This window comes from Fulvia fulva, chromosome 14 (genome assembly GCF_020509005.1).
Source record: "Fulvia fulva chromosome 14, complete sequence".
Classification (NCBI taxonomy): Eukaryota; Fungi; Ascomycota; class Dothideomycetes; order Mycosphaerellales; family Mycosphaerellaceae; genus Fulvia; species Fulvia fulva.
This window is the reverse complement of record NC_063025.1, coordinates 161,231-231,708: the sequence shown is the minus strand read 5'-3', so window position 1 is coordinate 231,708 and position 70,478 is coordinate 161,231. Positions and strand designations below refer to the sequence as shown.

Here is a 70,478-nt window from a genome sequence, read left to right as displayed (position 1 = left end):
TTATATAATATCGTAGGAATTACTAGATAATACTCGACGAAGACACCCGGTAAGGTATAAGAGCGGCACCTAGAACGTAAACGAGGCTAAGTACAATATAGGAAAGCGGGAGTGCCTCGGAGTGCTAAAGGGCCTTAAGAAGGTGTAGCGCTACCTCGTAGGAGTAGACTTTATCCTCGAAGTTAATACTAAAACGCTAGTATAGTAGTTAAATCGGCTAGTATCCGACATTCTAAACTCTATAATAGTAAGGTAGGTTGCTTAGATCCGGCTATTCACCTTTGAAGTAAGGCATGTCGATAGGAAGAAGTACTCCGGACCGGATATACTGTCTCGTAAACTACCTATAGCTAAGGAGCTTACGGAACCTAACGATAACATTTATAAGATAATTGACGACAAATTCTTCCGTTACGCCGAGCTAGTTAACACTTTCCCCGTTATTCTAGAGCGTAAACGACTCCTCGAACCCTAGTATAGTAATAATTCCGAGCTTATAGCTCATATTCTAGTATATCGAACACGACTAGAAGGGGTCACCCGGGCTAAGTATCGAAACCTCGTTAAGAAGAGTCCTCGGTACTACTTAAGAGACAAGCTCTTATTTTATTAGCGGCGAAGGGGTACACCGATATAGCTAGTAGTAGACGATAATAATACTTAGAAAAAGATCGTAATACACTATTACGAAAAGTATAGTTAACGGAGTATAGAGCTAGTATATAATCTTGTTACTAGCCGGTATTACTAGGAGGGCTACTTCTCCGACGTATCGAATTAGGTAAGGACTTATACTCCTTATGACTTTCGCGAAGGCAACTAGAGAGTAGGAGAAATATACTTATCGACTTAGTAGGTTATAGGAGAGAGGTGGTACTACGATCCCGTCTACGTATATAGAAACGGGTACTTACTTATCGCCCGAGAAGCTCTAAGTAGGTAGATTAAGGCGAAGGTCGTACGGAAGCCTCTAAATTCGCGGGCGATTACTAAGTTCCTATACGAGATAGTGTTTAGCCGGCATAGATACTACTATAAGATTGTACTTAATAACACTAGTATTAACGATAGGGAGGTAGAGAGGATAGTTATTAGTATAGGTATTAAGTATATCCGGATCTTACCCTACTACCCGTAGTTAAATATAACTATAGAAGTAGGATATCGACCTGTTCTAGCTATATTAGCTAAGCGTACTAAGAACACCTACAAGTCCTAGGAACGATAGATTGCTACGGTACTTTAGGCTAATAGAAGCACGGTATCTAGAATTACGGGTATAACGCCGGCGGAGGTTCTATATAGCTATTATACTGTTCTCCCGATCGAGGTAGAATATCCGATATAGGCGAACTATAAATAGGGATCTATTAGATTAACGGAGGAGCTGTTAGCTATTCGGGCGCGTTAGTTATAGGTACGGGATATAAGTCTTTAGGAGTTATAGTTACGAAGAGTAAGGCTTCGTACCCTAAGTAAGGAATACTTCGATACTAAACGTAGTATTAACTTCTAGGGGTTCTAGGTCGGAGATCTTATAGTTAAGTTTAACAAGCCGTATAAGGACGACCTATCTAGAAAGATAAAGTACCGCTAGCTTAGGCCGTATTATATAGCTAAGGTGTACTCGGGGTTTAGTATATACGTCCTCGAAGAGCTTAATAGTACGAGGTTAAAGGGTATATAAGCCCGAGAGAACCTAAAGCTAATCCTATAGTTAAGACCGGACCCGGAGCTTAATCTTCCTAACGCTAAAGACATTATAGCGCTAGAGGATAGGGTTGATGTCGAGAATGTCGAAAAGGGCGATCTTCCGAACAAGAACAGACCTACTACGTCCGGATCTAACGACGAAGAGGATGACGATATACTTCTAATAGGTATTAATAGGGCTACTATACTTCCGGAACTAGAATCTAAGCCGACGAGACTATAGGTACGGCCTTATAACCTTACTACGGAGGAGATAGCCAAATTTACTAGGATTTAGGTCAAAGGAGGGATAGGACTCTATTATTTCTTTTTCTTAGGCGTAAGGAGTTTACTTAGTAGTTTTGGTTTCTAACCTTAGTTTAACTAGCTTCTAGTTCTAGTACCTAGTTTCTAGCGTGCTTAACCAATTTCTAGGCTATATCCTTAATTTAAGAGTAGGCTTACTACGAAGACTAGACTTTGACTTAGCCTCCTTAGCCCTTATAGAATAAATTTGCGATCTCCTTAATATCTCTAGACTGACTACTTAACTAGACGCCGGATCCGCCTTCTTTATATATAACTTATAGGTATAGTTTCTTAGTCTATATTAGCGTAGCGGAGGTGAAACTAGGGACAGTTTCGTAATAGGGGAGGATATATTAACGAGCTAAGGGCCCCTTTAGACCCTGAAATTTGCGCGTCGAATCTTGTTAACCTTTAACAGTTAATTACGTAGTAGGGGTATATAGGGGTACTACTGAGATATATATAGCTAGGAGGCGACCTTAGTAGGAAGCTAGGATTTATAAAGAATCTCTCTATAAGGCGAAAATACGGGAATCTAAAAATTTCAGATTTATTATCTTTTAGGATCACTATATATATTTCACGGCCCGCGGACCGGCAAGTATATATACCTACGCGCAAGCTATCCTAAAGTCATAAGGCGCGCCCTTACTTACTAGGGTGGTTAGTCGTCTATAGTATATAGTTATATATAGCTACGGACTAGGGTTATATCTCTACTATTAGACACCTAGCGACCTGTAATAATAGAAACTATTAATCTATAACTAATAATTCGATATTAGGAAGTCGAGAATATCTATAAGAGATAGTCCGGGCCGAGAAAGGGAAAAGCGCTAAGGAATAGGATATAAAGGAGTTTATTCGTCTCTTCGTAGTCTCTAGTAACCTAATTGATCTCGAAGACCTCGATAATAGCTCCCGTAGCCGTCTTCTACTTTAGGGGCTCCTAGAGTTAGTTACTAAGGCAGTTTATAAGAAATATAGACTCTGTCTAAAGTAGCCTAAGAAGTTTCGGCGCTTTTAAAAGATACTAGACGAGGCGACAATTATCGCTAATAGTAAAGAAGGATAGAAGGCCGTATATACGGACTTTCTACTTACTTTACCGTAGCTTTATCGGTTAGTTATAAAGTAGATACCGCGCTTGATCCCTAAGATTAATATACTTAATAGAATAGCTTTTTCTACTACTATCGCCGATACCTTATTTAGAAAATAGTAGAAATAAGTATTCGAGCTTACTAACGAGGTCGCGCGGCGGAGGTTAGATCCTTTAACCCTAGTAAAAATCAAAGGTCTTTATAACTAGAGAACCCCGATCGAGTACCTAAACCGTAGGTTTACTTAATATAGCGCCCGTAGTTATAGAACCGCGAGTAGTCTAAAGCGCTTAATAGGTACTATTATAACTATAGTAGTACGGAATATTAGGCTAATAGGTACCCCGCAATGCTATTCCTTATCTTATAAGGGTATGTCTTTTTAGCGACAAACAACTAGTAGTACCTAGGAAAGAAGCCTAATCTAAATCTCCCTAAGTTCAACTTCCGACGGGACTATAGTAAGCCTAAGCTCCTTTATATACTTCCGTAGCTTAAGGAATACTATAGCCCGATTCTATTTAATAAGGACATAAAAATCCCTACGCTTTAGAAATAATAGATAGGTCGAGATTATACTAGTGTCTTAAGCGTAAAGCTTCCTAACTACTCTAAACCTCTACCTAATAACCGACACCTTATAGAATACGGCCCTCAAGATACTAGATCTAGGTAGTAACTAACGGCCGCTAGTAGTTACTAGATCTAGTTTAAGGAAGAAGAACCGGCTCTATAGGGGAGTAGGATATTAAACTACGACGAGGTTAAGGTTAAGGCCTACCTAATCTAGAGTAACAAATCTCGAGGTAAAGCTCTAGTAGGGATTATAAAGAACCCGAATCCTCGAACTAGGTCTAGTATATAGGTATTAAGAGTACGAGCCGAGGCCGCTAAAGCTATACGACGAGAACACGAAGAGGAGATCCGGTAGGAAGAACTCGGTTAGTAGGAGGTAGAGATAATTAGATAGATAGATTTGTTATTCCCCTGTTCTAGGACCCTATCCGGCCTATATAGGAATATATCTATTGTTATATATTAAGGGAAACCCGAATAGGTAAAAACCCTTTCCGCTCCCGACTACTCCTTATCTAGATTAGCTTTCCCTCTAAACGTACGTAGTCTATATTACTACCCCGTTAGCCCCCGCTCCTAGCCGGTCTCGTCGCGCTACGTCGTGTCCTCTCTTCCTATACTGCTCCTACTAGGCGGTACTGTTCTAGCTAGCCCTTCTCTAGTATCTAGTTTGTAATACGCCGTAGGTCCTTAACGTTATTAAGAAGTGCCCTAATCGTCCGGTTCCTCGCCTTTACTATCTACTCCCCCCTTCCTAGCGACTACCTCGGATAGACGAGGAGTACGTACCGTACGTTCTAGGAGCGATAGCCGTAGGGGCAGCTAGTATTCGTATATCCTAGAACCTTCCTCTATAATAGGTACCCCTAGAGGCCGATGTATTCGCTTCGTAGTTAGGTTGCTATACTACTCTATACCCTCGTAAGGCGGTAGTAGATAAGCTTCGGGGGGTGCTTAACCGCGGACTTTGTAGCTAACTATTCCTTAGGTTGTCCCGCTAGATAAGGGCGTCTACTATACCCTACAACCTAGTTGTTCTACCTCTCTTTCTATAGTTGCTCTACAAACGATTTCTTACCTTCCTATTATATTACTAGCTATTCGTCCCTTACCCGGTAGTTCGGCTCGTTTCCGGGTCGAATACCCTTATACGCTAGTACTAATTCGCGGGCCCTTACGACTATACTAGCGATAACCTTCTATACTAGGTACTATACCGACTTGCCTAAGTAGGAGGTCTATAGTCCCTAGATATATAGGTTGATCGGCGGTATAGCGGTCTCGTACTTAAGTATCCTCGTTAGTATCGACTTATATACCCCGGTGACCTTCCTTAGGCATTAGTTTTAGATCTTCGCTAGCGGCGCGACGAGTCCCTTCGATAGGTAGGCCCTCTCGCCTAAGGACTATACTTAGCTACTATAGGTAAGGACTGGCTATATAATAGCCGTATATAGAAGTCGTAACTACCGGAAGTCCGCCCCCTATATAGACGTAGTAAGCCTCTAGTATAATGCTATATTCTGTTTAGCTTTCCGTAATATTACCTATACGTACTTCCTCTACCGTAGCGCCGGGTCTACCTATAGTCCGAGGATCTTAAGCTGATTTGCCGGGTTAGTCGTATACCCCTATATCTAGATAGAAGCTTATATATTATAGAACCGTAGCCGGCGCGTAAAGTGTATTAGATTGTACTTTTCTAGGGCAAACCGAGCCCCGTACCTCCTAGCCTAGTCCTCGTAGATCTTGTACTTCTCTTCTAGTAGCCTATAGTTCTCCTTAGTCGAGGAAGACTACGCTAGGATGTTTATGTCGTCTACGAAGCCGCTCGTAGCGGTGTTCTGGGATTCTAGGGCTAGGAGTAGCGTCGCTATAAAGAAGAGGAATAGAATAGGTACTAGCGTTAAGCCTTACGGGATTCTAGTATAGACTACTTAAAATAGGCTTCTATACTAGCCGACTAGGATCGACGTACTACGGTTTTAGAGGTAGGACCGTACGAAGTTAACAAGCTACTTAGAGAGTCCTTTCGACCTTAGGATATAGAGTAGCCGCGGGTATAACACGTAGTCGAAGGCTCCTAATATATCTAGGCTAAGTAAGGATACTACCTTGTCCCTATTCTTATACTAGATAGCCTTTACCTAAGAGTTAATAAGTTCTATCGCGGATAGCGTCGATCGCTATAGGCGCGTACCTATCTAGGTGTCCGGGAGTAGGGAGTGTTCCTCTACCGCCTCGGAGAGTCTCGTTATAACTAGCTTCTTAAGCGCCTTCCTAAGAGTATTAAGGAGCGTAATTAGGCGGTACGACTTTACCTACGTATAGTCTTCCTTTTACGGCTTACGTAGGACGACTATCGTCGATTGTTTAAAAGCTATCGGGTAGTATCCGGTCTATAGGCAGGCGTTAAAGATCGCTATAACTACTAGGGCTAGTTAATCTCTACACTTCTTTAGTAGCTCGTTTAGGATCCTATCCGGCCCCGGGGCTTTCTTCGCCGGCAACTTCCTTAGTATAGCGGCTACTTCTCCCTCGGACACCTCCTATTAGACCGCGATACTAGGGGCTAGGGGAGTAGAGCTATTTATGTCGCTTAGATTAGCCTCGACTAGGGGCGGAAAGAACTTACTAGCTAGTAGACGCGCCTTAGCCTCGGGGTCGCTAACCGGGCTACTAGGCGATTGTAGCGCTAGGATAGAGAAGGAGGGGCCCTATATAGGGTCCTATCGGGCCTATTTCTCTAGCTTCTATATCCTCTCTAGCTTGCCGGCGATTTCTTCTACTATAGCCCTCTAGCCGACTACTTTCTCCCTCCGTATTATAGCTTTCTTCTATTAGCATACCTCCCTATATACGTTCTAGGCCTCCTCGCTATAGCTGCTCGTCTATACCCGGCGGGCTCTCCTTAGGTCCCTTACTACCGTAGTGTACTCCGGCGTCTAGTATAGTTTAGACTATGTTATTAGTTAGGTAAGCGGAACGTAAAGTAAGGTCGCTTTTCTTATTTCGTCTATTAACCCCTAGACTACTTCGTCTATCTCGTCTTTACTATTGTATTACTACTACGCGATCTAGACTAGCCTCTTAGAGTTATCGAGGTACGCCTAGATATTAGCCTAGTAGGCCTTTCCCTAGTTTAGCTTAGGGGTTCTCGCTAGTATACGTTATATCTATATCGTAATAGAGGTCCTAACTAGTATATAGTCTAACGACGCCTCGAGTTTATGTTCGATCCTATAGTAGGTTACCGTATAGTAGTAGCTATCTAAGATCTAGGAGAGGTCGATCGTGCCTTAGAGTCCCCCTCCCTTCTAGGTACCTAGGTCCTTCGGGGTATTAAGGGTAATTACGTTACTCGCTATTAAGTCGAGTACTTCGTCGGCTATAGAGTACGGCTATATAAGGCTTTCCTAGGAAGGGTAGTATATATTAAAGTCTCCTACTACGATATAGTAGCCTTATCTCTTAAGCGTACTGTCTAGGTGTCTATAGACCCCTAGGTCGCGGCTAGACCTCGAGGCTAGCGGTTATATATATAGGTTGTATATCTAGGTACTACCTACGTAGAGGGAGGTAATATCGCCCCCGCCTTCTTCGTCTACGTAGTACACTACCTCCTAATCGGATTCTAGTATGTCCTTACTAATATAGAAGTACGTACGGGGTCTACCGTCGCCTCGTAGGTATAGCGTATAGCCTAGTGACTTATAGGTCGTTAGTCTCTTATAGTACGGGTTAATCTATAGCTCCTAGATTATAAGGACGTAGTGGACGCGCGGGTCCGCCTCGTATAGGAAATGGTTCTAGACTATATCCTTACTATAGTTAACGTTATACTAGATAATACTAAGCGTATCGAGGCTAGTTATCGGTATCGACAATTATTTCCTCTATATCGTCCTATGTCCTACTACCCTATACGTCCTAGTCTACGCCTATCGGCTATATACTACAGGGGAGCCGGGCCTAGTTAGATTCCCTCGCCGTAGCTAGTAGAGTACGTAGCCTCCCGTACGCCCTAGGTCACGTATCCTTTATATCGTTCTCGGCCCTAGGGCGCTTATACCCGACCGCCGCTAGTTAGTTCCGGTATAGGCTAGCCTTAGGGTCGCCGTAGAATCTTAGGGCGACGGTTCTATTAGTGATTGCCTTGTTTTTCGCTAGTTTCCGCTATAGGCATTCCGTACTATACGATAGGTAGTGCCCCGGACAGTTCGCGTACCGTCTCGTAGTCGATATATAGTCCCTAGATATATAGATAGATAGATAGATTTGTCATTCCCCTGTTCTAGGACCCTATCCGGCCTATATAGGTATATATCTATTGTTATATACAAAGGGAAACCCGAATAGGTGAAAACCCTTCCCGCCCCCGACTACTCCTTATCTAGATTAGCTTTCCCTCTGAACGTACGTAGTCTATGTCACTACCCCGTTAGCCCCCGCTCCTAGCCGGTCTCGTCGCGCTACGTCGTATCCTCTCTTCCTATACTGCTCCTACTAGGCGGTACTGTTCTAGCCAGCCCTTCTCTAGTATCTAGTTCGTAATGCGCCGTAGGTCTTTAGCGTTATTAAGAAGTGCCCCAATCGTCCGGTTCCTCGCCTTTACTATCTACTCCCCCCTTCCTAGCGACCACCTCGGATAGACGAGGAGTACGTGCCGTACGTTCTAGGAGCGATAGCCGTAGGGGCAGCTAGTATTCGTGTATCCTAGAACCTTCCTCTATAATAGGTACCCCTAGAGGCCGATGTGTTCGCTTCGTAGTTGGGTTGCTATACTACTCTATACCCTCGTAAGGCGGTAGTAGATAAGCTTCGGGGGGTGCTTAACCGCGGATTTTATAGCTGACTATTCCTTAGGTTGTCCCGCTAGATAAGGGCGTCTACTATACCCTACAACCTAGTTGTTCTACCTCTCTTTCTATAGTTGCTCTATAAACGATTTCTTACCTTCCTATTATATTACTAGCTGTTCGTCCCTTGCCCGGTAGTTCGGCTCGTTTCCGGGTCGAATGCCCTTATACGCTAGTACTGATTCGCGGGCCCTTACGACTATACTAGCGATGACCTTCTATACTAGGTACTGTGCCGACTTGCCTAAGTAGGAGGTCCGTAGTCCCTAGATATATAGGTCGATCGGCGGTATAGCGGTCTCGTACTTAAGCATCCTCGTTAGTATCGACTTATATACCCCGGTGACCTTCCTTAGGCATTGGTTTTGGATCTTCGCTAGCGGCGCGACGAGTCCCTTCGATAGGCAGGCCCTCTCGCCTAAGGACCACACTTGGCTACTATAGATAAGGACTGGCCGTATAATAGCCGTATATAGAAGTCGTAACTACCGGAAGTCCGCCCCCTATATAGACGTAGTGAGCCTCTGGCATAATACTATATTCTGTTTAGCTTTCCGTAATATTGCCTATACGTGCTTCCTCTACCGTAGCGCCGGGTCTACCTATAGTCCGAGGATCCTAAGCTAATTTGCCGGGTTAGTCGTATGCCCCTATATCTAGATAGAAGCTTATATATTATAGAACCGTGGCCGGCGCGTAAAGTGTATTAGATTGTACTTTTCTAGGGCAAACCGAGCCCCGTGCCTCCTAGCCTAGTCCTCGCAGATCTTGTGCTTCTCTTCTAGTAGCCTATAGTTCTCCTTAGTTAAGGAAGACTACGCTAGGATGTTTATGTCGTCTATAAAGCCGCTCGTAGCGGTGTTCTAGGATTCTATAGCTAGGAGCAGCGTCGCTATAAAGAAGAGGAACAGAATAGGTACTAGCGTTAAGCCTTACGGGATTCTAGTATAGACTACTTAAAATGGGCTTCTGTACTAGCCGACTAGGATCGACGTACTACGGTTTTAGAGGTAGGACCGTACGAAGTTAATAAGCTACTTAGGGAGTCCTTTCGACCTTAGGATATAGAGAAGCCGCGGGTATAACACGTAGTCGAAGGCTCCCGATATGTCTAGGCTAAGTAAGGAAGCCACCTTGTCCCTATTCTTATACTAGATAGCCTTTACCTAAGAGGTAATAAGTTCTATCGCGGATAGCGTCGATCGCTATAGGCGCGTACCTATCTAGGTATCCGGGAGTAGGGAGTGTTCCTCTACCGCCTCGGAGAGTCTCGTTATAACCAGCTTCTTAAGCGCCTTCCTAAGAGTGTTAAGGAGCGTAATTAGGCGGTACGACTTCACCTACGTATAGTCTTCCTTCTACGGCTTACGTAGGACCACTGTCGTCGATTGTTTAAAAGCTATCGGGTAGTATCCGGTCTATAGGCAGGCGTTAAAGATCGCTATAACTACTAGGGCTAGTTAATCTCTACACTTCTTTAGTAGCTCGTTTAGGATCCTATCCGGCCCCGGGGCTTTCTTCGCCGGTAACTTCCTTAGTATAGCGGTAACTTCTCCCTCGGACACCTCCTATTAGACCGCGATACTAGGGGCTAGGGGAGTAGAGCTGTTTATGTCGCTTAGATTAGCCTCGACTAGGGGTAGGAAGAACTTGCTAGCTAGTAGACGCGCCTTAGCCTCGGGGTCGCTAACCGGGCTACTAGGCGATTGTAGCGCTAGGATAGAGAAGGAGGGGCCCTATATAGGGTCCTATCGGGCCCATTTCGCTAGCTTCTATATCCTCTCTAGCTTGCCGGCGATTTCTTCTACTATAGCCCTCTAGCCGACTGCTTTCTCCCTCCGTATTATAGCTTTCTTCTGTTAGTATACCTCCCTATATACGTTCTAGGCCTCCTCGCTATAGCTGCTCGTCCACACCCGGCGGGCTCTCCTTACTTCTCTTACTACCGTAGTGTACTCCGGCGTCTAGTATAGTTTGGACTATGTCGTTAGTTAGGCAAGCGGAACGTGAAGTAAGGTCGCTTTTCTTATTTCGTCTATTAACCCCTAGACTGCTTCGTCTATCTCGTCTTTACTGTTATATTACTACTACGCGATCTAGACTAGCCTCTTAGAGTCATCGAGGTACGCCTAGATATTAGCCTAGTGGGCCTTTCCCTAGTTTGGCTTAGGGGTTCTCGCTAGTATACGTTATATCTGTGTCGTAATAGAGGTCCTAACTAGTATATAGTCTAACGACGCCTCGAGTTTATGTTCGATCCTATAGTAGGTTACCGTATAGTAGTAGCTATCTAAGATCTAGGAGAGGTCGATCGTGCCTTAGAGTCCCCCTCTCTTCTAGGTGCCTAGGTCCTTCGGGGTATTAAGGGCAATTACGTTGCTCGCTATTAAGTCGAGTACTTCGTCGGCTATAGGGTACGGCTATATAAGGCTTTCCTAGGAAGGGTGGTGTATGTTGAAGTCTCCTACTACGATGTGGCACCCTTGTCTCTTAAGCGCACTGTCTAGGTGTCTATAGACCCCTAGGTCGCGGCTAGACCTCGAGGCTAGCGGTTGTATATATAGGTTGTATATCTAGGTGCTACCTACGTAGAGGGAGGTAATATCGCCCCCGCCTTCTTCGTCTACGTAGTACACTACCTCCTAGTCGGATTCTAGTATGTCCTTGCTGATATAGAAGTACGTACGGGGTCTACCGTCGCCTCGTAGGCATGTCGTATAGCCTAGTAACTTATAGGTCGTTAGTCTCTTATAGTACGGGTTAATCTATAGCTCCTAGATTGTAAGGACGTAGTAGACGCGCGGGTCCGCCTCGTATAGGAAATGGTTCTAGACTATATCCTTACTATAGTTGACGTTATACTAGATAATACTAAGCGTGTCGAGGCTAGTTATCGGTATCGACAATCATTTCCTCTATATCGTCCTATGTCCTACTGCCCTATACGTCCTAGTCTACGCCTATCGGCTATATACTAAAGGGGAGCCGGGCCTAGTTAGATTCCCTCGCCGTAGCTAGTAGAGCACGTGGCCTCCCGTACGCCCTAGGCTACGTATCCTTTATATCGTTCTCGGCCCTAGGGCGCTTATACCCGACCGCCGCTAGTTAGTTCCGGTATAGGCTAGCCTTACGGTCGCCGTAGAATCTTAGGGCGACGGTTCTGTTTATGATTGCCTTGTTTTTCGCTAGTTTCCGCTATAGGCATTCCGTACTATACGATAGGTAGTGCCCCGGACAGTTCGCGTACCGTCTCGTAGTCGATATATAGTCCCTAGACATATAGTCTCCTATATAGTTCGAGTAGGCCTACTTGTTTGTATACGTATAGGTTTGGTGTCTATACTGTTAGCATTTGAAGTATTAGAGGACACGAAAGGATAAGGAGTGCTTTTCTACTATCTTAAGGCTATATTGCTAGACTAGGCCTTGTTCTATCGCTAGATCCGCCGCTTTTACGTCTTATAGCTATACTATTAGCGCCGAGGCCTTCTTGCCTTCTGGCCATTTCCTATAGAGCTAAGTCGCCTTCTAGATTAGAGAGTTAAGAGTGACCGGGTTGTCCTCTTAGAGAGCGCGTAGGTGACCCTAGTTAGTTAGGTCAAACTCCTTAGGCATGTCGTGGACTAGGATCGTAAATTGTTTCGTTAAGACCTTCGCTAATACCGTAACCTTAGATACCTACTATAGCTATGCCTCTAGGTGCCTCCTAGTAGTAGTAGAGCTAGTATAGATCTATAGAGTGCCGTTAGACTATTAGTTCACTACGACCACCCCTAGTTAGTTAATTCGTTAGGCGAGCTCCTTGTTCGATAGCTTCGTAACTTCGGCCTAGTCTTCCTTTACTATAATACGGATCGTAACTACATCGTACGTTAGGCGGGGGCCTAGTATCGATGCCGCGACCGATACCTAGCTATAGGGGTGTTAATTCCGGGTGGCCTTACTAATCGCCTAGGACGTCGTCCTTATTTCTTATTGCCCTCGGTAATACGACAGTATAAGCGCCGTACGTAGCTAAGTGATCATTACCTATAGAGACCGGTAAGGGAGCTGATCGTTAGTTTCTATACTTTTTGCGTCCTCTATAAGTTACTACTAGTTGTCTTAGGGGGGCTTCGCCTATAGGGCCGTAGGCGCCGTTAGTACTATAGCCTAGGCTACTATTACCTAGGAGTTGCCTAATGTAGCTAGGCACCTCCGCGGCGTTTAGAGCTAAAGAAACAGGGTGAAGAGAGCTTCAAGCTATCCAGATTGAATGAGGTAGAACTCCCTTAGTCCTAGGGGCAGTGGCCTGCTTTTTATATCGTTAGAATAGCCTTGATAAGAGCTTTCGAATGTGTCGTGTTTTGGCGTAGAGATCGATGATTCCCTAGATCCGTTATCTTCCCTAGATATATAGTCTTCTATATAGTTCGAGCAGGCCTACTTATTTATATACGTATAGGTTTGGTGTCTATACTATTAGCATTTGAAGTATTAGAGGACACGAAAGGATAAGGAGTGCTTTTCTACTATCTTAAGGCTATATTACTAGACTAGGCCTTGTTCTATCGCTAGATCCGCCGCTTTCGCGTCTTATAGCTATACTATTAGCGCCGAGGCCTTCTTGCTTTCTAGCCATTTCCTATAGAGCTAAGTCGCCTTCTAGATTAGAGAGTTAAGAGTGACTAGGTTATCCTCCTAGAGAGCGCGTAGGTAACCCTAGTTAGTTAGGTTAAACTCCTTAGGCATATCGTCGACTAGGATCGTAAATTATTTCGTTAAGACCTTCGCTAATGCCGTAACCTTAGATGCCTACTATAGCTATACCTCTAGGTGCCTCCTAGTAGTACTAGAGCTAGTATAGATCTATAGAGTGCCGTTAGACTATTAGTTCACTACGACCACCCCTAGTTAGTTAATTCGTTAGGCGAGCTCCTTATTCGATAGCTTCGTAACTTCGGCCTAGTCTTCCTATACTATAATGCGGATCGTAACTATATCGTACGTTAGGCGGGGGCCTAGTATCGATGCCGCGACCGATACCTAGCTATAGGGGTGTTAATTCCGGGTGGCCTTACTAATCGCCTAGGACGTCGTCCTTATTACTTATTGCCCTCGGTAATACGATAGTATAAGCGCCGTACGTAGCTAAGTGATTATTACCTATAGAGACCGGTAAGGGAGCTAATCGTTAGTTTCTATACTTTTTACGTCCTCTATAAGTTGCTACTAGTTGTCTTAGGGGGGCTTTACCTATAGGGCCGTAGGCGCCGTTAGTGCCGTAGCCTAGGCTACTATTACCTAGGAGTTGCCTAATGTAGCTAGACACCTCCGCGGCGTTTAGAGCTAAAGAAATAGGGTGAAGAGAGCTTTAAGCTATCTAGATTAAATAAGGTAGAACTCCCTTAGTCCTAGGGGCAGTGGCCTACTTTATATATCGTTAAAATGGCCTTAATAAGAGCTTTCGAATGTGTCGTGTTTTGGCGTAGAGATCGATACGGTATAATATCTATAATAGTCAATTATTTAAATACTGTTAGGTAGTAGCCGGTCTATAGGTAGGCGTTAAAGATCGCTACGACTACTAGGGCTAGACAATCTCTATACTTCTTTAGTAGCTCGTTTAGGATCCTATCCGGCCCCGGGGCTTTCTTCGCCGGTAACTTCCTAAGTATAGCGGTAACTTCTCCCTTAGATATCTCCTATTAGACCGCGATACTAGGAGCTAGGGGAGTAGAGCTATTTATATCGCTTAGATATTATAGCTACGCCTCTAGGTACTTCCTAGTAGTAGTAGAGCTAGTATAGATCTATAGAGTACCGTTAGACTATTATAGACGACTAACTACCCTAGTAAGTAAGGGCGCGCCTAGTGACCCTAGGATAGCTTACGCGTAGGTATATATACTTACCGGTCTACGGGCCGTGAAATATATATAGTGATCCTAAAAGATAATAAATCTGAAATTTTTTAGATTCCCGTATTTTCGCCTTATAGAGAGATTCCTCGCAAATCCCGCCTTCCTACTAAGGTCGCCTCCTAACTATATATATCTTAGTAGTACCTCTATATATACCCGCTACGTAATTAACCGTTAAAGGTTAACGAGATTCGACTCGCGAATTTTAGGGTCTAAATGGGCCCTTAGCTCGTTAATATATCCTCCTCTATTACGAAACTGTCCCTAGTTTCACCTCTACTACGCCTAATATAAACTAAGAAGCTATACCTATAAGTTATACGTAAGGAAGGCGGATCTGCCGTCTAGTTAACTAGTTAGTCTAGAGATATTAAGGAGATCGTAAGTTAATTCTATAAGGGGCTAAGGAGGCTAAGTTAAAGTCTAGTCTTTATAGTAAGCCTACTCTCAAATTAAGGATATAGCCTAGAAATTAGTTAAGTACGCTAGAAACTAGGTACTAGAACTAGAAGCTAGTCAAATTAAGGTTAGAAACCAAAACTACTAAGTGAACTCTTTAGTAAAGGAGGTACGACTAGGGAGTAAGAGCCTCCTTCTAAGCATTTTCTAAAGGCTAATATATATCTATCGTACTAGTGAACTATAAGTTAGTAGACTCCTTACGCCTAAGAAAAAGAAACAATAAAATCCTATCCCTCCTTTGACCTAAATCCTAGTAAATTTAGCTATCTCCTCCGTAGTAAGGTTATAAGGCCGTACCTATAGTCTCGTCGGCTTAGATTCTGGTTCCGGAAGTATAGTAGCTCTATTAATGCCTATTAGAAGTATATCGTCATCTTCTTTGTCGTTAGATTCGGACGTAGTAGGTCTATTCCCGTTTAGAAGATCGCCTTTTTCGACATTCGCGACATTAACCCTATCCTATAGCGGTATAATGTCTTTAGCTTTAGGAAGATTAAGTTCCGGGTCCGGTCTTAACTATAGGATTAGCTTTAGGTTCTCTCGGGCTTATATACCCTTTAACCTCGTACTATTAAGCTCTTCGAGGACGTATATACTAAACCCCGAGTACACCTTAGCTATATAATACGGCCTAAGCTAGCGGTACTTTATCTTTCTAGATAGGTCGTCCTTATACGGCTTGTTAAACTTAACTATAAGATCCCCGACCTAGAACCCCTCGAAGTTAATACTACGTTTAGTATCGAAGTATTCCTTACTTAGGGTACGAAGCCTTACTCTCCGTAACTATAACTCCTAAAGACTTATATCCCGTACCTAAAATTAACGTACCCGAATAGCTAACAGCTCCTCCGTTAATCTAATAGATCCCTATTTATAGTTCGCCTATATCGGATATTCTACCTCGATCGGGAGAACAGTATAATAGCTATATAGAACCTCCGCCGGCGTTATACCCGTAATTCTAGATACCGTGCTTCTATTAGCCTAAAGTACCGTAGCAATCTATCGTTCCTAGGACTTGTAGATGTTCTTAGTACGCTTAGCTAATATAGCTAGAATAGGTCGATATCCTACTTCTATAGTTATATTTAACTACGGGTAGTAGGGTAAGATCCGGATATACTTAATACCTATACTAACAACTATCCTCTCTACCTCCCTATCGTTAATACTAGTGTTATTAAGTACAATCTTATAGTAGTATCTATGCCGGCTAAACACTATCTCGTATAGGAACTTAGTAATCGCCCGCGAATTTAGAGGCTTCCGTACGACCTTCGCCTTAATCTACCTACTTAGAGCTTCTCGGGCGATAAGTAAGTACCCGTTTCTATATACATAGACGGGATCGTAGTACCACCTCTCTCCTATAACCTACTAAGTCGATAAGTATATTTCTCCTACTCTCTAGTTGCCTTCGCGAAAGTCATAAGGAGTATAAGTCCTTACCTAATTCGATACGTCGGAGAAGTAGCCCTCCTAGTAATACCGGCTAGTAATAAGATTATATACTAGCTCTATACTCCGTTAACTATACTTTTCGTAATAGTGTATTACGATCTCTTTCTAAGCATTATTATCGTCTACTACTAGCTATATCGGTGTACCCCTTCGCCGCTAATAAAATAAGAGCTTGTCTCTTAAGTAGTACCGAGGACTCTTCTTAACGAGGTTTCGATACTTAGCCCGGGTGACCCCTTCTAGTCGTGTTCGATATACTAGAATATGAGCTATAAGCTCGGAATTATTACTATACTAGGGTTCGAGGAGTCGTTTACGCTCTAGAATAACGGGGAAAGTATTAACTAGCTCGGCGTAACGGAAGAATTTGTCGTCAATTATCTTATAAATGTTATCGTTAGGTTCCGTAAGCTCCTTAGCTATAGGTAGTTTACGAGACAGTATATCCGGTCCGGAGTACTTCTTCCTATCGATATGCCTTACTTCAAAGGTAAATAGCCGGATCTAAGTAACCTACCTTACTATTATAGAGTTTAGAATGTCGGATACTACCCGATTTAACTACTATACTAGCGTTTTAGTATTAACTTCGAGGATAAAGTCTACTCCTACGAGGTAGCGCTACACCTTCTTAAGGCCCTTTAGTACTCCGAGGTACTCCCGCTTTCCTATATTATACTTAGCCTCGTTTACGTTCTAATACAAACTCGAGGCGTCGTTAGACTATATACTAGTTAGGACCTCTATTACGATATAGATATAACGTATACTAGCGAGAACCCCTAAGTTAAACTAGGGAAAGGCCTACTAGGCTAACATCTAGGCGTACCTCGATAACTCTAAGAGGCTAGTCTAGATCGCGTAGTAGCAATACAATAGTAAAGACGAGATAGACGAAGTAGTCTAGGGGTTAATAGACGAAATAAGAAAAGCGACCTTACTTTACGTTCCGCTTACCTAACTAACGATATAGTCTAAACTATACTAGACGCCGGAGTGCACTACGGTAGTAAGAGAAGCAAGGAGAGCCCGCCGGGTATAGACGAGCAGCTATAGCGAGGAGGCCTAGAACGTATATAGGGAGGCATACTAATAGAAGCAAGCTATAATACGAAGGGAGAAAGCAGTCGGCTAGAGGGCTATAGTAGAAGAAATCGCCGGTAAGCTAGAGAGGATATAGAAGCTAGCGAAATAGGCCCGACAGGACCCTATATAGGGCCCCTCCTTCTCTATCCTAGCGCTATAATCGCCTAGTGGCCCGGTTAGCGACCCCGAGGCTAAGGCGCGTCTACTAGCTAGCAAGTTCTTCCCGCCCCTAGTCGAGGCTAATCTAAGCGACATAAACAGCTCTACTCCCCTAGCCCCTAGTATCGCGGTCTAACAGGAGGTGTCCGAGGGAGAAGTTGCCGCTATACTAAGGAAGTTACCGGCGAAGAAAGCCCCGGGGCCGGATAGGATCCTAAACGAGCTACTAAAGAAGCGTAGAGATCAACTAGCCCTAGTAGTTATAGCGATCTTTAACACCTACCTATAGACCGGGTACCACCCGATAGCTTTTAAACAATCGACGACAGTAGTCCTACGTAAGCCGTAGAAGGAAGACTATATGTAGGTGAAGTCGTACCGCCTAATTACGCTCCTTAACACTCTTAGGAAGGCGCTTAAGAAGCTGGTTATAACGAGACTCTCCGAGGCGGTAGAGGAACACTCCCTACTCCCGGATACCTAGATAGGTGCGCGCCTATAGCGATCGACGCTATCCGCGATAGAACTTATTACCTCTTAGGTAAAGGCTATCTAGTATAGGAATAGGGATAAGGTAGTATCCTTACTTAGTCTAGATATATTAGGAGCCTTTGACTACGTGTTATACCCGCGGCTACTCTATATCCTAAGGTCGAAAGGACTCCCTAAATAGCTTATTAACTTTATACGGTCCTACCTCTAAAACCGTAGTACGTCGATCCTAGTCGGCTAGTATAAAAGCCTATTATAAGTAGTGTATACTAGAATCCCGTAAGGCTTACCGCTAGTACCTATCCTATTCCTCTTCTTTATAGCGACGCTACTCCTAGCCCTAGAATCCTAGAACACCGCTACGAGCGGCTTCGTAGACGACATAAACATCCTAGCGTAGTCTTCCTCGACTAAGGAGAACTATAGGCTACTAGAAGAGAAGTATAAGATCTACGAGGACTAGGCTAGGAGGTACGGGGCTCGGTTTGCCCTAGAAAAGTACAATCTAATACACTTTACGCGCCGGCCACGGTTCTATAATATATAAGCTTCTATCTAGATATAGGGGTATACGACTAACCCGGCAAATTAGCTTAGGATCCTCGGACTATAGGTAGACCCGGCGCTACGGTAGAGGAAGTACGTATAGGCAATATTACGGAAAGCTAAACAGAATATAGCATTATACTAGAGGCTCACTACGTCTATATAGGGGGCGGACTTCCGGTAGTTACGACTTCTATATACGGCTATTATACGGCCAGTCCTTACCTATAGTAGCTAAGTATAGTCCTTAGGCGAGAGGGCCTACCTATCGAAGGGACTCGTCGCGCCGCTAGCGAAGATCCAAAACTAATGCCTAAGGAAGGTCACCGGGGTATATAAGTCGATACTAACGAGGATACTTAAGTACGAGACCGCTATACCGCCGATCGACCTATATATCTAGGGACTACGGACCTCCTACTTAGGCAAGTCGGCATAGTACCTAGTATAGAAGGTCATCGCTAGTATAGTCGTAAGGGCCCGCGAATCAGTACTAGCGTATAGGGGTATTCGACCCGGAAACGAGCCGAACTACCGGGTAAGGGACGAATAGCTAGTAATATAATAGGAAGGTAAGAAATCGTTTATAGAGTAACTATAGAAAGAGAGGTAGAACAACTAGGTTATAGGGTATAGTGGACGCCCTTAGCTAGCGGGATAACCTAAGGAATAGTTAGCTACAAAATCCGCGGTCAAGTACCCCCCGAAGCTTATCTACTACCGCCTTACGAGGGTATAGAGTAGTATAGTAACCTAACTACGAAGCGGACATATCGGCCTCTACGGGTACCTATTATAGAGGAAGGTTCTAGGATACACGAATACTAGCTACCCCTACGGCTATCGCTCCTAGAACGTACGGCACGTACTCCTCGTCTATCCGAGGTGGTCGCTAGGAAGGGGGGAGTAGATAGTAAAGGCGAGGAACCGGACGATTAGGGTACTTCTTAATAACGCTAAGGACCTACGGCGTATTACGAACTAGATACTAGAGAAGGGCTAGCTAGAACAGTACCGCCTAGTAGGAGTAGTATAGGAAGAGAGGACACGACGTAGCGCGACGAGACCGGCTAGGAGCGGGGGCTAACGGGGTAGTGATATAGACTACGTACGTTCAGAGGGAAAGCTAAACTAGATAAGGAGTAGTCGGGGGCGGGAAGGGTTTTCACCTATTCGGGTTTCCCTTTATATATAACAATAGATATTGTCATGGTCTCCCCACAGAGTGTACAGAAGGTGGGGACAGAAGAGCCTCAGAGCGCTCAGAAGTCGTCAAGAAGTGACAGTCCAGCTTGGTGTGTGAGCGCCAAGAATCACATGCCCCGCAACATTCACTACGGGACCCAGCCCTCCAAATTCACCCCTCTACCAAACTTTGAAGCACGTGGAAGACTCGGAACGTAGGGCAGGTTAGAATAAGGTTTTGAGCAAAGCTGCTGAGCGCGGCTTCGCACGGGTTAGCCCTGTTGATGCGGGGACACGCACTCGCGAGGGTCGCGTATAAATATCTGGCCTTCCCCAGGCCTCTCTTGCTTTCTTCGTCTTTTGTTTTGTGTAGCAATCATACCATACCCTTTTGCATCTGCACTTCGCACCTGCATTCTCGCTTTCACCCTTGCATCTCACAGGCCAGGCTCTCGCCCTGACATCACAAAAGACCAACAAACCGTCAACCACTCGAGTCATCCTCATGGGTGACCATGCCACCGATAGAGGTGTCAACCTCGACAACCAAGACACTCCATTCCACTTCAGTGAGTGGACTGACATCCCCTTCTCGAACGCCGCTGCCTTCGGTGCCTGGGCAAACGCCAACCCCGACACCGCCTACGCTCTCATCAACCGCACCGTCTCCTCTTTCCGCGAGACCGCCCAGCAGGTCGAGCAAGCAAACAACCAAGCAACATACCTTCAAGGTATTGTGAACACCTTCCAGAACCTCGCCCCGCACGCCGACGACAACCGCCGCCAGCACTTCTCCAAGAAGGTCAACGACCCAGACGAGTTCGACGGCAACAAGAGCAAGTTTGAGGCATTTGAGACACAGCTCACCATCAAGCTGTTGGCTAATGCCGACCACTTTCCGCAAGAGAAGGACAAAGTCACGTACGTCTTCTCCCTCCTTCGGGGAGACGCCGCGGCTCAGGTACAACACTACATCGACAACGCTACGCAGACTATCGGCTGCCCGGACGTCCTCACCTTGATGCAGGACCTCCGTGCTGCCTTTGGTGATCCAGACCGTAGAGCCACCGCCCAGAACGCCATCCACAACCTCCTCCAGAAGAACAAGAGCTTCGCCGAGTACCTCGCGGCCTTCAACCGCGACATCGGGTTCACCGGCTACAACGAAGAGACCAAGAAGAGCACTCTCCGCCGTGGTTTGTCAGCAGAGCTTCTTCGAGCCCTCGAGGACAAGGACGTCGGTGCTATGAGCTTCCGTGAGCTCGTCGAGACCTGCCAGCGCCTCGACTCCAACATGAAACACACCGCCTCTCTCCTCGCTTCCCGTTCTCAAGGTCGTCAGCCTCGTGGTCCCGGAAGCCACTTCGCTGCTCCACTAGGCGCCGCCGCTCCTACGGCTCTCCCTCCCGTCTCTGTAGGTGACGCTATGGATCTCAGCGCTGGTGCCGCCGTCCCTCGAGTCCAGGGCCTCGTCAACGGTAAGCTCACTCCCGAAGAGAAGCTTCGCCGTCGCCAGGCCGGACTCTGCACCTACTGCGGCGGTCCAGGCCACATCGCAGCCAACTGTCCGCAGCTCGCTGCCCGTAACGCCCGCAACCCGGTTCGCGGCGCTGTCGGCGCTATCGAGCCTGCTCCTGCTGCTCCCGCTGAGCAGGAAAAAGCCTAGGTCTTCCTCATCGACGCGATGAAGACCAAGAACAACGTTTACCGAAAGTGAAGAGAGGAAAGAAGTTGAGGATCAATACAGCACAGCTAGACCTGTACGACGAGACGGGCAAGGACCACGCTTGCAAACCGTTCGTCACGAATGTAAATATCGGCTCAAAGAAACTCTCTTCTTCCAATCTCACTCTCATGGACACTGGCGCACTAGGCGAGTCTTTTATAGACTATAAACTCGCGACCTCTCTCAACCTCGAACCCCAGGAACTGAAGTACCCTCGCACCCTTGAACTCTTTGACGGCACGGAGACTACCACTGGTAAGATTACTCATGTTGTACACACGTCAATCACCCTCGGAGGCAAGCGTATGTCGATCACCAGCTTCCTTACGTCCCTACCGCATCAGAAGTTTATCCTCGGCCTCCCCTGGTTCAGACGACACCGACCTATCATCGACTGGACTTCCCTTACTGTCAGCTTCCCTCCAGAAGTTCCTCCGGCACCTCCGCCTTCTCCGCCGCCTCAGCGCGGTCCTGAGTATACCAAGATCTTCCAGGTGAACGCCGCTGCCTTCACCACTGCTGCTAAGCAGCCCAAAGCTCAAGTCTTCGCCGCCTCTCTCCGCGATATCGACATCGCCCTCGAGAAGCTCGACAAGAAGCGTACACCTACCGACCCTGCTACGAAGGTCCCTCCTTGGGCACACCACATCCTCCACGTATTCGATGCTAAAGCCGCAGACGAGCTGCCTCCTCATCGCCCTCACGACCACAAGATTGAGCTAGAAGAAGGTGCAGAGACACCGTTCGGACCGTTATATTCCATGTCCCGAGAAGAGCTTATCGTCCTCAAGAGATACCTCGAAGAGAACCTAAAGAAGGGGTTCATTCGAGCGAGCCGTTCCAGCGCTGGCAGTCCCGTCATGTTCGTCAAGAAGCCCGGCGGTGGTCTACGCTTCTGCGTAGACTACCGAGGCTTGAACGCTGTTACAAAGAAGAACCGCTACCCAATACCGTTGATTCAGGAGACGCTCGAGCGCCTCTCTAAGGCCAAGTACTTCACCAAGCTCGATGTCATCGCTGCGTTCAACAAGTTACGAATGGCAGAAGGACACGAGTATCTCACAGCCTTCCGTACTCGCTACGGGCTGTTCGAGTCGCTCGTTACGCCCTTCGGCGTTTGTAACGGGCCTAGTACCTTCCAGAACTTCATTAACGACATCCTTCAGGAGTTCCTCGATCAGTTCTGCACTGCCTACATCGACGACATCCTAGTCTACAGCGAGACCAAGGAGGAGCACCGCGAGCACGTCTGTAAGGTCCTTCAGAAGCTCGCAGACGCCGGCTTGCAGCTCGACATCGACAAGTGCGAGTTTGAGAAGACCGAAGTCAAGTTCCTTGGTTTGATCATTACCGCAGACGGCATCAAGATGGACCAAGAGAAGATCGACGCTATCGTCGAATGGGATGCTCCTACGAACGTCAAAGAGGTCCAGGGTTTCCTAGGCTTTGCCAACTTCTACCGCCGCTTCATCCACGCATTTTCGGGCGTGGTACGCCCTTTGACGAAGCTCACGCGCAAGGGTGAGAAGTTCGCCTGGACCGACGAATGCCAGGAGGCTTTTGACTTGCTCAAAGCGAAGTTTGTTAAGAACCCGCTTCTACGGCACTTCGATTTCGAACTGGAGACCCGTGTAGAGACCGACGCATCCGACGGCGTGGTGGGCGGTGTCCTGCTACAACGCCGCTCGCCTGAATCCCCCTGGTTACCTGTCGCCTTCCTCTCCAAGAAGATGACCGCTACGGAGTGTAACTACGAGATCTACGACAAGGAGCTTCTCGCCATCGTCAAAGCTTTCGAAGAGTGGCGCCCCGAGCTCGAAGGCTCTGCTATGCCCGTCCAAGTAAGCTCCGACCATAAGAACCTCGTCTACTTTATGAAGAGCAAGCTGCTCAATCGTCGCCAGGCCCGCTGGAGCGAGTTCCTCTCCCGGTTCAACTTCGTGATCTCGTACACGCCCGGCAAGGCCAACTCGATGGCCGACGCCCTTACCCGCCGCCCTGGTGACTCTCCAGTTGATCGAAGAGGGGGCCGGCAAATCGCAGGGCAACAAGTCATCAAAGAGCACAACCTCTCTTCCGAGCTTCGAGAGTACCTATCGAACGGCCAGCCTACGCTCGCCGCTTCCTTTGCTACTCTCGTGCTCGCTCCTGCCTACCTTGACGAGAGTGACGATGAATCCGAGCCTGAAGAATACGCCTCGGACGCTGAGGACTTGAACGACGATGAAGAGGGCTCAGTAACGACCGACGGCTCATCCGAATCAGACTTTGAGGGGTTTGATAATGAGGAGCAGCCCGAAGGCATTATGGCACGAGTACGAACAGCGTACGATGCCGACATAGACGCCCAAGAGTTAGTTCAGGCCCTTGGATCTGGCGCGAGGACATTCCCGGGCTTCTCGCTGTCCGAGTGCGAGCTCCAGGAAGGTGTCGTCTACTTCCGTAAGAAGCTTTACGTACCGCAGCCCGAAGGCTCTAATATCCGAGCTGAGATTCTTCAAATCATCCACGACTCCGCCTCTGGGGGTCACCCAGGCGTAGCCAAGACCCACAAGCTCCTCGCTAGGTGTTACTGGTGGCCGCATTCCTGGAAGGACGTCCGCCGCTACGTGCTGAACTGCGCTACTTGCCGAAGAGCCAAAGCTAACCGCCACCGTCCCCACGGTCTCTTGCACCCTCTCCCGGCTCCTGATCGTCCGTGGAAGCACATCACTATGGACTTTATCACCGATCTTCCTCACGGCAAGACCTTTAGCGGCGTGAAAGCAAAGGCCCTTCTAGTGATCGTGGACCGTCACTCCAAGGACCGGTACATGATCCCGTGCTGGAGCATGACCGCAAAGGAGACTGCTCGCTTGTTCTACGAATTCGTCTGGCGCTTTCAAGGCCTCCCGGATAGCATCACCTCTGACAGAGGCACCCAGTTCATCTCGCACTTCTGGAAGCGTCTGTGTGCTATCCTGGGCATCAAGCATAACCTCTCGACCAGTTTTCAGCCACAGACCGACGGCCAGACCGAAATTACGAACGCTATCCTCGAGCAGGTCCTTCGTTGCTTCGTCGACTACCACCAGAAGGATTGGCCTCAGCATATCCCTGCGGTGGAGTTCGCTACTCGTAACTGGGACTCGGAGACTACTGGCTACTCTCCCTTCTATACTACGAGAGGTTACCACCCTCGTACAGGCATGGAACCAGAAGAACCTCTCCCGCCTACCGAAGACGCAAACGAGCAAGCAGCAGACGCGTTCGCTACTATGCTCTCACAGATCCATGAAGAAGTTCACGACGAGATGGTGTACGCACAAGCAATCTACGAGGATCAAGCCAATCGTCGTCGCCAGCCAGCTCCCGACTACCAAGTAGGCGATATGGTCTACCTCAACTCTAAGAACATCAAGACGGACCGCCCCTCCAAGAAGCTGAACTGGAAGAACCTAGGTCCTTTTGAGATCACCGAGCGTATCAGTTCACACGCCTACCGTCTAGCTCTTCCTGCGAACATGAAGATCCACGACGTCTTCCATCCCGTACGCCTTCGGCCGTCGGCTGAGGACCCATTCCCGAACCAAAACCAAGACATGCCAGGTCCTCCCGATGAAGTAGAAGTCGACGAGCCTATTAACCTACCTTCTGACGACTATGCCGTCCGCAAGATCCGGGGAATCCGCGCAGAGCCTAACGACGTTGAAGGACTACCGCCGATCAAGTATGAAGTCGAATGGCAAGGTTGCCCTGAGTGGGATACCTCATGGGAACCTATCCAACATATCATCTTCAATCGTCAAGCAATCGAAGAATACCACGCCCGCGCAGACGGCCCAGAAGTCAACATCGGCAGGCTCTTCGAATCTGAGCTCTTCGACGGGGCTTACCAATGGTGTATCGACCATGACATCAGGCCTAGGCCTGGTACTGAAGCTGAACATCCTCGATATGTGGAACTACTACGGCTTCGTAGGAACTCAGCTTTGTTCGGGGGGGCTACTGTCATGGTCTCCCCACAGAGTGTACAGAAGGTGGGGACAGAAGAGCCTCAGAGCGCTCAGAAGTCGTCAAGAAGTGACAGTCCAGCTTGGTGTGTGAGCGCCAAGAATCACATGCCCCGCAACATTCACTACGGGACCCAGCCCTCCAAATTCACCCCTCTACCAAACTTTGAAGCACGTGGAAGACTCGGAACGTAGGGCAGGTTAGAATAAGGTTTTGAGCAAAGCTGCTGAGCGCGGCTTCGCACGGGTTAGCCCTGTTGATGCGGGGACACGCACTCGCGAGGGTCGCGTATAAATATCTGGCCTTCCCCAGGCCTCTCTTGCTTTCTTCGTCTTTTGTTTTGTGTAGCAATCATACCATACCCTTTTGTATCTACACTTCGCACCTGCATTCTCGCTTTCACCCTTATATCTTATAGGCCAGGCTCTCGCCCTAATAGATATATACCTATATAGGCCGGATAGGGTCCTAGAATAGGGGAATGACAAATCGATCTATCTATTTAGGTTATATTTGTTAAGACGATGTTATCGAAGCGCTAATAGATCCCGTGTTTTCTTTAGGCCGCGTTATATACGTTTATAGGATCAGCCTAAGTAGTATTCGGTTATTAAGGGCATAGTCTAGACAGGTTCCGTACTAGGGTTCGGCGGCTTCTAAGGATACCTCTCTCCGCGAAGTAGACGTTAGCTATAACACGGTATATCGGGCCGCCGATTAATCGTATAATCGTGTACGGTACATATCGGTAAGAGAGACACCCCCGAGACTTAAGACGGAAAGTATATATATCTATTATACCTAGACCTACGTAGATAACTCGTGAAATTACGAGCGATACGAGCGCGAGTATTAGCCTCTTTAACGAGTTCCCGCCTATATCTATATACTTCTTTAGTTACATTTCGATCTAAAGTCAAGCCGGTACGGAATTAGCCGGGACAATCTAATATATACTCGCCTCCGGTATAGGTAGTATATATTGTCTCCTCTCTATCGAGATCGATAGGCGGATAAACATAACTAACGTACGGTACTAGAGTACCGCCGTTATACGTTATACTAAGAGATCGAGCGATACTATCTACACTAGTGCCGTTAGGTAGCCTATATATACGTAGGTTACGAGCACTAGTACTAGTAGCGCCGTTTTACGTAGCCTAAACTTCAAGGAATTTGTTCGAGCTATCCGGACCTTTAACGTTAAGAAAGTCGTTCACTACGATAGGCCTACCAATTTCGCCTTAAATAGTCCGTCTAAGTGTACCTTTAAGGAGCTCCTATTCAATATTATTAGGAGCGACACTACGATAGAAGTTAGGTTTTAGGTCCTTTATCTCCGAAGTTCCTTTGTTATATAATAGCTTTAAATCCTTTATCTACGTATTCTAGGTATAGGTATCGCGTCTATATCCGGGACAAGATATAAAGTAATCGGTGAAGTATATAACCTCGTCTCCGTTCTTATAGTCGGCATTAACTTGCTCGAAATCGCGGAATTTATAGTCGGAGGAGCGAGAGGGTCCCCGTAGAGGGGATAACGATATAAAGTCTAGTCCCGGTAATTATAGCGCTACGCTATATAGATCTATTAGGAATTTCGATCGCGAGCGAGGACGTATCTAGAGTATGTCGGAGAGAATGTCGTCGTCGGTTGGTTTAAGGTTAAATTAAGGTTGAATTAAGCGAAGAATTTACCACGCTTGCTCTAGTTGTTTGTTTACGCTCGGAGCGGAATCTAGGAATACAGTTCAACGCGGCACACAACATCGCTATGCATATTTTGTTTCTGCAATGAGCGACATCTCGGAACACAGCACGAACCGAAGCGTGGGTACGTATCAGCACGACTTGATCCAAGCGTCGCTGCTGTACGAGTGGAAGCTGCAGTCCAAGCAGACGGCTACTGACGGCTATTACAACATTGCCGTGGCGCGAGAGCATGTCGATCAGCCAAGGCCAGTGCGCGCACTCTACACGCCTCTACAACCCACGACTGTACGCCCGCCTTTCCGAATCCCGAGGGTCAGGCTCGTGATCGCCGTTGCAGCAGCAATCGCGTGTACCGCTGTGGTCCTCGACAATCTTCGACACGCCTTGGGTCGTTTCCGCGGACATGAGGAGAATACGTGGTCGAGCAATGCATCAGTGGCCTCCACCGAGCTCCCTGTACATGTGCGTCCCGCTGACTACGAGGCATTCGATCGCATTGCGATGATGCTGCCTTCACACTGGCTCGACTGGCTGTCTAATCCACCATATATCAACGTTGATCTCGAATGGCCTACACCATCTTCAGCCTCGCTTAGGCAAGCGCACGACACACTCAATCGGCTCATCACTTCCAATACCATCTACCACCTCGACACGAACGCGCTCCTTGAACGGCTTCGTCATGCCAACGGCTGGCCTGAAGACAGCAACGATGAACAGTTTGCGAGCGAGATTTTGCTGGATGGCAGGAGACTGGCTTGGCTCCACGATGCCGGGCATTGCTACGTGACCTATCCGGCAGTCTACTGTCGGCTACGACATCCGTACCTCGTCGCGCAGGTGCAATCGACGCTGCTCAATCCTTGGGAGGCACTGCTGGCGTATGAGCTGGACTATCTACGTCACGCACACGCCCTTCTCCGCCTCCTGGGACGTCTGTCCTCTCAACAGCTCAGCGACTTTCCGCTGTCGCTCGAGGACCTCCTCGCCGAGTCCGCGAGGCAGAGCCTTCCCTTTCCCCCTCCTCCTCCTCCAACGCCTGGCTCTAACATTCTTCCACACGGCCTCGATCCCACCAAGCTCGCTACCTACTACCAACACTTCGCCTACGTAGCCTTCCTCGAGCTTTCCTCGCACACCCTGCAACCCGAGTTCCAAGCCCGGATCGACCGGCTGGAGCGTTTCCAACAAAAGCTTCACACCCAACGTCAATGTCTCCAAAACGACCACCCAGCTATCGTCGTGCCAGCCTTCCATCGCGAGGCTGTCGACTGGGTAGCCAACGATGCAGCCTACACCCTGCGTACTAGGACCTTCGTCAACGCCACCAGGATGCGCCACAATGCTTGCACCTGGTCACTCGAACGGCTGCCCGTCCTCGACGACGACCAACGAAACCCAGAAGCCGCACACTCCTCACTCCACCACGCGGTCTCATTCATCTCGACTCCCCAGCATGCACAAGACGTGCAACTCGACGCCCTTCGCGCCGCTCGCGTTCACCACTACAACATTCTTGCAGATGCGCTCTGGTTCTCCCCCAACGGCTTGCCCAGCGTGCGATGGCACTGGAACGAAGGTGGCAGCTGGACATGGACGTGGGAGGGCCGCGTCGAGGAGCAGTGGCGAGAGCGGATCACGCAGCAAGTCCAGGACGTGATGAAGGTGTTGGCCAAAGACTACCAGCGGCCCGGTGTGGGTGGCGAGCGCACGGAGAAAGAGGTGCAGGGTATGGAAGACGGGAAGCTCCTACCGCTGGCTTCGCGGCGTGATGCGGCTGAGCTCCTGTGGCGTTGGCCGCGGCTGACGAGTAGGATGGATTGTAAGATAAGGTATCAGGGTCGAGATGGAGATGGGGGCGAGGCTTTGCCATAGAGCTGTAGAGGGAGCAATTGGAAACGGAAGAGTGTGCGATTGCCGGGGTAGTAATGAATGGCCTGGCAGCAACAGTACTAACATGAATGCTTTTTGTTCTTACGATCTCCCATGACATCCACACGAAACGTAAAGACGGTGGGCATATATTTGGGACCAGGACATGGCTATCCAGATTCCCATCATCCTCCTGACATCGGCTCCACGATTGCTGTCCAGCAGTACCCCATGCCCGATCGTGGTGGTTATCTAAACAGAGTAAAGTGGGTGGATCGTGTGATGAAGGTGGTGCATTGCCAGGAGTAAGCTCAAAGGGCTAAACACACTCGCAGCTTTCCTTTCCCCTCCTGTTATCAAAGGTGTTCCTGTAAACCTAGGAGAACCTGTTACTTCTATCGACGTCGGGCCTCTGCACCTCATATTGAGTACCGCAAGCATAGAGGCACTCGGGAAGGGCAAAGGCACGCTTGGGTCAAGTGTCCGTTCCGTACACCCGTATGTCCATGGTAAGTAAGTAGTAAAAGCCCTGCCATTGCCTTGATATCAGACTATAGGAAACTATGGATCATGTCGTAAGTCGTAGCTCTCACTCGCTCTTTCACACTGATGTCGTTAATCGTAGCGCCCACTCGCTCGGTATGCCCTTTTTTCTTGTCTTTTCGGTTGCTTTCTTGATAGTGGATCCATTGCATCTCATCTCATCCCGTCCCATCCCGTCCCATCCCGTCCCATCCCATCCCTCTCCTCGTAAGTAGTATCGCCGGTTCATAGAGCTGGAGCATAGTAGCATCCGCAATGCTACGGACAGCCCATTCTCCCATCTTCAATGACGTGGTTCAGACTTCAGCGTAAGTCAGACGCTCGCCCTTGGATCCAATCATGGTCTTGATGCGAGTAGAACGACGGAGACCGTTACCGTCTTTGGTGGTAGTGGCGGTGGCTGGAATCTTGTCGGTAGCGGCGGCATTGTTGACATTCTGACGGAAGGTCTTGCTCGCGTTGTTGGTGGAAGTGCGGGGAGCGTACTGGTCCAGGATGGCTTGGTAGCCGGTGCGGCTGGGGACGAGAGCTGGTGAGGCCTTGGTTCCTCCAGTGGTGGAAGTGCGTCCGGCATACTTGTCCAGGATGGCTTGGTAGTCGGTGCGGCTGGGGACGGAAGCTGGCAAGACATTCGGTCCTCCCGTAGTGGCAGCGATGGGCGACTTCTTGACTTTGTTGCCGATGGTCACCTTTGGTGCAGCAGGAGGGCCAAGGAGGTACTTGTCGACAACCGACTGGAAGCTCGCAGTAAGAGGAATGTTTCCCAGAGCAGGTGAGGAGGAAGTAGCAGTCTGGCCCTTGACCGCCTGGGCTGCGCGAGCCTCGGTGCGGGCAAGAATGTCTTTGACTGAGCAGGCGTTCATGGCCTGAACAGTGCAGTCCTTTGGAGTGATGGCTTCCTTGGCAGACGGCTTCTGCTGCATGTTGGTGGTCTTTGGTGAGGTTGGTGGAGCAATGTCGGCGGTCGTGAGCGCCTTCTGCTTCTCAGCACGGTCACGCAGGCACTGTAGGTACTCTTGAGTGCGGCAGGCCTGGGCTTGCTTGACTGCGATGCGTTGGGCCTTGGCAGCACGTCGCTCAACCAGACGCTCCTTCTCGAGACGCTCGTTCTCCAGACGCTCGTTCTCCAGACGGATCAGGTCCTGACGCTCCTTCTCCAGACGGATCAGGTCCTGACGCTCCTTCTCCAATCGGATCTGATCCTGACGCTTGTTCTCCAAACGGATCAGGTCCTGACGCTCCTTCTCCAAACGGATCTGATCCTGACGCTTGTTCTCCAAACGGATCTGGTCCTGACGCTCCTTCTCTAGACGGATCTGATCCTCACGCTTCTGTTGTAGACGAGCCAGCTGCTTCTGCTCACGGGAAAGAAGAGCACGAGCCTCGACCATGGCTTGAGCTTGAGCCTGGTCCTGTTGAGCTTGAGTCTGCTGAGCCTGGGCCTGTTGAGCTTCAGCATTGGCTTGAGCCTGTGCTTGGCTCTGGAAGTCGTTGGGGTCATTGGTAGCCTCGGTCATGGTGATTTCTGTTATAGCAGCCTCGCTGATGGCATCCTCCTCAACAGCAGAACCCGCTTGCTGCAAAGCAGAACCCTCTTCCTCGAAAGCAGAACCCTCTTCCTCGAAAGCAGAGTCCTCGACGAACGCTACCGTTTGACGAACCAAAGCTGCTGGCCCAATGAACGGACGGTCTATGGCTGGGCGATCGACCTTCATGCTAGCTTCCATCGATTCAAAGCTGGCCTGGTTTTCGAGAGGTGTCTTGCCATAGATGAAGCCGCCGGGGAGGGCCCACTGGACTGTGAAGGCCTTCCAGGTAGCAGTCCAGACCTTGGTGTTGGAGTCTTGGACCTCGACCATACCAGGACGAAGCTTGTCGGTGTTGACGTTGTTCCGAACGAAAGCAAGGAGCTTAGTGGCAAGAGGTTCGAGAAGATCGGTGTCCTGGACAGCGGTCTCCCAGCCCATGAAGATGATAAAGGCAATCATCTCCTCCGCGTTGGCAGGAAGTGCATGAGCAGAGATCTGGTGGAGGGCGCAATAGCCAATGGCCTTGGCCTTTTGCATTGGAGTGAGAAGCATACGACCGTTACCGGAGCGAAGATCGCCCTCGGTGAGGTTGGCGTACATGTTTATGGCGGACATGATGTAGATTGCGAGTAATGATTGGAGACCTGGCGTACTGATGTGGTGTTGGTGGTTTCGAAAGATGAAGTCCTGGAGACCTGATCGTTGTCGAAAGATCGATGAAGTCCTGGAGACCTAATCGTTGTCGAAGATGGTTAGATAGTTGAAGTCCTGGAGACCTGATCGTTGTCGAAAGATCGATGAAGTCCTGGAGACCTAATCGTTGTCGAAGATGGTTAGATAGTTGAAGTCCTGGAGACCTGATCGTTGTCGAAAGATCGATGAAGTCCTGGAGACCTGATCCTTGTCGAAGATGGATGAAGTCCTGGAGTCTTTGGTTGAAGTTCCTGGCGTGCGGATGTTTTCTGAAGACTTGATGAAGACCTGGAGTACCAGTTGATTCTTTCTGATGATTCTTTCTGATGATTCTTTCTGATGATTCTTTCTGATGATTCTTTCTGATGATTCTTTCTGATGATGTCTTGCTTGATGACTCTTTCGAATGCTGCACATCGAAGTTAGCATGTTGATCTTGTCATAAGGAAGGAGAAGGAGAAGAAGAAGAAGAAGAAGAAGAAGAAGAGGACAACATACCTTGGAAAGCACAGCACAGTGTCAAGGCTTGTTAATGAAACCCAGCAATGGTTGTGTTCGTGTGTTGTTAGATGGAAGTCTGAAGGCGATGGAGAGAGCAGTCAGTACGTAGCTTGGCTGAGAGGCAAAGTTGTTGATGTGTCGGTGATATTGTGGTGAGAGTTGGGTTGGGTTGGATGGAGATGGAGATTATATAGCCAGAAAAAAAGAGCCAGCCAGCAAAGCAGCAAAGCAGTGGGAGGAGGTAGAGAAAGAGGAATACTTGTAGACGATTTCCATGTTTGGCATAGCAGTCGATACGACTTCCGGATTCGTCTCGTGCCCGAAACCGCGTCAAGCAGAAGTGCTAGTACGAGCTCTTTGCGGAAACAAGGAGCGATGGCAGCGGTGAGGTATGCGAAGGAGAGATGGACTTGCGGTTTGGGATAAGCGATTTGGGACTAGCGGCTCACGACTGGCGGCTGGCTGTCAAGTGTCAACTTTAGAGAGAAGAGCTGACTGTCAACTGTCAACTCGCGAGTTGTGAGACGGGAGGCTGGGGCATCAGGTACATGTGGCGTCCGGCGTCTAGCGTCCGGCGTCCGGCATGTGGCGTGAGGCGTGTGGGCACACCCAGTGAGGCCAGCAGGTCAAATGAAGAGCACGATGATGAATGTAGTTGGCGTATCAACATCATCATTGGTAGGCCAAAGAAGAAGTGCATGTGTTTCCTAATGGAAAAAAGTCGACGCATCATGGTTGCAGCCTCAGGCATCCAGGTACCGCCCGCGTGGCCAAGCGTGCACAAGCGCGTGCAACCCTAGTCGTTCATCGTTCGTCGTTCATCGTTCATCCAAACCATCGGGACTTGCGTTGCCCCACATCCATACCAATACCAATGTTGGAACATTCACCATCAACCCATCAACCCTCCTCCTGCCTGCTGAACGCCGACTTCAATGCTTCATGTTGCCGCCTGCCATGGACATTCCGCCCCCGATGCGGCAATCGTTGGTCTACCTCTTCCACGCTAACTTCTTTCCATACATTGCCACTGCCGAACCAAGCAGTACGCTCCGTGTTGGACCTCTTGAGCTGTGCACTGCGCTGTCTCACTCTGCGACCACTCCCACTCACAAAGCAGGCGAAGCCCCGCTGTACTGTGGAGCCAGCTGCCTTCTCTTGATAGCAGGCGGCGGCAGGATGGTGGGCGGTAGAATGTTGAAGAGCCACTTCGCACTTTGCCATATCCAACCACTCCATCTTGCAAACTTCTACCTCTGTGCTTTGCAGAAGCCTCTGCCCCTACACTCGCTCTTCTGCTTGGTCAAAGCCTCCATTGACACTACAGCAATCGTCTTACGAACACCGCCCACAATCCTCCCGATCCAATCCTACCCTTACCGACCACACAATGGCACTCGGCGACCAACAGTGGAAGTATGATCTCCTCGCCAAGCTGAGCCCTGCCTGCACGATCAAAGCTCCACACACCATCAACTGCGCCATCTCCGACTGCAAGCGCCAACTCGGCGCTACAAAGCGCTACACCATTGCCGAACGTCTCCTCGACCTGCCGCATTTTGTCGGACTGGGTAACCACGATGCATTCGAATATACGCTCGCCCGCCTCTGGCGATGGATGAAGTGTCCAAACCACATCGACCGCCAGGACCTCGAAAGCGTACCGGAGGAGTGGGTTACAGATGGGGCCGCCTGGAGCATTGTAGCGGCCATGGACATACCGAGCGGCAGCGAGGAACAAGAGGTGGTCAGCGGCAGCGAGGAACAACAGGTGGCCAGCGGCAGCGAGGAACAAAAGGTGGCCAGCGGCAGCGAGGAACACACGGTGACCACAAAGCGTGCTGCCAAAGTCGACAACGTGGGCGAGACGAACAGTCCTGCTCGCAACAAGCGCTCTCGCAAGGCTAAGAACAAGCGCAAGGTCAAGGGCAAGAGCAAGAGCGAGGGATCCGGCGCCGAGGGCGATGGGCGCGAGAGACGATACATCTTCCAGACTCCAGTGACTCCAGCCAGCAAGGTCTTCGCATCGTCGCCGCCAGCCCAGCAATCTCAGCAGCGACCTTCCCGTCATCTTGGATCTCTGTTCAGCACGCCTCCTAGGGCACACACTCTTGCCTCCTCCAGTTCCTTCTCCCAGCAGCAGACTTCCCGTCATCTTGGATCTCCATTCCGCACGCCTCCTGCGGCAGACACTCTTGCCTTGTCCTCCAACACCACAACCCCAGCCCCGTTGACGGCAACCCCGACACCCATTGCCTCCCGAGCCATGGCGACAGCAGTAGCCAACTCTTCACCTGCCACGACGACCACAATGCACCCCAGCTTCGACCATCTTCTTCCACCACCAGCACTCGCTGCTACCTCCTCCAGCACCAACTTCCCGGCCCAGTCTGACCCTCTTCCAGCGGCTGCAATTCCTCCAACATCAGCGCCAATGCTTCGCCAATGCCCAGTCTGCCACGTGCAACGCGATGAGCTCTTGGACGAAGCTTCCGGCGGATGCTTCAACTGTTGGCTTGCCGATGTCAACTTCAACGCCAACAACAACCCCTACATCGACTACACCAAGACTGTTTGAGTACTTGCCCGGCGACAAAGGCCATGCAGTATTGGTGGGGATGAGGGAAGATTGGGAAAGGGAACAGGGTTTGGATACAACGTTGGAGGGCTACAGGGAGGAAGAAACAGTTTGGGCAAGAAAGAAAACAGACAATGAATAACGACAACGAGACGACATGAGGACGATTGATGACAAGTGGGACATGGATGGCGAAAGGAATTTCGAACAAGAAAAATTGGACAAAACACAAGGGTCTTGGGGTATCTGCGGGGTTGGCGGGAACACCCGCCTCGAGATGCGGATGCAGTCACGAGCATGCAGCTCTGCTGGTGATAAACGTATGCACACCGTCAGCACCACGGCGTCCTGTTTCTGGGACGCACGACATGCATACAACACATGTACGCCTCATCATGTGCTATGCCATAGGATGGGGTAGGGTGTTCTCTCAAGGAATTGAAGACGGAGAAAGAACCAAAAAAAGATGGGAAGTGGAAGTTGGGACACTGCAGTACAGCAACAGCACAGCAGAGAGCTGACTTGACTGCCTTGAGTTCAGGTCGGGTCAGGTCAGGTCAGGTTAGCAAGCCAAAGCCAAAGCCAAAAAAGAAGCTCGAATCTACCAGTACTCATATCTCTCATCTCACATCTCACCTCTCCCCTCTCACCTCTCACCTCTCCCCTCTCCCCTCTCACCTCTCACCTCTTACATGAACTCTTTTCCCCATCTTTTCCACTCCTCGTCCTCTATGCAGTTGGGAAGTCAAAATAACCGCCTTGACTTCCGTGATGTGATGTTGCTGTAGTCCATCTTCGGTGTTGCGGTGTCGCGGTATTGTGTGGGGCTGGCTGGCCGGAGCGGAGGTCAGGTCAGGTCAGGTCAGGGCGCCGCCAAACAACATTGAACCTGGAAACGAAACAAACCAAACCAGATATCGCATCTCCACGACTACCACTACGACTACGACTACCCATCTCTTTGTCTTTGTCTGTTCACTCACAACAGACTAGATTTCTGCTTGGTCGATACGGCAATTTGAGTTTCTTGTTGTGGATGGAATTCGCCGTGAAGCGTTTTTCCTGTTGTGTGTTGTTTGACACATACATGTACACACGTCAACTGACATCATCAGCGCTGCTTTCAATGTTGTGATGGCGCCCACGGCGAAGGATGACGAGGGAGCTGCGACGTTGAAGGCAATGGCACCGAAGCCTGACGAAGTAGCTGCGACATTGAAGCCTCCGCCGACATTGAAGCCAGCGACATCGAAGCCTCCGCCGACACGCGACACCCCTGCGATATCCAAGTCTGCGCTGACTGCGCCGACTGCCTCGACTGCCCCAACACGCGAAGCACCTGCGCCAGCGAAGCCTCCACCACCACGCGAAACCCCTGTATCCGGACTCCAGCAATGCATCGCCGACGAGTTTAAGCAGTTGATGAAGCACGAAGAGGCGCTGCAGGCGTTGTGGCAGCGCGTCAAGGAGGGGGAACAGCAACAACCACTGTCAAAGGAAGTCGCCTCGGCTGGCCGACAGTACGCGCAACAACTCCAGGCTGCTGCGGTCCCCGCGCGACAGAGACGGAGGCATCTCTTGCAATGGGATGTGGGGCGACGGTCGCTGTCGGCAAAAGCCATACAACGATCAGACGCTGTGATCAAGGGTTGGGGAGAAGGAGCAGCGGCGGCCGAGGAGCACAAGCACAGCGACGACCATGGCCAGCTTGCGCAGCAACCAAAGGCATCATGGCAAGGCAAAGAAGCCGACAAGGCCGCCACCACGCTTGTCAATCCTTCTCTTGGTCGAGGCGAGCTTGTTGCACGTCGCTGCGCGATGATGCTCATAGGATTGGTGGCAGTGTTGCTGATATGCTACGCGACCTTCCACCAACCTCGGCCACTCACACTGTCGAATCAAACTCTGGATGTCCTCGGACAGCCCAAGCGGATCACGCCGCGCATCTCGCAGCGTCTCTCTTCGATCGAAACAGCGCTGCAGGCCACCATATCCGACATGAACGGGCTGCTGGCTCCAGAAGCTCGAGAAGCGTACGACCGAGCGCACGAATATGTGCAGCGGGTGCGGCAGCTATGGGTCGACAACGGCGCCATCTTCGATCAACCACTCGACATGGACGTGCGCACGGCAACGCGTCTCCACGAGATCGCCGACTACGCGGGCAACCACTGGTGGCACATGTCGACGATTCTTAGCTGGCCGGCACTGTCATATGTGTTGCCCACTGCAGCGGCATGGCCATGGGTCAGCAACCGTGCCGGGTTGCAGATGGGAGCCGTGCTGGCCAGACACCAGGAAGACAAGAGGCTCTGGGCGCAGCGTGCCAGCGAAGCAGCAGCACAGGGTCGGCGATATCTTGCCGCAGCGCAAGACGAGCTGCTTACGGCGCAGACGTTGTGGTTGCCAATCGAGGCCAAGGAGGCGTTGACGCCCGAGGGGGTCGAGGTGGTGGCGGCGTCGCAGCGTGGCAGCGTCATGGCGACACAGCTGCAGAATGTGCGGGAAAAGATTGGAGAGGAGGACATGGGGACATCGACGGTGTTGACTCGAGTCTGGGCATCGTCATCGTCATCGTCAGCGGCGAAGAGGAGCAGGGAATTGTTGGAGCAGGATAATAACAAGAAGGATGGTGTGGATGATGGGCTGGCGGCACACAACAACAAGATACGTGAGGAACTCCTGACTCAACCTCTGCCTGAGCTCCGCCATTGGGCCCGCCGCATTCGTTCTGTAGCCGAGTGCCGGCTGGAGCCGGGCTGTAGTGTGGTCTGATGACTCAGTTCAACGTTGTCAGCGAAGACGTCAACAATGGGGGCAACATTGAAGTCGGTTCTCAATAGTACATAACTACATATATTCACTATATGCACTTGGAGAAGATACCTTGCCATCTTGTCTAGTTGGCCTTATAGGTAAACTTCAGGACTGCTTTAGCCTGTAGCTCAACACTCAACACTCAACACTCAACACGCTAGACGAGGTGCACAACAAACTCCCATATAACAGAGAGTCTTCTCCCACGACCAGCATCTTCAGCCTCACAGATCACTCTACCTGTTCACGGGATAAGTTCATGTCTACGACCCCTATATACTTATCCTCGACGTATTCCGGTATGGTATAGGGACGTAGCTAGCAGGCGACAAGCTGACTTTGGAGAGAAACTTGGACCGAGAGAAGGGGTAAAGGGATGCTGCTGTGCGTATAAACCTCTCTCTCTCTCTCATTCTCAAAACGACTCTGAGCCGGGCTACGTACCGTACTGTATAAGAATATACGTACACCTTGTATCAAGCCAAGCCAAGCCAAGCCAAGCCAATAGACATCAAGTCTCCTCACAAGCTGAGCTGCTACTCACTCGATCAAATTCACATCTCCCTCCCTCCTAATATCCCAATATCCCCACCTGCAATGAAAACCAAACCCGGACCCTCCCCTTAATCCGACAACTCAAGCTCCGACAGCCGGGCCCTGAGCTCCGCGGCTGCGACGCGAAGAAGCTGGTAGTCGTGCAACAATTGCGCGCGCGATCGCCCGGCTTCTGCGTGGTGGTGGTGGTGGTGGTGGTGGTGCTCCTCGTCGTCGTCATAGGGTCCGCGGTCCTCGTCCTGCTTGGCTTGGTCTGCGTGATGATCTTGGGGTGGGGATCGTTGTGATTGCTCCTGCTTTGCCTGGTCCTTGACCTTGTCCTTGTCCTTGCCCTTGCCCGTGAGCTGGTCGTCCTGCTTGCCCTTGCCATTGCCCTTGCCCGTGAGCTGGTCGTCCTGCTTGCCCTTGCCATTGCCCTTGCTCTTGAGCTGGTCTTCCTGCTTGACCTTGCCCTGGCTCTTGCTCTTGAGCTGGTCGTCCTGCTGGACCTTGCCCTGGCTCTTGAGCTTCTTTTTCTGGGATTCCTTGCCGCCGCCGTCCTGGGGAACACTGCCCTGTACTTGCTCCAGATCCTCGTCCTCGACCATGGCCGGTTTCGCTTTCTTCTCGAGAAGCTTCATGCTGTATGTCTCTTGCGCAGCGCGCTGCTCGTCCCACCACACTCCCAAGGCAGCCTCAACCAATGTCGCCACGGGACCATGCTCAGCAGTATCCCAGAATCCACCTTGTCGACGTATATCGTGCCTGACTGCCTTGCGGCCTTCGACTCGCTTTGCCACGCGCCGTAGCAACTCTCGAACGACAGCGTGGTCCTCATCCGCGTGCAAGAAGTGCAGATTGTTGGTGAGCTCGTAGAGGAGGCTAGGGATTGGAAGGGCGTGGGTGCCGCCGAGGCCATGTTCGACACAAAAGGCTTCGAGTTCGGCGTTTTGGGTGGAGTCGTATGTGAGATTGAAGGCTGGTCTGTTCTGGTTGGGAGGATCTCGCCGCGCGAGGAGTTGTGCGCCGGTGTAGGCGCGCAAGCCGTAGGTGTATCCCTGTCCGGTGGTGGCCATTATGCGGCACGATTGGAGTACTGCTGCTTCTGTGAGTGTATGTGTGTGCGTGTGTGTGGATGAGAGAGAGAGAGAGGGAGGGAGGGAGCAAGTAAGGCGACGCGACGGCACAGCGAAGCGAAGCGAAGCGCGCGCGAGCGTCCGGAAAGTTCTGTGTAACACAAACAACTTGGTTGTGTTGTGTGGTTCTTTTAGCTTTCTCCTCCACTGTACCGCCAACATTACCTTGCACATCTTACTTGACTTGACAGCATTTGCTCCCACGCACCCTTCTCGACTCGACAGAAGTGATCCTAAGCATCATCATCAACATCATGGCGCCGAGGACCCACGCCCAGATCCTGGCCCAGCAGGAGGGTGCTTTCGTCCAGGCAGAGCTCAAGCGTGTGGAACAGGCCCAGGCCGTCATCAGGAGGGAATTGAAGAAGAAAGAGCAGCAGCCGCAGCTGCCGGTTCGGTACGTTTCTCCCTGTTTGTCCATTCCACCACCTGACATCTATATCCTTCCTTGTCGTCTCTTCCACCAACTGACGTCCAAATCCTTCCTTTTGTCATCTCGTCTATCAGCTGACCAGTTTTCAGCACCGCGCAGCAGCCATCCCGTCCAAAGACGCCCGGATCCTTCGCCTTGACGCCTAGCGTACTCAGCAGCGCGGACGACGACGCCGATGCCGACGACGACGACGACGCCAGCGATACGACCCAGCTCGCCAGATACAAGCTGGAGAACGCGTACACAGATTCCGCAGTCACGCAGCCGGCGCCAGCACTAGCACCATGCGCCGAGCTCGATCCTTGCTACCCACTGCTAGACCGCATCCGTGAGGCCTTGGACACGTCCGACAGCGGCGAGGCCCTAGGCTGCTGTATCACGCTCATGGGACATCTGCGCCAGGAAATGGTGCTGCAGGCCGTGTACCTAGAGTCGGTGGCAGCGCGCCGTGCGGTGGATCTCTCGAATGCGTACGGCGCAATGGAGCGTGCTGGATTGGCGGTTCCGACGCAGGCGGCGGATCTCGGGGCAGAAGTCTACAGTTCGACTGAGGCGACGGATGATGAGGGGGATGAAGATGAGGAAGATGATGACGATACCACAAAGGTAGTGAAAGAGTAATGTAGGCACAAGAGAGATGTGGTGTGGTGTGTGGTGTGTGGTGTGTGGTGTGTGGTGCATGGTAGGCGGAATGTGAGGACTCGCTACCTCTTACCGGTGAAGAAGGGATTTCCTCGGGCAGGAACATGTACTGTAGAAGCGGATCTGCAGGGCAGGTGACTTGAATTATCCATGTATGCTGGAAAACCAATATCACCGACATCTTTGGTTAAGGCCGTCAAGGACGTTGCACGCCTCGAGCATTATTGCCTGTTTTTATCTATTCATGTACATGTCGTCGCCAAAGTCACCACCTCCCAAGCACTTAAGCAAAGCGGCCGCGGAGGTCAAGCTCACGTGACCGTAGAGCAGCTTGCTGCGAAGCGCCTAAAGCCTGAAGCCAACAAATGACTGCAAGAGCTGCTGGAATGCAGTTGATTGCTGCATGGATTCAACGGGCTTCAGAGTCGGTACACGTGCGGCTTTTCTGCAACTCTGATATCAAAAGACTCGGGTAAAGTGCAGCTGTTTCCGATTATTACCAAGACTCTCTGTACAGAAGCGAGCGTGTCATATAATCAACATTACTTCATCATAGGAAGCTCAATCCTTGCCTGAGCTCCTGTGCCCTCCACCATCTCTGCGCTTTGGAGTCTCCTGCTCCTTCTAGCCTTGATCCCGTTCTCCTATCCTTTGAGCCTGTTGTTGTGCGCTGTGTGTGGTGATGTGACAGCTGCCACGGCGAAACGAGTCTCGCGACGACCTGAGGCGTGACACTGTGGTATTCTCCAAGGTCGACGGTGCGATGCTGCGCAATGCCCGCTCTTCTCGTCGTCCAATCTCTTTCTTGCCATGCTCCTCGTCACCCTCGCCTTTTGGAGTATCGCTCATCCAAAACCTTGGAAACCTACGACAGAGTAGACATGTCGTATTAGTCTTGTAGCTCCCATTTCTCCCCGGAGTCCTCGAGCTCCTGTTCGCGTATGAGAGTGTATCCACGTGCTCGCTTCCGCCGTCCTCGTGCTCTGTATCCTTCTGCGCTGCCTAGCTATGCTTACGCCCTCTATCGTCGTGATGCTCCGCTCATTCGTCCTCGCGCTGTTCGTCAACGTGCTCTGACCTTTCTATCCTCTCGCTTCTACAACCTCGCGATCCTCCGACATCTTCTTCGCGCCGGCCAGAGGCAAACTGGACTCGAGGTATAGCGCTGTTGCTAAGACGGACTGGTCGCGCTGGGTTGGTAGAAGAGCGGATCGTAGCGATGGCGTTGATAGAAGGCATCGGGTTTGCCTTGACGCGGCTGTCGCGAAGTAGGACTCGGACAGCGCTTTCTGCGCATACTACACTTCGGCGGGTTCGGCGCAATTCGATCGAGCTACTCTGCCGCAGAGCTATCGTCAAAGTCTAATCCCGAGAGCGGGGTAAAAGTGCATATTACTCAAGAGCATGATCGAGGGTCTGGTCGACTTCGTGATCTATTACATAGTGGCATAGCACTCATAGGAGGATGCACAGATACGTGTGTGAGGTGAACTTCTTAAGATCTAGAGCGGAGTGCAGTCCGTATCGGGCCGGCCCCTACTGTCCACAGGACTGCCCGTTTCAGTAACATCTACGCCTCCTTATAGGAGGTCACACTCCAGCCCTTCTCCTACTACGTTCTGGTACTGACCGCTCACCTCTTTCTTCCTTACTGGCTGCGAGATCACTACACTGGGCTCATTACTCAACACTCCCGTTCTAGTAGCGCACGACTAGCCGCTGTCCATCTCCAATCTGGAGCTGACTTCACTCGTACAAACCGCAAGCCTCAAGCAGTCGGGCCTCTAATTGCCAAAACCGGACGAGGCGCACCTATAGTCCACCCTCCTAGTACAGATCTGGAGTACCTGATGAGCAGGCCTCTTGCTAGTAATATATCACGCTATTCGCCCTTCTCCTCTACGTACTCTTCTTCTTTCCCTTTCCCTATATATACCTAACGCTTTCCCGCTCCCTTTTGCTGATCACAAGGACATTTCCCCTGCTCCTAGCACTCGCTGTTCTCTCCAGGACGCTGGGGAAGACAGAGAGTTGTTTCTTCGTCTAGGACGCTAGGCGAGGAGACGTGCGGGAGCGGTAGGAAGTCGATTTGTGAAGGCGTGCATTTCTTGATAATGGCAGAGTTCGCAGATGGATAGTATAAGCTAGACAGCGACGGCAGATAGCTCATTGGTATGTTTGGCAATTGTCTTCTTCTCGTAAAGCCAAAGCACAAGTATTGACTGACGCAGCCTAGAACAACAGCGACCCGCGAACCTTTGCCTCGACTTGGCCAGTGGCGACGCGGAGAACCTCCTAGAAGACGATCTGTCAGACCTGCCAGAGACAGCCACAGTAGCATGTCTGCGGCGAGGTCTTCGTTCTTTATTAAACAACACGAAACTTCGTCTTGAAGAACCAATAACACGACCCTTCGTCTGTCTTGGAAGAGAAAACATCAGCTCTTCATCTTCGATGTCTATCACGACAGCCAGCTCTTCGTCTCTAGGGCACAATACCACCTTTTCATGTTCATGGAACGACACGAGCTCTTCGTCATCAAGAAACAGTACCATCTCTTCGTGTTGTAGAGACAACAGCAGCCAGCTCTTCGTGACAGATCATCACGATAGCCAGGTCTTCGTCAGAAACAATCCAGGTCTTTACAGATCTTCACGACAGCCAGGTCTTCGTTAGAAACAATCCAGCTCTTTATAGATCTTCACGACAGCTAGGTCTTCGTGAAATGATCCAGCTCTTCATCTTCACGAAACATTACGACAAGCAAGCTCTTCACGAACTGCTGCAGGCCTTCACGGCCTCTTGCAGCCCTTCACGACCTCTTGCAGCCCTTCACGACCTACTGCAGCCCTTCACGAATTCACGAACTGTTGTAGGCAGCCCTTCACGGACTGCTAAGCAATTGCAGGCCTTTACGAACTCTTGTAGGCCTTCACGACCTCTTACAGGCCTTCACAACCTCTTGCAGCCCTTCACGACCTGCTGCAGCCCCCCACGAACTGCTGCAGCTCTTCGCCTTCACGAAACATCACGACAGCTATGCAACGATCCAGCTCTTCATCTCTTTACGAACTGTTGCAGGTCTTCGTCTTCCAGAAACAATTCGGCTTATTATCTTCGCGAAATTCCATCTTGGCGAAATACTTTCTTCGCGAAATACCATCGCCGCGAAACATCATCTTCGCGAAATATCGCCACAGCCAGATCTTCGTCTTCCAGAAACGATTTAGCGCTCCATCTTCGCGAAACATCGCTACAGCCAGGTCTTCGTCTTGAGGGAAACGGTCCAGCTCTTCACGAAACATCACGACAGCCGGGTCTTCGTCTTGAGGGAATCGGTCCAGCGCTCCGTCTGCAAGAACCGATCCAGCTCTCCGTCTTTACGAAACATCATGATAGCCAGCTCTTCCTCTAGAGACAACATGCCGGTCTGCTCGTCACCTTGACTCGCCGAAAATCATGTCAGATGGCAGCATGTATAGCTGTCCGAGGATTCTTGTCCGAGGATATGCCAGAAGGTAGAACAAAATGCAACACCATCAAGAGAATGAGTGAGGTCCGCATGGGCAAGGAACACGACCACGACCACGACATGGCGAGACCAAGCGAAGTCTTCCCTCCTGACATACATACTTCAAGAATGGTACATATAGCCATATCGGCAGGTGCGAGCTTGCTGCACCAGAGTCCCGCAGCTGCGTATGAACTTCAAGGTTGCAAAGTGAAACGGAGAGAGGACGGCAGGGGCAGGGTGCCGCCCCGGGTGGGAGGGAGATCAAGTTTGGCAGGTTTGGTGTAATCATGGGATGGATGGATAGTAGAAAGGAAGGGAGAGAGAAGACGTGGGTAGTAGCAGATGTTTCTGAGCTGTGGTTGAGCACGAGTACACATGTTGCTGTCTGGCCAGCAGCAGCATGTAGAAAGTCATCGACCAGACATACATTTCAGGACAGCAAGTGCGATTGGAATTTGTATGTAGATATTGCTGGGAGGGAGCTTCAGCTTGCTCAGGCGTCGAAGTCAGTGTGGACTGTGGAGTGTAGGGCTGAATCGATATCGATAAGGATGGCAAAATGATCTTCCTCCCCATGTCATCATCATGAAAAACACACATCTTTCGACATGTTTGCCGTCATATACATACATGTATCTGCCGACGGCGAATACATATCCCTCGCACTCGTATAGCGCCTACGACAGTTGTGTTGCGCTGCCCTTTGAGTCAGAAGCAAGACATGCTTGCCCCTGACTCACAAGCAGTCAAGCACCTCCTTCCCATAGATTTATCCCATCAACGCCCATCCTCTGAGCTCTGAGCTCTCCTCGTTCTGACATCCAACCCGAACCAAGGCCACAAGTACCTACCGACGACGAACGCGATAACCTCCACAACAACCACCACTACGAATGGCGAAGCACCATCGAGACAGGGTCCAGACCCTCGCCATTTACCGTGCACGATTGGCGGCCAGAAACGACGGCATCGCCCCTTCCCAATACGAGATTGAACAGTATATCAGGAGCAAAATGCGGAAGAGTCTGGAAAGACGGGAGACAGAGGAACAGCCGGCGGAGGAGCAGGCGGAGAAGAAGAGAATTGCTGACACTGGCGCTGGCACTGGCATGGCAAGAGATTGGAATGAGCTCAGAGCAGAGCATAACCGACATGCAGTACAAGAGGCGCAGGAGCAGGCGGAGAAGAAGAGGATTGCTGGCACGACTACAACCATGAGCCGCATGCAGGTCGTTGATGGACCCAGGGACACCATTAGACCACCCATGATGCGACCACAGCCACATCTGCAGGCACACCCACCCACCAACAGCTGGCGGGGCACCATGATGCGGACATTGGCACTCCTTGTCCCGATTTACTTCGCCATGGTTCTCGTAGTAACCATCGCATGCGACTGGGGATTGTTAGAGTGGGATGGTATGCCTCCACCTATGCCAAAGAGCCTCCCGATGCAGCTTCATTCCGGCCTCTTCAGCAAAACCAAGGCTTATGGCGACACTTTACCATACTTTGACAACGCACAGGAAGAGCTGACCCACGCTCATGGCTCCTACTGTCAGACGCTGGAAGTTGCCTGCCAGCTGTTTCCTACGCCCGAGCATGCCGCCTTCTACGAGCACGCTGTCGATGTCTGGACTGAGAAAGTACCACGCTCTTGTCCACGGCCACAAGCCTGTCCAAACAAGGTCATCGAGGATCGCCTGGAGAGACATGAGCTAGTTTCTGATTGGCAGGAGAAGATGGCACAGAGCGCTCTTGCTGTTGGCGAAAACGTTCGGTCCGGCGTCGAGGCGGGCGACTCGATGGTATGGATTCTTGCTTCTGTTCTTCTTCTTCCTTACATGCTCATATGCTAACGTGTTTATCCTGAATCTTAGCTCCATCATCTCGTTCATGGAACCGACCGGGTCGAAACCGCTCTCAAGGACCTGCACGACACGGTCTCTAGCAAGTCAAAATATGCTTCCGTTACGCCGTACACGACTTACACGACCCTCGCCAGGCTCTGTCGCTTCCACCAGATCGATCAGGCCTATGATCAAACGACCATGGACATTGCTCTCTGGCCTGCTTGCAGGCTGCTTCCATTCCTCATACGCCGCTATCATGTGGTTCTCACGGGGGATCTAACGTCGCCGCTCTGGACGCCGGAATGGGTGCCACAGATGGAGAGGGCGTTGCGTAGCGTGTTGGAAGAAGTCCAGTGGGTGAGCCAGAACGTGTTGGCTTCTATTGACACGATGCAGACGGCTGGCACAAACTGCCATCTGACGCTTGGCGAACTTGAACGCAACGCAGGCAAGGAACTTACCACGTCTGCCAAGTCGCTGCACCGCAATCTCCGACGTACGTGTCACGCCTTGCAGGGAGACACCGGCCTGATCAAAGGACTCGAATTGGTAAGTCGAGCACATCTTGACGACCGAAACCAGAGATGCCAAGCAAACTGACCAATGGCCCCTTCCCCCAAACAGGCCAAGGCTCGTCAGCGTCTACAGACAGTCGACACTGCTATCGCCAAGATCCTCGCAGTCTCACTCATAGTGCCGCAACCACGATGGTCTGATGCGCAGCCGTGGATACTGGTCTTCGATCCCACCCCATATCCGGCTACGTTTGACATGGCGCTGGAGTTGTGGAGGTCATGGACACTGGTCGAGTCCAACTCGAACATTCGTGTCACAAAGGGGTTGGCAAGTGTCGCTGTTAGTTGGGGGCGGCTGGAGAGGTGATGTTCCATCTTGCTGTGGAACGTTTATGACTTGGTAGATAGACCAGACCTGCTCTACGCCCCTGAGGATCATGTCGGCGTGCTTCTTTTAGAAAATTAACATCCGCCTCGCGCGCACAGCACCCTTACCCGAGCTACGGAATGTTCGAGATGATGATTGATACCCTTCCGACTTCTTCAGAGAACCTCCCGATCGTCTTGTCTCGTCTCGTCTTGCTGAGTTTCAGCCGATAATCTAGAACAGTGTGGAAAGGTACTAATATACACACACACACTCACACATAGGAATATCCATTATCCCGCATTCACCTTTGTTTTGTTTAGTAGTACTCTTCCTCTATTATATACCCTCTCCTATACCCGGCTCCCGTCTATCTATCTATCCCCAAGAAGCCTTAGCTAGCCAGGACTAACGCGCGTGAACAACAACTCCCAGCTCCTAGCTCCTAGCTCCACCACCCTTCCTCAGACAAACCCGTTCCTTCGCCGGATCAACTTCAATTCCACTCGCCACGCTGCCCATGGCCCCTTCCTACACTACACAAAGAAATCCTCATGCCAGTCCTCCCACTCTTCATACTCCGAGGAGTCTCGAACCTCAGCCACACCATGCAAGCGACGCTTTCTCCTCGCCAGCAGAGCCATCGCGCACTTGCGCACCATATCGTTCCACTCCTGCATCCAGCGGGAGACTTCGACGCTGCGCGTGGCTGGTGCGGCAGTATCGTTTCGCCAGAGGTCCTTCTCGCGGATCGCAAGGTCGCGGGCAATGTAGAGTTCGCGGACGGCGCAGATGTGGCGCTCCAAGTGGCATGAACTGGGAGAGGAGATGACCGCGAGATTTGATGGGATCGGGTAGATGTCCGTGATTGATGAGGTGGTACGAGTGCCGGTTGTGGGAGGTCCCGTGGCTAGCGTGCGGTTACCTCTGTCAAGAGCTTGCCGGAACGTGGCCTCGGCTTCTTGAAGACTGCTCGACAAGGTGGTATGAAGGCCCGCGGAGATGTGCGTACGGGGCAGCATTTCGAGCGTGTAGCGTAGAGCTGTTAGTCCTGCTTCTGGACTCTCGGGAAAGGTAGATGGTGGAAGCAGTGTCATGCGTGTCGTGATGTTGCTTGGGTCGAAGCCGGTGCTAAGAAGGGTCGATGAGTTGTACACAATGATGTTGCTTTTGCCGAGGAGCGCCATTTCGAGTCTGGCAACCTCCTGGCGTTGCTGGAAGCCCCATGTAGTAGCCAGCGCCGTGGTGAGCAAGAGTCCACAGGCGAGCAGGGCGGGCCAATAAGCAGCAAGGCTGGTAAGGAAGCTGAAGCTCTTGTGCTTGGGTAACTTGTGTTGATCATGTCCCTTGTCAGCAATAATGGGCTGTTCATCCTTTTTGTGTCGAACTGGTGCATTCTTGGACGCCGGCTTTTGTTGATTATGTCTCTTGTCAGCAATGATAGGCTGTTCATCCTTTTTGTGTCGAACTGGTGCATCCTTGGACGCCGGCTCTTGTTGATCATTCTCATCGCCAGCAACGCCGAGTTGTCCATCATTCTTGTCTCTGGCTGTACCACCCTGGCCTGCCGGCTCCTTTCGATCATGTCCCTTGGCAGCAATGTCATGTCCCTTGGCAGCAATGATGGGCTGTTCACCCTCTCCGTATCGAACTGGTTCATCCTCGGACGCCGGCTCTTGTTGATCATTCTCATCGCCAGCAACGCCGAGTTGTCTATCATTTGTGTCTCCGGCTACTCCACCCTGGCCCGCCTGCTCCTGTTGATCTTTCTCGTCGCCAGCCTCGCCGGGTTGTTCATTATCTTTCTCTTGGAATCCTTCGCCCATCTCGTCCGCAAGAGTTGGGCGTCTGCCTTTTTCATCCGAGGGTGTGCTCTTGTCGTCGTCGTCGTCGTCGTCATCGTCGTCATCGTCATCGAGCAGATCGCCTCCAGCCGCTAGCAACTCTAGTAGGTGGTCGTCGGTCGGCTGAGCCTGGGTGTCCGGCGCTGGCGGTGAAGCCATCTCTAACGTTAGCGGTGTGTTTGTCGCGAAGCGAGGCGTGGTGCTTGTAGGGTCGAAGTAGGTGCCGTCGAAATCGGTCGGGTTCGACGGGAGGAGAGGCTTGCTAATGGATTTGGTAGGGCCGGTGTAGTGTTGTGATGATGTAGTGTCAACGTGATGAAGCACAAGGAGATGGAGATACACTGACAGGACATGCGAAGAAACAGGAAACACGCTGCAGCCACCCGCGACCCTTGTCGTAGTATGATACGACTGGGGATTGTATCTCGTCTACCGGCCTTGTACTCGTACGCACTCGACATGCTCTTCAAATAGCCCCAGCGTGCATTTCGAGAAACATCTTCCACACCTACCTCAGCGAAGTCATCGCGAAACCCGATATCCAACATCTTCTACACCTACCTCAGCGAAGTCATCGCGAAACCCGATATCCAACATCTTCTACACCTACCTTAGCGAAGTCATCGCGAAACCCGATATCCAACACCTTCCACACCTACCTCAGCGAAGTCATCGCGAAACCCGATATCCAACACCTTCCACACCTACCTCAGCGAAGTCATCGCGAAACCCGATATCCAACATCTTCCACGCCTACCTGAGCGAAGTCATCGCGAAACCCGATATCCAACATCTTCCACGCCCACGATATCCAACATCTTCTACACCCACCTTAAGCGAAGACTGTCCAGGGTGTGGAAGGTGTCGGGAGTGTTTCGCGTGTTGATGGTCAAGTACATCGAGGGCATTTCGCGTGTTGATGATGCAAGTATGTCGAGGATGTGTCGCGTGTTGATAATGAAGTAGGTCGAGGATGTGTCGCGTGTTGATGATAAAGTGCGTCGAGGGTATTTCGCGTATTAGTGATGAAGTGCGTCGAGGTCAAGTTCGCCGACCCTCGGCCTATGTGCCTATTTCCAGACCGATGGTCGGAGAACTCATTACAACGTACAAGGATGCAATCAACACATAATCGACATGCATCGATAGCTTCTATTCGATGGATGTCTGTATTGTGCAAGTGACAGCTAGGTTGAACACGATTCGCGCCGATTGCATCGTGTCAAGCTATGAAAGCTGGTAAAGGTTGAAATTCTCCGACCCTCCTCGTCACTGTATCTACGTTCTCCCTGCCCACCAACCCTTTCAAAGTGCCTCGTATAATGCTGTTCCACTCCGTCGTCTACATCTTCAATCCCTCGACCGCGTCTTCCGCGATACTATCGTGCCCATCTTCGGCAATGTTGTTCTGCGTAATGGTACAGCTCCCTCACGAAACAAAGCTCCTCCGAGAGCGTGCAGCTGCTAGGTGATGCAAGTACGACGAGGTCGTTCGGTGCTGGTGGGTAGATGGGTGGGTTGTATGCGCGCGAGGTGTTCGTCGCGGAGTTGAGGCCATTGAAGATGCGGTGATCGCCTTGCGCTCGAGCCTTGTTTCTCTTCTCGTTGGCTCGTAACATGGCCATCTCGGCATCGCTCAGCCCTTGAGACAGCTTCACTTTGAGATTCGTGGGGATGTGCGTCGCGGGTAGGAAGGTGAGTATGTATCGCAGCGATGTCAGGCCGGCTTCCGGGCTAGCGGCGAGGAAGAGTGGTGTGGGTCCAAGAAGGCTGACAATGTGACCGTTCGTCGAGGTGTTCTGATCCACAGTGAAGATGGAGGGTTCCGCAGGGAAGCTGAGGCTGGTGTTAGTGAAGGCAGTAGAGTTGAGCTAAATAGATCGGGCTCCTAGTTTGGAGCGGAGGTGGTAGGTGTAGACCGCGAGAGTGGCTGTCGTTAGGATGAAGATGGAGAGGAATGTAGCAATCCCTTCGAAGCACTTGCTGCATGTCGACCTCAGCCATGTGCTCCACTTGTCGGGATGTTGTGCCGAGTTGGATGGATGAGATGTATTCTTCCCTACAGCTTTCTCGGGCGCATGATCCTCTGGCCGCGGAGGAGGAAGGAGACCTGGCTCTGATACGCCCTGCTTGAGAGTTATGCCTCGTTCTGGAGCGTTGTCCTTTCTACTAACCTTCAAAGGCCGTGGGATCTTTGCGTTCCTCAAAGTGTCCTCGAATTTCTCAAACTTCTCGATCTTCTCCAGAACAGAGCTCTTTCTGCGCAGCAAATCGAATTCCTGCGTCAAAACCGTGGCATGCTTCAAAGAGTCACGCTGCTGTGGGACCTCACCAACCGACGCTTCCGTGTCTCCTTCCTCGCAGCCACGAGGGTAGGGCAGCTCGTCCGCCAGACTCCGCCGGTCTCTCTCTTCTGTGTCTTCCTTCCCTTCCTCGCTATCTGAGTAGTCCAAGCCATCTGTGTTAGGCGGAGCTGGCGATGCTGTCTTGGGCAGTAATGTCTTGGGCGATACAGGTGAGTCTGACGCGTTGCGTGTTGCGAATAGTTCGTCCTTCTCGGTCGTCTCGTTAGCAGCGGGTGCCATAGTGTCATCGGTTTGCGTCAATCTGAGATCAGGCGGCTGCTAATCGACTGCGTCGTTCGTGGACGCTATCTCTGGAGGGCGAGACTGTACTATATCAGTGGTATTGTCAGTATAGAGGAGATGAGACCAGACTTCTTACACAACGCCGGAAAGCCAGAAGCATAGATTCGTGTCAAGCGCTATGTCATAGACTGCACCCTCCCGCTGCCCCTGTCTCTGCGCAATCTGCCACTCTCTCCATGTTCATCTATATGCTCCTCCACCTTCCACCTATCTCTTATGTATCCACAGCATACCTAGAAGTCAGGACAACCTTAACGCCAGAAGAAGATCCAAGCCGATTCGTGGAACACAGAGCAAGCAAGCAGTCAGCGTCAAGACGCTATACAGCCATACATACTTCCACATAGCGAACCGCACCACAGCGCAAACGGTTCTCAGCACACCTCACTATTACTTATCCATCCAGCCCTCTAGCCAACATGGGCTTTCTCGCCATCTTCGGCACCCTGTTCGCCGCCCTCCTCATCATCGCCGCCATCTGGAGCCCGGACGTCATCGGCCTCCCACCTAACAACCCACTCCATCCACTGCCCAAGTTCATCCTCGGTGGCATTGGATTCCTCATCCTCTTCGCATCACTGTCCGGATCCCCTCTAACAGGTTCAGGCGATCCGACCCGCGATCTCCCAAGCACGACTCGAGCGCCGTTGCCGACATCGACTACCACGGCGCCGAAGGGGAAGTCGGAGGAGGAGATACACTGGACGGTGTGTGTGAACGAGGCTACGGGCGCCATGTCGACTTGTCTAGTAAGCAAGGAGGAAGCGACGTACTATCCTCGGCCGCTTCCGAGGATTATTCGCGAGTTCGACGAGTGATGCGGGAGGCGTGAGGTCAGGGTGGAGGCGGAGATTGAGGGTGGCAAGAGGAGTGAAGAAGGAGGTGTGGATGAGGCATGTCTGAGAGGTTCGTTCGATGGCAGGTGGTGTACGTTGAAGCGGTGTGTTGAGGAGTGTGAGACGAGGATTGTGTCGAGGGCAAGATGGCGGTCGGCATTTAACGGCATTTGATAGTCGCGGCAAAGCTCGGGGGTGTACTTGCACAAATATCTGATGTCCACAACTCAACTTTTACTTGACCTCACCTTCTACAGAAACATTCTGTACCTACTCTTCTCGACCTATGTCTGTTACTTCCCACCTATAGGGCGATGTCCGACCTTCTAGATCAAGGTTGGGCTCGATGAAGCCATCTGGCTGTCTAAGTCGGACTTACTTGATCGATCAGAGGACACACGCTACCTATTATGCAAGACTCTAACAGCTGGATCGCGGACTCCTCCTGCCTAGTAGTAATCGGTATTCTCGCTGCTGATCGCTTATCGGACGGATCTCGCTAAATAGAGCTTGCTGAGCAAAGTTCGCTCTAGACTACGGCACATTATCACGCTGCTCAATTGCGGATCTGCCAGGCATCAACAGGTCAGAGCCAGCGAGCTCAGCAAGCCTAGAAGATCCGTTCGCCTTTTCATGCCATGATTAATGATCGGTCGATCCCCTCTTGCTCCGCGTGACGAGTTGCGCCAGAAGGATCCGCATTTCAAGACCTCAGAGATGGATGTCCAACAGGCTCTATATGCGCAAATTTGCACACTCTGACGCCCCCAGTCATGTCTTTCCGCCTCATTTGAAGACATACTAGATAACCTGAGGCCCGCTAAGTTCTTGGTAAATATAGATTGTAGTACACACGAACTGGCTTGACGGGACCGAGCTTGCGACAAGACGCGACGAAAATGGTAAGCCACTAGCCAGATTCGCCGCTATTGTAGCGAGAATCGAACAGCAGATGTCTTGTACTACGATGTATGTCTTGCAAGACGAAGCCGTCGTAGCAGATGATAGGTAGACAGAGTGTTCCGCTTGTTACTAGCACATATTGCCGATACTAGGAACGCTCACAGAATCCGGACCGTAAACTCGATGGTACACAATCAGATTCCGAGAAGATCAGCTGTCTTTTCTGCTTCTCAGTGCCGCCTATTAGGAGAGTTGCCGAGATGGCGGTGCGGAAAAGGCTCAAGTAGTAAGAGTTCGCTATAGATAACATCAATCTCGTTGTTGATCCGGGGATACGTTAGCTTGATCTTCTAAAGACATGCCATAACCTTGGTCTTACATTATTCCGTACGTAGGCCAGTAGCTTAGTACACAGCGGTCGTATAAGCTTGGGATCGTTTGTAGCCTTTGCCCAGCCTATGTCGCGAGTGAAGTGAGACACCTCGGTGTAATTGCGAGGCAGTGTATAAGCAGAGATCTGATTTGTAGCACGAAACGTCAGGACCTTGTTCTTTTCTGCGACTGTATAGCGTCTTGCTGCAGCGGAGGTCGTCCGGGCTGAGGATGCCGAACACGGTGGTAGCGGACGGCGTGAAGATTGAAGGCGAGGATGATCCTTTCTGTGAGTGCAACTCGGACAAAGCACTGGTTCTTGCAAGGTAATGGTTCTTTCTGCAGATGTATAGGAGATGCTAGAGGCTAGTAATCTTCTTCGGAGGGGCAAAAGAGATCGATGGCGCATAAGGAAGAAATTGACGGCAGTGGAGGAGATTCGACGTGGAGTCCATTAGGCCACACCTACATAGTGATCACCCAACTTTACTTAGCTACGGCAGTAGTGAAGTGCCAAGTGTCGACTTGTGTGCTGTGACTCTGTGAGACATATCGTGATGCTTCGTAGCCAGCAGACGGCATGCTGCAGGGCTATTTGCGGCGGTGGGCAACGTGGGAGAGGCTAGAGGGTATCGATCATGCTTCACCAAGCTGTATGAGCCCTCAATCTGCCGCGAGACTGTACTGCTGATGCTGTTTGATTGAGAATTGTGATGATGTCGCGATGAAGGTGAAAGGCGAACTTGGCGAAGGTTGAGAAAGTGGTGCAGGACCCAGCTCCGCGGACCTGCAAGCTCTGTATTCACCGAAACTGCCGGCACGCCATCTTCCTACTTGCTATAACATCAACATGCTGCAGTGTACCAGCCCATCGATCTACACTCTGCTAACAACTACTTCTCTTCCATCACAATGCCCATTGTCGCTAAGCTCGATCGAGCCTAAACCTCCCTCCCTCCCTCCCTCCCTCCCCCACCGCTGCGGCAAGCTGGACTCCTCCGACGAACTGCTGCCATGTGCCTTCTCTGGACTGATATCGCACGCATCTGGACCTGCATGGCGTCTGAGGAAGATTCGTTATTAGCACTATAACATGAACGCTATGCCCAAGTCAGTCGCGGTAGCTAGCGGCGTCTCCACCATAGATCACAACTCTAGAGTCGCGCTTAGAGCTGAGAGGGTATTCAGTGCACGCATGTCTCGGGAACATCAGCTGGCCTGCTAAACGACAGGATGGCGGCTGTCGCGGTGGGTAGCGATGTCTGGCCACCTCTATTGGCGTCGCACGCAGCCAGAGGACGATACATTTCCCTCAAGACTGTCGTTGGTCGTCAAGTCTCTGAGACGATTCTACTATCTGCTCTACATCCTTACTACACACGATCGAAAGACAGTCGAACACCACTCACCCAACGAGCGACACTAATCTATCCTCTATAACGAGACACCCACGATGACGAAGCTTTCCTCCCTCCACCACGATCTCTTTACAGCTCTATGCGCCAAACTGTCTTCCAAGGAGCGCAGAGTGTTCCAATGCGCCTGGGTGGAGCCGATTACCTGCAGCAACCGCTTGGGTCTAGCAAAGCAATTGGCCATCTCTGAGCGCCTCGTCGATCTCGCACAGTACTTCAACACCAACAACCGCGACGCCTTCGCATTCTCGCTGGTGCGGCTGTGGGGTGTTATTCTGTGGCCAGCGCATCGCTGGCAGGGCGAGGCAGCGGGTATACCAAATGAGTGGGTTCAAGATGAGGCGGCATGGGCGTCAGTAGGAGAGATACTGGCGAGGAAGAGTTCGCAGAACATGACGTATGGCAAGAGCGGCGACAAGGAGAGAACAAGCCATTCGGGCTGGGTAGCGAAGAAGCGCAACCACGGCCAAGTGACAGAGGATGAGGATAGCAACATTCCTGGTGTTGACGAGTTAAGCAAGAAGCAGAAGCCGAGCTAGCAGGCACATGCTTTCAGCTTCGAGCCTGGTCTGTCTGGACTGAGGCTAAGGCAAAAGTCGAACAGCTTGGATGGAGGCAGCTCAGAAGACTCCCAGCGAATCCGCTCGAACAACTTCGGCGAAAGCACCTTGAACACCTTCGAGCGAGGCGGGTCGCACAAGTTTGGCCAACAAGTCAGAGAAAACGTCGGGGAAGACTTCACAGACAACGCCGGCGAGGCCAACTGGAACAAAGTCGACGAAAGCACCTCCGTCACCTTCGACGCAAACACTCCCAACACCCTCAGCCACGGCGGACCAAATGCTTTCGACCTTGGCGGCTCTAACACCATTCACAACGGCGTCTCGAACGCCGTCCGCCAAGGCATCTCAGACCACCCTAACCAAACCATCACGGACGTTCCTGCCTTGCAGCACAGCGGACCAGAGGACAGCGCACCGATACTGGGTCACGACCAGCTTGCCGATACTCTCACCGTCCTATTAGGAAACAGCTCATCCGAACCAAATTCCGCTCCACCAATCAACCAGTCCTTCGACTCATACCGCATCACACCAAGAAACAACTCAACCTCATCCAACTCGTTCACTACTCCACCGCGAAGCCTGTTCTCCACCTCATCCTGGCAGTCATCGAACGACACGACACCACTGTTCACGCCGACTTCCCATTCTGCACTGTCCGGCAGGCCAATGTTGCAGTCTCCCTTCACGTACGTGCCTACGACTACGAAGCAGCCATTCGCCAATGGCGTCACAGGCACTGCCGACGGTATGCAGAGCGCATTAGCAAGGTCGTTTATATGCAAGACATGTTTTAGACAGTTTGAGCAGCTTGATGAAGACTTCGGTTAGTGCTTTGCTTGTGTTTCGAACTTCATAAAGTAGGGCGCCTGGGACATAAGACTTGGGTATGCACTTATCAAGTCATCAGCCTTAAAGAAGTCGACAGTGTCGACGCCGCCGAACATGAAGATGACAACTGACCGCGGACGCCGGTACAGAGTTGGTGAGAATGTCGTCAAAGGTCGTTTCGGGAAGCTCACAATATTATGTGATGCTGTTGGTGACGTGCGTTGCATAGCTAGAGAGTTTGGACGATGAAGAGAGGGCATGTGCTGTGTATGGGTTGCGAGACTTAACGGGAATGTGGAAGCGCAAGTTGGCGAACCATAATGTGGCGAGATTAAGACGCTGAGGTTTGCGGCGAGATATAGGATCGATGTTGCTTATAGGTCGGTTCGATTTTTTCCGCCGAAAGCAATATAGAGCGTACTCAATGGCATAGCATAGCGAGTCAAATTCTACCACATTCCCGATGAAGTTCGTGGTAAGAAAGTCGGTGGTTTCGGGCGCGAAATTGAGTTTGAGTTTCGGTTGCCCGGCCGACGTGATGTAAGCGCGCCCGCGATGTCTACGCGGAGAGATGTAAAACGTACGACTTACCCTCGTTTAATAGTACCTTTACTATTATATTATACCTTCAAACAATAATATTAGTCCTAACTAGTATAGTACGCGTTATTATCCTATCTAGAGCCTAGGTATAGTTATTAATAGCGTAAAGAATTTTAGACTAGTTATAGGAAATAGACGTCTTAAAATACCTCGACTCTAACTCTACTACTTCCGGTAGCGAGAGTAAGAGGAAACGGAAACGGAGAGCGCTCGTAGATATATCGGCTAATATTACTAGCGCTAGTAGTTAGGAGATAGTAAGGAAATACGCTACTAAATATAGTCGAGTAGAGAATCGTATTTATATTAAGTCTACTATAGGTACTATTTCGCTCGCTAAAGATACCTATATCTATCCTACCGAAGCTAGAGTATAGGATATTAATATAATACTATAACTAACTTATAGAAGCGCTATAGCTACGATTACTATCTTTGATAATATACTAGTACTATAGTCTAACGACTCGACTTGTGATACTAACGGTAGCTTACTAGTTATAAAGGGCGAGCCCTTAGATTTTAGTACGGGCTAGGCCCGTACTTCCGACTATAGACTTTATCGCGGCGCCCGATAGTTCTTATACTCTCTCCGTATTAAACTTACTATATACTACGACGGGTATATTACTTATTAGGACTAGTCTAAGTACGTATCTAAGGCTATCGACAAGGACTATCTATTTATAGATATTTCATTTAAGCTATTATAGTGCCCTTTGGCCTATATAGCTATACTATCTCGTTTTTGTATATATAGAGGGGAAACCGTATTAGTAAGAACCCCTCCTCCTTCCCGCCTATCTTTTTCCCCTCGTTATCGTCTTAGATTTCCCTTATTAAGGGTACGCTAGTGTTATAGGCCTACCCTAATAACTACCCTATCTATAACCCCCCTAGCTTCCGCCTCTTATCTATCTACTCCTCCGTCTCGCTAGCGAGGCTAAACTACTAGAGGTATCTCTACTATAGTATCTACCGAGAGATTTAGCGAATGTTACCTTTGTCCCTAATAATTGACTTATAGTCTCTCCTTCCCGCTTAGTACCTCTAATTTCGTCTACCTCTCGCGTACTACGGGCATCGTAGTAGTATATATTCTAGGTTTTACGATAGGTAGCTACACTAATAGGCTAGGCTTTAGATATCTAGTACGCGTCTCCTAAATAGGTAGGCCCTTAATCTAATAAATACGGATCTAATTTAGATCGCTATACTTACTTCGGCCCTTATTAGGCCCCTATATAGCTAGTAATTATATCTCTAGAATGCTCGGAGTACTATCGGGCCTATTGTCTTAGGGGACTTCCTTTTCTAGTCCTACTCTTATAGGTAGCTCGCTATCTATTCCGCTAGGCTTTAGGTCTTAGCCTTGCTCCCGCTAGCCTAGCGAGTCCTACGCTCCTCCTCTTTTCGTACTAGCTATTCCGTACTTATCTATACGGCCGTAAAGGCAGTAAGGTCATCCTCTTTTTAGCTTGTCCTATATCCGGCCCCTCTCCGGTAGCGGCTTTCTATCTTATTCTTTACCTCCTAGATCGTAGTTTATACTAGGTAATCTATCGTTTTTACCGTATATTAAATTCTTATTCCCCGGATCTATTAGCCGATTAGTAGTGTTCCCGTCTCTATTTCTACCGTACTTATTAACGTTATCTTATATACCTCTAGTATTCTTCGTAGGTTACCTACCTATATCCTATTTAGGGGTTACTCTATCCGTTTCGGGATCGGCTTACCTACGCCTCCTATACCCTAAATCTATACCCTATATAATATAGCTAGTTTAACGATCGCCTTATATATTACCCTTACCTTATCAAATATTACTCCCTATATAGACGCCGTAAGCCTCTTTATCGAGGCTTTATTAACTTACGCTCGACTCTAGGCTTTCTTAATCTATACGTTCTAGCTTAGCTTCGGGTCGAGCTAGATCCCTAGTACTCGTAGCTCCGCTAATAGCTTAGTCTCGTAGCCTTAGATTCTTACCGCCGCCTTTATATTATAGTATATTCTCGCTTTAGTAAAGTATATAAGTTAGTACTTTTTATAGGCGAACCGGGTACCGTACTTCTTTACCTACTCCTCGTATTTCTTATACCTATCTTTAAGGAGGCGACAGTTCTCCTCTATCGAGTCTAACTAGGCTAGAATGTTTATATCGTCTACGAATCCCGATACTAAGGTTTATAGAGAGGTAAGTAGGGGGATTAGTTTAGACATAAATATTAGAAATAGGATAGAGGAGAGAGTAGATCCCTAAGGTATTCTAGCCTCTACCTTTACCGGGTCGGACGTATACCTCTCTAGGACTAGGTATATCGTCCGTTCCTAGAGAAAGGAGTAGACGAACTTCGTTACCTACTAGGGGATGCCTTTCTATTATAGGATATATATTAGCCTTTAGTATAAGACGTTATCGAAGGCTCCTACGATGTCGAGGGATAGTAAGGACGCCGCTCGGTTCCTACCGTAGTACTAGAGGGTCTGAATTTACTCCGTAATTAGCTCTATTACTATTAGTATCGATCGCTAGCTTCTTCCCCCTATCTATATTACTAGGAGTACGTAGTTATCCTCGGCTAGCTACGTAAGTCCCTAGGCTACTATCTTTTCTAGGACCTTCTCTATCGTGTTTAGAAGTACAATTAGTCTATACGATTTAGGCTAAGTATAGTCCTCCTTCTATAGCTTACGTAGCACTACTATTATAGACTCTCTATACGGCTTCGGGTAATACCCTAGCCGTAGGTATATAGTAAATAGGTTTATAAGGCTCGGCGTAATCTCTTCTCTATACTCTTTTAGTAGTATATTTAGTATCCTACCTAGGCCTAGGGCTTTTCGTCCTTTTAGCTTACTTATAACTCCTATTACTATATTAGAGCTAACCGCCTAATCTATATCTAGGGGTTCCGGGTATATACTCGGGTTAATATCCGTAAGGTCTACTTCTACTTACGTAGAAAAGGAATAGTCGGCTAATACTTTTGCCTTACCCTAGGGCGTAGTCTAGGCAATCCCTTCGCGGTCTACGATTAGAGGGAAGTAAGGGGTTCGTTGCTCTTTAGGTAGTCGTACCTATCTAGCTAGTGTCTATATCTATTCCGGGTTTTCTATAACGAGCCCGATCGTCGCTCTCTAGTCCTATAGCTTATTACGTCTTATCTATGCCTTCTTCTCTTATGTCGCGCGATAGTATTGCTCCTACGTCTCTTAGGTATACTCCTTCGTCTACTATCGCCTTACCCTTCTAGCCTCCTTTATCTTCGTAGAGTATTTAGGGGTCTAGAAGGCCTTCTACTACGTTAAGGGCCGGAGTAACGGCGTATATTATTCCGCTACTTACTATATAACCGAGGTAATCTGTTCCGCTACTTAATTTAGCTAAGCTATCGTCTCGAGTTCCCTATACTACGGTAGGTTTACTATTAGGAAGTCTCTTATATCGTCCTAGCGTACCCTCTTCTAGTTATAGCGTAGTTTGCTTACTAGCTCCTCTATTGCTATTACCTCTAGCGTCGTTTAAATAGGGATATAGTCTAAGGAGGCCTCTAGCGCGTAGTTCGGTCGGTATTAGACTAGTCTCTCTTTAAGTCCTCGTAATAGAAAGTATAGGTCGATTGTACTTCTACTTATATAGGCCTTCTTCGTCTCTATTACCTTTAGTATTACTAAGGCCATTCCGTAGCGTACGGTTATATCTAGTAGCTTTCCCCCTAAAAACGCGTACGGGGGAGTAAAGTCGAGTCCCTACTAGGGGTAGTAGAGGTTAAAGTCGCCGAGGAGTACTTACTTCGTATCTTAGCTTAGGGTCCGCTCTAGGTAGGCGAGGGTTCCTAGTTCCCTACTCGTCCGACCCCGCGGTAGCGGGTTATAAACGTTATAGATCTAGATAGAGCCTTATATCGTATCGATCTAGATTGATATTATATCTCCTAAGTTGCCCTATTACGGTAGTATAACCTTCTACGACTTAAGGTCTATAGTCTTACTTACGTATATATATATTCTCGGGATAACGCCTCGTTCGCCCGCGATTACGGTATAGTATCTCCGGTTATTATAAGTAGCTAGGAGTCCTACGTAGGGGTTGATCTATAGTTCCTATACCGTAATAACGTGTTATAGTCTCCCTATAGAGTATATAGAAGGTAGGGACAGAAGAGCCTTAGAGTGCTTAGAAGTCGTTAAGAAGTAAAAGTCTAGCTTAGTATATAAGCGCTAAGAATTATATGCCCCGTAATATTTACTACGGGACCTAGCCCTCTAAATTCACTACTCTACTAAACCTTAATAGATTCACTTCGGCTCGTAGCTATATAACTTACGGTACTCCCGCGAGTACCCGCGACTACGCTAGACCCTAGAAGAAGCACGTAGAAGACTCGGAACGTAGGGTAGGTTAGAATAAGGTTTTAAGCAAAGCTACTAAGCGCGGCTTCGTACGAGTTACCCCTATTAATACGGGGATATGTACTCGCGAGGGTCGCGTATAAGTATCCGGCCTTCCCTAGGCCTCTCTTACTTTCTTCGTCTTTTGTTTTATATAGCAATTATACTATACCCTTTGTATCTATACTTCGTACCTATATTCTCGCTTTTAATCTTATATGTTATAGGCTAGGCTCTCGCCCTAATATTACGAAAGACTAACAAACTATTAATTACTCGAGTCATCCTTATAGGTAACTACGCTACCGATAAAGGTGTCAACCTCGATAACTAAGACACTCTATTCCACTTTAGTAAGTAGGCTAACATCCCCTTCTCGAACGCCGCTACCTTCGGTACCTAGGTAAACGCTAACCCCGATACCGCCTACGCTCTTATTAACCGTACCGTCTCCTCTTTCCGCGAGACCGCCTAGTAGGTCGAGTAAGCAAATAACTAAGTAATATACCTTTAAGGTATTATAAACACCTTCTAGAACCTCGTACCGTACGCCGACGATAACCGCCGCTAGTACTTCTCTAAGAAGGTTAATAACCTAGACGAGTTCGACGGTAATAAGAGTAAGTTCGAGGCATTTAAGACATAGCTCACTATTAAGCTATTAGCTAATGCCGACCACTTTCCGTAAGAGAAGGACAAGGTTACGTATATCTTCTCCCTCCTACGGGGAGACGCCGCGGCTTAGGTATAATACTATATCGATAACGCTACGTAGACTATCGGCTACCCGGACGTCCTTACCTTAATATAGGACCTCCGTACTACCTTTAGTAATCTAGACCGTAGAGCTACCGCCTAGAACGCTATCTATAACCTCCTCTAGAAGAATAAGAGCTTCGCCGAGTACCTCGCGGCCTTTAACCGCGATATCGGGTTTACCGGCTATAACGAAGAGACTAAGAAGAGTACTCTCCGCCGTAGCTTATTAGTAGAGCTTCTTCGAGCCCTCGAGGATAAGGACGTTAGTACTATAAGCTTCTATAAGCTCGTCGAGACCTACTAGCGCCTCGACTCTAATATAAAACATACCGCCTCTCTCCTCGCTTCCCGTTCTTAAGGTCGTTAGCCTCGTAGTCCCGGAAGCCACATCGCTACTCTACTAGGCGCCGCCGCTCCTACGGCTCTCCCTCCCGTCTCTATAGGTAATACTATAGATCTTAGCGCTAGTACCGCCGTCCCTCGAGTCTAGGGCCTCGTTAACGGTAAGCTTACTCCCGAAGAGAAGCTTCGCCGTCGCTAGGCCGGACTCTATACCTACTACGGCGGTCTAGGCTATATCGTAGTTAACTATCCGTAGCTCGCTACCCGTAACGCCCGTAACCCGGTTCGCGGCGCTATCGGCGCTATCGAGCCTACTCCTACTACTCCCGCTAAGTAGAGAAAAGCCTAGGTCTTCCTTATCGACGCGGTAAAGACTAAGAATAACGTTTACTAAAAGTAAAGAGAGGAAAGAAGTTAAGGATCAATATAGTATAGCTAGACCTATACGACGAGACGGGCAAGGACTACGCTTATAAACCGTTTGTTACGAATATAAATATCGGCTTAAAGAAACTCTCTTCTTCTAATCTTACTCTTATAGACACTAGCGTACTAGGCGAGTCTTTTATAGACTATAAACTCGCGACCTCTCTTAACCTCGAACCCTAGGAACTAAAGTACCCTCGTACCCTTAAACTCTTTAACAGTACGGAGACTACTACTAGTAAGATTACTTATATTGTATATACGTCAATTACTCTCGGAGGAAAGCGTATGTCGATCACTAGCTTCCTTACGTCCCTACCGTATTAGAAGTTTATCCTCGGCCTCCCCTAGTTTAGACGGTACTAGCCTATTATCGACTAGACTTCCCTTACTATTAGTTTCCCTCTAGAAGCTCCTCCGGCGCCTCCGCCTTCTCCGCCGCCTTAGCGCGGTCCTAAGTATACTAAGATCTTCTAGGTAAACGCCGCTACCTTTACTACTACTACTAAGTAGCCTAAAGCTTAAGTCTTCGCCGCCTCCCTCCGTAATATCGATATCGCCCTCGAGAAGCTCGATAAGAAGCGTATACCTACCGACCCTACTATAAAGGTCCCTCCTTAGGCACACTATGTCCTCTACGGATTCGATACTAAAGCCGTAGATAAGCTACCTCCTTATCGCCCTTACGACTATAAGATTAAGCTAGAAGAAGGTACGGAGGTACCGTTCGGACCGCTATATTCTATATCCCGAGAAGAGCTTATCGTCCTTAAGAGATACCTCGAAGAAAACCTAAAGAAGGGGTTTATTCGAGCGAGCCGTTCTAGCGCTAGTAGTCCCGTTATGTTCGTTAAGAAGCCCGGCTATAGCCTACGCTTCTACGTAGACTACCGAGGCTTAAACACTATTATAAAGAAGAACCGCTACCTAATACCGTTAATTTAGGAGACGCTCGAACGCCTCTCTAAGGCTAAGTACTTTACTAAGCTCAATATTATCGCTACGTTTAACAAGTTACGAATAGTAGAAGGATACGAGTATCTTATAGCCTTCCGTACTCGCTACGGGCTATTCGAGTCGCTCGTTATGCCCTTCGGCGTTTATAACGGGCCTAGTACCTTCTAGAACTTTATTAACGACATCCTTTAGGAGTTCCTCGATCAGTTCTACACTACCTACATCGACGACATCCTAGTCTATAGCGAGACTAAGGAGGAGTACCGCGAGCACGTCTATAAGGTCCTTTAGAAGCTCGTAGACGCCGGCTTATAGCTCGATATCGATAAGTACGAGTTTAAGAAGACCGAAGTCAAGTTCCTTAGTTTGATTATTACCGTAGACGGTATTAAGATAGACTAAGAGAAGATCGACGCTATTGTCGAATAGGATACTCCTACGAACGTTAAGGAGGTCTAGGGTTATCTAGGCTTTACTAACTTCTACCGCCGCTTTATCTACGTATTCTCGGGCGTAGTACGCCCTTTAACGAAGCTTACGCGTAAGGGTAAGAAGTTTGCCTAGACTAACGAGTACTAGGAAGCTTTTGACTTACTTAAAGTAAAGTTTGTTAAGAACCCGCTTCTATAGTACTTCGATTTCGAACTAGAGACCCGTATAGAGACTAACGTATCCGACGGCGTAGTAGGCGGTATCGTACTATAACGCCGCTCGCCTAAATCTCCCTAGCTACCTATCGCCTTCCTCTCTAAGAAGATGACCGCTACGGAGTATAACTACGAGATCTACGATAAGGAGCTTCTCGCTATCGTTAAAGCTTTTAAAGAGTAGCGCCCCGAGCTCGAAGGCTCTACTATACCCGTCTAAGTAAGCTCCGACTATAAGAACCTCGTCTACTTTATAAAGAACAAGCTACTTAATCGTCGCTAGGCCCGCTAGAGCGAGTTCCTCTCCCGGTTCAACTTTATAATCTTGTATACGCCCGGTAAGGCCAACTCGATAGCCGACGCCCTTACCTACCGCCCTAGTAACTCTCTAGTTAATCAAAGAGGGGGCTAGTAAATCGTAGAGTAATAAGTTATTAAAGCGTATAACCTCTCTTCCGAGCTTCGAGAGTACCTATCGAATAACTAGTCTACGCTCGCCGCTTCCTTTACTACTCCCGTACTCGCTCCTACCTACCTTAACGAGAGTAATAATAAATCCGAGCCTAAGGAATACGCCTCGGACGCTAAGGACTTAAACGACGATAAAGAGGGCTTAATAACGACCGACGGCTTATCCGAATTAGACTTTAAGAGGTTTAATAATAAGGAGCAACCTAAGGGCATTATAGTACGAGTACGAATAGCGTATAATACCGACCTAGACGCCTAAGAGTTAGTTTAGGCCCTTAAATCTAGCGCGAGGACATTCCGGGCTTCTCGCTATCCGAGTACGAGCTCTAGGAAGGTGTCGTCTACTTCCGTAAGAAGCTTTACGTACCGTAGCCCGAAGGCTCTAATATCCGAGCTAAGTTTCTTTAAATTGTCTACGACTCCGCCTCTAGGGGTTACCTAGGCGTAGCTAAGACCTATAAGCTCCTCGCTAGGTATTACTAGTAGCCGTATTCCTAGAAGGACGTCCGCCGCTATATACTAAACTACGCTACTTACCGAAGAGCTAAAGCTAACCGCTACCGCCCCTACGGTCTCTTATACCCTCTCCCGGCTACTAATCGTCCGTAGAAGTACATTACGATAGACTTTATTACCGATCTTCCTTACGGTAAGACCTTTAGCGGCGTAAAAGTAAAGGCCCTTCTAGTAATCGTGGACCGGTACTCTAAGGACCGGTATATAATCCCGTACTAGAGTATAACCGTAAAGGAGACTACTCGCTTGTTCTACGAATTCGTCTAGCGCTTTTAAGGCCTCCCGGATAGTATTACCTCTAATAGAGGCACCTAGTTCATCTCGTACTTCTAGAAGCGTCTATATACTATCCTAGGCATTAAGTATAACCTCTCGACTAGTTTTTAGCTATAGACCGACGGCTAGACCGAAATTACGAACGCTATCCTCGAGTAGGTCCTTCGTTACTTTATCGACTACTACTAGAAGGATTGGCCTTAGTATATCCCTACGGTAGAGTTCGCTACTCGTAACTAGGACTCGGAGACTACTAGCTACTCTCCCTTCTATACTACGAGAGGTTACTACCCTCGTATAGGTATAGAACTAGAAGAACCTCTCCCGCCTACCGAAGACGTAAACGAGTAAGTAGTAGACGAGTTCGCTACTATACTCTTATAGATCTATAAAGAAGTTCACGACGAGATAGTGTACGTATAAGTAATCTACGAGGATTAAGCTAATCGTCGTCGCTAGCTAGCTCCCGACTACTAAGTAGGCGATGTAGTCTACCTTAACTCTAAGAACATTAAGACGGACCGCCCCTCTAAGAAGCTGAACTAGAAGAACCTAGGTCCTTTTAAGATCACCGAGCGTATTAGTTTATACGCCTACCGTCTAGCTCTTCCTACGAACATAAAGATCTACGACGTCTTCTATCCCGTACGCCTTCGGCCGTTAGCTAAGGACCTATTCCCGAACTAAAACTAAGACATACTAGGTCCTCCCGATAAAGTAGAAGTCGACGAGCCTATTAACCTACCTTCTAACGACTATACCGTCCGCAAGATCCGGGGAATCCGCGTAGAGCCTAACGACGTTAAAGGACTACCGCCGATTAAGTATAAAGTCGAATAGTAAGGTTGCCCTAAGTAGGATACCTTATAGGAACCTATCTAACATATTATCTTTAATCGTTAAGCAATCGAAGAATACTACGCCCGCGTAGACGGCCTAGAAGTCAATATTAGTAGGCTCTTCGAATCCGAGCTCTTCGATAGGGCTTACTAATAGTATATTGACTATAATATTAGGCCTAGGCCTAGTACTAAAGCTAAACATCCTCGATATATACAACTACTACGGCTTCGTAGGAACTTAGCTTTATTCGGGGGGGCTATTATTATAGTCTCCCTATAGAGTATATAGAAGGTAGGGACAGGAGAGCCTTAGAGTACTTAGAAGTCGTTAAGAAGTGATAGTCTAGCTTAGTATATAAGCGCTAAGAATCATATACCCCGTAATATTTACTACGGGACCTAGCCCTCTAAATTTACTACTCTACTAAACCTTAATAGATTCACTTCGGCTCGTAGCTATATAACTTACGGTACTCCCGCGAGTACCCGCGACTACGCTAGACCCTAGAAGAAGCACGTAGAAGACTCGGAACGTAGGGTAGGTTAGAATAAGGTTTTAAGCAAAGCTACTAAGCGCGGCTTCGTACGAGTTACCCCTATTAATACGGGGATATGTACTCGCGAGGGTCGCGTATAAGTATCCGGCCTTCCCTAGGCCTCTCTTATTTTCTTCGTCTTTCGTTTTATATAGCAATTATACTATACCCTTTATATCTACACTTCGTACCTATATTCTCGCTTTTACTCTTTTATCTTATAGGCTAGGCTCTCGCCCCGATAGTATTAGAGGATAATTAGACTTTCGTACGGTTATAGAGTAGTACGGGCAAGTAGCCGTATAAGATAGATAACGCTTAGAGGACTAAGACGCGTCTTAAGAGGGGGGGTACTATTACGGGTAGCCCGCGACCCGTTACTATAGCTACGTCGGACCGGGTGAACCGCGGACCTTCCGTATCGGGTTAGCGCGGCTTAGCTTTACTTTATAACTTCGCCGCGCCTCGCGCTCCTCTTTTATAGCTTTATAGAACAATAACTCTCTTATTCGGACCCTATAGTACGAGCGCCCTTATACGAGAGTACTTTTCTTTACTAGCTATAGATCGAAATCTCGAAGGTTAGTAAAAGCCTTATACCTAGATACTACGCTCGTATAAGTACGGCGTATTCGAGATAATAAGCCTTACTAGCAAATAGTATAGAGTATAGAAGTTCTCTTATTATAAATAGCTATTATTTAGTCTAGCTAGTAACGGTCGGTAGTAAGGCTATAGACTATAAAAGCTACTAAGAGTAATAATTCGTAACTTCTATATAATTAAGTCGTAATAGTACGTTAGTAAGGATATTATATTTAGATGATAGCTACGAGTACGAGAGTATAAATAGATACTCTATAGAGTAAAAAAGAAGTTTATATAAGCGAATATTTATAATAGTATAGATATAGTATCGATTAAGTCCGCTAAAGGCGGTATAACTATCTATATAAATTACGACCCAAACGACGCTAGGGGTGAAGGCGATAGAGGAGCTAGCAAACGAACCACGCCGTAACTAGAAGAAGGCACGCTAGGACGACATAAGAGGCTTCCTAATAGCGAACCTACCACAGCATAGAGAACTCGAGACGACAGCTCAGCTAGATCAAGCAGCGGAACAGATTACCTCGGTCATATAGCAAGCAGCGGAACAATACACGCCGTTACTCCGGCCCTCAACGCAGTAGAAGGCCTTCTAGACCCCTAAATGCTCTACGAAGGTAAGGGAGGCTAGAAGGGCAAGGCGACAGTGGACGAAGGAGCATACCTAAGAGACGTAGGAGCAATACTGCCACGCGACACAAGAGAAGAAGGCACAGATAAGACGCGATAAGCTGTAGGACTAGAGAGCGACGATCGGGCTCGTTATAGAAAACCCGGAACAGATGTGGAGACTTGCTAAATAGGCACGACTACCTGAAGAGCAACAAGCCCCTCACTTCCCCCTAATCGTAGACCGCGAAGGGATTGCCTAGGCTACGCCCCGGGGCAAGGCAAAAGCGTTAGCCGACCATTTCTTTTCGACGCAAGTAGAGGCAGACCTTACGGACATCGACCCGAGTATATACCCGGAACCCCTGGATATAGATTGGGCGGTTAGCTCTAACACAGTAACAGGAGTCATAAGTAAGCTAAAGGGACGAAAAGCCCTAGGCCTAGACAGGATACCAAACGTACTGCTAAAAGAGTGTAGAGAAGAGATCGCGCCGAGCCTTACAAACCTATTTACCGCGTGCCTACGGCAAGGGTATCACCCGAAGCCGTATAGAGAGTCTATGACAGTAGTGCTACGCAAGCCACAGAAGGAAGACTATACTCAGCCCAAGTCGTACAGACCAATAGCACTTCTAAATACGATAGGGAAGGTCCTAGAAAGGATAGTAGCCTAGAGACTTACGTAGCTTGCCGAGGACAACCACGTACTCCTAGCAACACAGATAGGGGGAAGAAGCTAGCGATCGACACTAACAGCAATAGAGCTAATTACGGAGCAAATTCAGACCCTCTGGCACTACGGCAGGAACCGAGCGGCGTCCTTACTATCCCTTAACATCGTAGGGGCCTTCGACAACGTCTCACACCAAAGGCTAATACATATCCTACAGCAGAAAGGCATCCCCTAGTGGGCAACGTCGTTCGTCTACTCCTTTCTCTAGGAACGGACGACATACCTAGTCCTAGGAAGGTACACGTCCGACCCGGTGAAGGTAGAGACTAGAATACCTTAGGGATCTACTCTCTCCCCTATCCTGTTTCTGATATTTATGTCGGATCTAATCCCCCTACTCACCTCTCCGCAAACTTCAGCATCGGGGTTCGTAGACGATACAAACATCCTAGCCTAGTCAGACTCGACAGAAGAGAACTGTCGCCTCCTTAAAGATAGGCATAAGAAATGCGAGGAGTGGGCAAGGAAGCATAGTGCCCGGTTCGCCCCTGAAAAGTACCAACTTATACACTTCAGTAAAGCGAGAACACACTATAATATGAAGGCGGCGGTAAGAATCCAAGGCTACGAGACCAAGCCATCAGCGGAGCTACGAGTACTAGGGATCTGGCTCGACCCGAAGCTAAGCTAGAATGTACAGATTAAGAAAGCCCAGAGTCGAGCGCAAGTCAATGAAGCCTCGATAAAGAGGCTTACGGTATCTACATAGGGAGCAACATTCGACAAGGCAAGAGTAATGTATAAGGCGATCGTCAGACTAGCTATGTTGTACGGGGCACAGATTTGGGGAACAGGAGGCGTAGGCAAGCCGATCCCGAAACGGATAGAGCAACCCCTAAACAGGACACAGGTAGGCAACCTACGTAGGGTACTAGGCGCATACAAGACAACGTCAACAAGCACGGTAGAAATGGAGACAGGAATACTACCAATCGGCCAGTACATCCGGGGAATGAGAATTCAATACGCGGTAAAGACGACAGGTTACCTAGCACAAACCACGATCTAGGAGGTAAAGAATAAGATAGAAAGCCGCTACCGGAGAGGGGCAGGATATAGGACAAGCCAAAAAGAGGATGACCTTACTACCTTTACGGCCGTACAGACAAGCACCGAATGGCTAGCACGAAAGGAGGAGGAGCGTAGGACTCGCCAGGCCGGCGGGAGCAAGGCTAAGACCCAAAACCTAGCGGAACAGATAGCGAGCTGCCTATGGGAGCAGGACTGGAAAAGGAAGCCCCCTAAGATAACAGGCCCGATAGCGCTCCGAGCCTTCCAGAGACACAATTACCAGCTATATAGGGACCTGACAAGGGCCGAAGCAAGCATAGCGATCCAAATCAGGTCCGAACACATTGGATTAAGGGCCTACCTGTTCAGGAGACGCGCACTAGACATCTATAGCCCAGCCTGCCAGTATGGCTACCTATCGCAAAACCCAGAACATATGCTACTACGATGCCCGCAGTGGGCGAGAGGCAGGGGAAATTGGAGGCACCAAGCGGGAAGGAGAGACTACAAGTCAATTATTAGGGACAAAGGCA

The 70,478-nt window shown here is 49.4% G+C and overlaps 11 protein-coding genes across 11 annotated transcripts; 7 read left to right on the top strand and 4 right to left on the bottom strand.

Moving 5' to 3' along the window:
• Nucleotides 1-27,349: 27,349 nt before the first annotated feature.
• On the top strand, nt 27,350-29,143 carry CLAFUR5_14642 (uncharacterized protein; the record flags this gene model as incomplete). The annotated part of the gene is made up of 1 exon (XM_047913790.1): nt 27,350-29,143. The coding sequence occupies one exon, from the start codon at nt 27,350-27,352 to the stop codon at nt 29,141-29,143; it is 1,794 nt and encodes a 597-aa protein (XP_047769794.1).
• An 836-nt stretch (nt 29,144-29,979) lies between these two features.
• CLAFUR5_14641 (Reticulocyte-binding protein 2 a) lies at nt 29,980-31,827 on the bottom strand (the record flags this gene model as incomplete). Its single annotated transcript, XM_047913789.1, has 1 exon — nt 29,980-31,827. The coding sequence occupies one exon, from the start codon at nt 31,825-31,827 to the stop codon at nt 29,980-29,982; it is 1,848 nt and encodes a 615-aa protein (XP_047769793.1).
• Nucleotides 31,828-33,796: 1,969 nt separating this feature from the next.
• Nucleotides 33,797-34,984, top strand: CLAFUR5_14640 (uncharacterized protein; the record flags this gene model as incomplete). The annotated part of the gene is made up of 1 exon (XM_047913788.1): nt 33,797-34,984. One exon carries the CDS (start codon nt 33,797-33,799, stop codon nt 34,982-34,984), a length of 1,188 nt encoding a protein of 395 aa, XP_047769791.1.
• A 1,134-nt stretch (nt 34,985-36,118) lies between these two features.
• On the top strand, nt 36,119-37,759 carry CLAFUR5_14639 (uncharacterized protein; the record flags this gene model as incomplete). Its single annotated transcript, XM_047913787.1, has 1 exon — nt 36,119-37,759. The coding sequence occupies one exon, from the start codon at nt 36,119-36,121 to the stop codon at nt 37,757-37,759; it is 1,641 nt and encodes a 546-aa protein (XP_047769777.1).
• A 665-nt stretch (nt 37,760-38,424) lies between these two features.
• CLAFUR5_14638 (uncharacterized protein) lies at nt 38,425-39,411 on the bottom strand (the record flags this gene model as incomplete). Its single annotated transcript, XM_047913786.1, has 1 exon — nt 38,425-39,411. The coding sequence occupies one exon, from the start codon at nt 39,409-39,411 to the stop codon at nt 38,425-38,427; it is 987 nt and encodes a 328-aa protein (XP_047769789.1).
• A 314-nt stretch (nt 39,412-39,725) lies between these two features.
• Nucleotides 39,726-40,525, top strand: CLAFUR5_14637 (uncharacterized protein; the record flags this gene model as incomplete). The annotated part of the gene is made up of 2 exons (XM_047913785.1): nt 39,726-39,868; nt 39,994-40,525. The coding sequence occupies 2 exons, from the start codon at nt 39,726-39,728 to the stop codon at nt 40,523-40,525; spliced, it is 675 nt and encodes a 224-aa protein (XP_047769776.1).
• Nucleotides 40,526-44,953: 4,428 nt separating this feature from the next.
• On the top strand, nt 44,954-46,795 carry CLAFUR5_14636 (uncharacterized protein; the record flags this gene model as incomplete). Its single annotated transcript, XM_047913784.1, has 3 exons — nt 44,954-45,868; nt 45,941-46,462; nt 46,538-46,795. The coding sequence occupies 3 exons, from the start codon at nt 44,954-44,956 to the stop codon at nt 46,793-46,795; spliced, it is 1,695 nt and encodes a 564-aa protein (XP_047769780.1).
• Nucleotides 46,796-47,331: 536 nt separating this feature from the next.
• Nucleotides 47,332-48,798, bottom strand: CLAFUR5_14635 (uncharacterized protein; the record flags this gene model as incomplete). The annotated part of the gene is made up of 1 exon (XM_047913783.1): nt 47,332-48,798. The coding sequence occupies one exon, from the start codon at nt 48,796-48,798 to the stop codon at nt 47,332-47,334; it is 1,467 nt and encodes a 488-aa protein (XP_047769775.1).
• A 1,220-nt stretch (nt 48,799-50,018) lies between these two features.
• CLAFUR5_14634 (uncharacterized protein) lies at nt 50,019-51,224 on the bottom strand (the record flags this gene model as incomplete). Its single annotated transcript, XM_047913782.1, has 2 exons — nt 50,019-50,481; nt 50,620-51,224. 2 exons carry the CDS (start codon nt 51,222-51,224, stop codon nt 50,019-50,021), a joined length of 1,068 nt encoding a protein of 355 aa, XP_047769774.1.
• A 482-nt stretch (nt 51,225-51,706) lies between these two features.
• On the top strand, nt 51,707-52,105 carry CLAFUR5_14633 (uncharacterized protein; the record flags this gene model as incomplete). The annotated part of the gene is made up of 1 exon (XM_047913781.1): nt 51,707-52,105. The coding sequence occupies one exon, from the start codon at nt 51,707-51,709 to the stop codon at nt 52,103-52,105; it is 399 nt and encodes a 132-aa protein (XP_047769773.1).
• A 2,746-nt stretch (nt 52,106-54,851) lies between these two features.
• CLAFUR5_14632 (uncharacterized protein) lies at nt 54,852-56,338 on the top strand (the record flags this gene model as incomplete). The annotated part of the gene is made up of 3 exons (XM_047913780.1): nt 54,852-55,324; nt 55,370-56,124; nt 56,241-56,338. 3 exons carry the CDS (start codon nt 54,852-54,854, stop codon nt 56,336-56,338), a joined length of 1,326 nt encoding a protein of 441 aa, XP_047769772.1.
• Between the last annotated feature and the right edge of the window lie 14,140 nt (nt 56,339-70,478).